The following is a 66,380-nucleotide window of genomic DNA, read 5'->3' on the forward strand; positions in this document are numbered from 1 at the left end:
CGGGAGCTGGGTGGGTGGTGAGTCATTCCTGAGGTGGGGGCTGGGCCAGGCCTGGGGTCTATTCCTGTCTGACCTGCCCCACCAGTGCCCTTGAGCAATACTGGGACCCTTCCCTGGAGATTTCAGGCACCTGGCTGGGGGTCCCCACAGATCCCTGGGACCTCCCTGTCCCTCTGAACCATTATGTAGGTAGACAAAGTCTTTCCTGGTGCTCCAGACACCAGGCGATTGAGTTTGTCACGGTGAGCTGGGGCCACCGTGTAATGTCCTTCTCCGGATGTGGGGAGTGGCTGGTACCCTGGTGAGGGGGCAGGGATGTGGTGGGATCCCGGCTCCGTCCATAACACAGCTGGTCCCCAGGGCGACAGGAGGCAGGGGCCCTGACTGGCATGGGGGGTCACTGCCGCCGGCCGGGGGCTGGGCTGGGAGGAGCCACTCTAACCGCAGTGACGTGGGACTTCCTCGGCAGGGCCTGTTTGATGTCTCTGTGTGCGGCGTTGCCATGGGGCCCAGCAGGCAGCCCTGCATGTGAGCTGGGGTGACCTGTGGGCCGGCTGGGCCTGTCAGGGTCCCTTGATCCAGGTGTACCTGGTGTATCACTTACCCTTTTTCTATCTGCGATCAGCACATCACACGTCTCACCTCAAAGCCTGGTAACAACTGCAAATTGCGCATTTTCAGCCCCATTTTCAGCTGACAAAACAGGCTTAGGAAGTGTAATCGCCTGGCCCCAAAGACATCCAGCTAGAAAGCTGGGGTGTAGAGCCTGGCGCGGTGGCTCACACCTGTCATCCCAGCACTTTGGGAGGCTGAGGCGGGCGGATCACTTGAAGTCAGGAGTTCAAGATCAGTCTGGCCAATATGGTGAAACCCTGTCTCTACTAAAAATACAATTAGCCGGGCATGGTGGTGCACGCCTGTAATCCCAGCTACTTGGGAGGCTGAGGCAGCAGAATCGCTTGAACTGGGGAGGCAGAGGTTTCAGTGAGCCGAGATTGTGACAATGCACTCCAGCCTGGGCGACAGAGTGAGACTCCTTCTCAAAAAAACAAAACAAAACAAAACAAATCTCTGTTCTTCCATTCCACTCCTCTCTCTGCCTCCATGAAACTGGTCTGCTTTGCTGGTTTTCCAATGTTCCAGGCACCGTCCTACCGCAAAGCCTGTGCACTGGCCGTTCTCTCAGCCTGGAACTCTTCCCCTCGATGTCTTCCTGGCTTTTCCCTCAGTGCCTAAAAGTCTTTGTTCAAAGTCACCTCCTCCTCAGGGAGGCCTTTCCTGACCTAACCCCCACTCATTTCATCTCTCATCTCTCTTGCCTTTTTCTAGATTACCCATAGACTTTCCACCCAACACATTATATATATATATATATATATAATTTAAAAAATATATATAGATATATAATTTTTAAATATATACACATAATTTTTAAATATATAGATATATAATTTTTCAAAATATATATAGATATATAATTTTTTTTAAGACAGGGTTTCCCTGTGTCGCCCAGGCTGGAGTCCAGTGGAGCAATCTTGGCTCACTACAACCTCCGCCTCCTGGGTTCAAGTGATTCTCCTGCCTCAGCCTCCCGAGTAGCTGGGACTACAGGTGTGCACCACCACGCCCAGCTAATTGTTGTATTTTTAGTAGAGACGGGGTTTCACCATGTTGGCCAGGCTTGTCTCGAACTCCTGACCTCAAGTGATTAGGCTGCCTCAGCCTCCCAAAGTGCTGGGATGACAGGCGTGAGCCACCGCTCCCGGCCACATTATATATCTTTATACCTATCTATCTGCTTATCACGTTTGTTTCTCCCATAGATGCTGGTCCCAAAAGTACAGGGATTTTTTTTTCTGTTTTGTTCTCTTCTTTGTCCCCAAATGCCCGGAACAGAGCCTGACATACATACAGCAGGCACTCAATGTCTGTAGAATGAACAAAAGGGGGTGTGTGTGTGTGTGCGTGGGTGTGTGTGTGGGTGTGTGCGCGCTCACGCGCGCACACACATGCCATGCCATTTGACCACTTGACCTGGTCTCAACTTCACCCTGTCCCTTCATCACTCCCTCACCTGCTGTCCCCTGGGTAAACCAGTAGGCTCAGGACTGGGGCCTGTGGCAGTAAATGTCAAGGGACCCAGATGGAGAGGTGGGGGCTCTGGGAGGACCCTCCAAGCCTGGGCTGAGGGATACTAATGAGCTGGGGTGTGTTCCAAGCCACAGGCAACAGAACAGCGAAAATTAGATCAAAAAAAAAAATCTGGGGAAGAGGTATCCCCAGAGGCCGGCATGGAGGAGGTGTTCTCCCTGAATGTGAATTGGACTGATGACGGGAGAGGCAATGTCTGGTTGGAAGGCCTTATTATGCGGTGAAGGGAACTCTGGAGGGGCAATATGGATGGGGATGAGGTAGAGATCGGAGTTTTGTTTGTCATTGTAATTTGGTCTCTTTCTACTTTTGCAATGACAAGTTTGTCTGTGTGTGTGTGTCCCCTACAGGGAGACCCCCACCCCCACCCCAGGCCTGCCTTGGAAATGCCATTCTTGTGTGTAGCTGCTCAGAAGGTCATGTGGTAAGTTGCTCCCACCTTCTGCGCCCCACCCTGAGTTGGGGAATTCTGTGCCACCCCAAATCTTCCCCTGGGGCCCCACTAGGCGGCTCTGCCCCCTCCTGCCCCAACCTGTCAGATCCTGCATCCTGGGCCAGCCTGCCCCTTGGGCCCCACAGGGAAGAAAAGACCCCGGAGCCCCCAGGGCTGGGCCCCACGGGATGGTAGCTGGGTGTGGCTCCTAACTCCCTCTCCCCAGTTCCACCAGGTACCAAGGTGAGAGCCAGCTGAGCTGATGAAATGGGGGACCCTGGAGGAATTCTGGGGTGCAAGGTGACACAGAAGCGTCCAACCAGTCCCTCCAGTCCCTTGGAGGGCCTGGCCTGCTGCTGGGTACCCCTGCGCCCCCACCCCCAGAGTTACTCAAAAGGGGAGGCTGCTGTCTTACCACCCAGGACGTGGATGAAGAATTGGATCCCTAGCCCCAAGGATGACACTTCAAAAATATTGGGAGCTGAGTGGAAAATATCATCCCCCAAAGCAATGGCCACCCAGGTCTGGGAAGGGTCCTGCGGGTTCCAGACCCCCACTGTGACACGATGGTGGTCGTGGGTGGTGGATAGGGCTCCATTGGCCTTTGTCGAGTCCTGGAGAGGGCAGATGGCAGCGGGACATGCCCAAGGAGACTGGCGTGGTTGCAGAGGGCACCCCGCCCCTCGATCTCAGAGTTTTGTTCCTGACCCCCCACCTGGGCACTGGGCCAGGCCCCGAGGCAGGGCCTCCTCCTAAGGAACAATGCAGCCGTGTTCCTCCCGGTGGAGGCTGGAGGATGGAGCGGGAAAGACAGGCACACCGGGAAAGAGGGAGGGATCCAGGGAGGGCCCAGAGCTACTCCAGGAGCCCGGGGAGTTTCCCAGAGGTCCCAGCGGGTGGGGGAGGGTGCCGGGAAGCCTAGGGGGAGGGGACCCAGACCCAGGGGCTGCATGGCCTGGGACCAGAAAGTCTTTTCTATGGCAGCAGGAGAGGGTTAGGTAGGATAAGAGGAGGAACTTCCTAAGGCTGGAGAAGGCGCTGTGGAACTGGAGGAAGTGGGGGTTCCTGTTTGGTGGCATCCCAGGACAATACCCAGACCCAGGCCCCCTCCCCGGGAGGGGTCTGCAGTGGCCAATGTGCCCTGGGTCTGGGACCGAGCCCACCCCCCAAACCGCCCCTCACCAGTATCTATTCCCAGGGGCTCACGGCCTTCTGGGTTGCCTCTCCCTGGGCAGGCGCAGGCCTTAGACCAACAGGGGTTCCAGAGGTGGGATGGGGGGTTAGACCCTTTGCTCCCACCCTACCCCCGCAGACAGAGCCTTGGGCTTAAAACCCGGGACTGGGACTCAAGTTCAGGGTCCTGAGGGGGAAGTTGGGCTGGGTTTGGGGCCCAGGCTGATTTCGGGACAAGGAGGGAGAAAGTTGGCCTTGAGTTGGGGGACGGGACCGAGTTGGGGGACAGGACAGAGAAAGTGGGGGCGGGCCGGCTCGGGGGCACATGACGGCAACGCCTGCCCCGCCCCGCGCCCGCCCCCTGCCCGGCCCGGGGAGGGGGGGAGGAGACGGGAAGGTTTTAAAAGCGATTCGGCCCCGCGGCTGGCCGGCCAGTGAGTGGGGTGGAGCGCGGCCGGCTGCCGCCCCCGGCCGGTCTCGGGCCCGCAGCCCGCCAGCCTGAGTCTCGGCCGGCCCGGCCCGGGGCGGCGGCCGGAGCCCGGAGTGCGCGCCCGGCTCCCCTCCCCCCGCGGGTAAGTGGAAGTCAGGAGGGACCCAGGAGGGAGGCCAGGAGCGATCGGCGCCTCGGCGGCAGCGGCGCCGGCAACTTTTCCGCGCCTGGCTCGTGGGCGGAGTGGGGGTGCGCCCGGCGGGTCCCCAAGAGCGTTGCGAGAAGGGGAGGGCGCCGCCCCGTGCGTCTTGAGCGCCCCGCCGCCCGGGGTGGGTCGGGGATCGGGGACAGTGCGTCTGACGGCGGCGACGGCGGCCGCGGAGTCCTGGGGCGCCCCCTACGGAGCGGGGGAAGGGCGGCCCGGCCTCTGTTCCCTTCCCAGGGGCCCCTCCACCCCGACCCCCCAGGGGACGCATGGGAATGCGGTGGGGAGGGCGGGTCCCCGCGCGACTTGGGCAGGTCAAGGTGGGCAGAGAGTTGTGAGGGTGGGAGGGCTTGTGTCCGACTCGGACATGGGGCTTGGGTTGAGGGGCTTGGATATGCATATCCCTCCCCCACTTCTAGCCCCGGACCTGGCCTTTGGACGGGAGGAATGGGTTGGGGGGATCTCTCAGAGTTCTTTGGGTGGGGGCAGGGGTGGATACTGGTCCAAGTTCTTGACGTGTCGCCCACTGGGTAGGGGGAAGGTCTCTTGTTGGGCAGAGGCTGGTGGGAGCTGGGGGGACGTCTCCTTTCCCTTCGGAGAAAAGCGCTCATTCAAGGTTGCATAGGAAGGGAAGCCAGGTTGGGGACCAGCCCTGTGCAGCTCGGGGTCCCCGTGCCTTTTGGCTGCATGAGGAGGTTAAAAGGGTCCAGACTGAACCCCGACCCCTCTGTCTTAGCCCCAGACTGTTCTCTGATTTTAGCACTAGATTTGGCAGCCCCTAAAGCCCTTAGCCCTAACTGACCTTCCCGCCCTGCCCAGCCCAGCCCAGCCTAGCCAGGCCCCAGACCCAGTGGCTTCTTGAATGTTTTGGCTGTGCAACTGGCTCCTTGTCATCTGCCCCCTACCCAACCCTCCCCAGCTGGCAGCCTGTGACTCTTGGTCTATGAGGGTGAGGCTGGGGGCTGGGGGACCCCTGGCATAAGGGGTGTCCTCTGGCAGTCCTGCCCCAGCTGGAGGGCTGTACAACAGGTGCCCAGGCTTAGACGCGAGGTGATGTTGGACACACCCTGTCCGCTCGCCCACACGCCCTGCCCGGGCCAGCCTGGGTACATGTGTTCACATGCCGATGTCCTGGGAAGGCACAGGCCCTGGGGCTGGTGCTAGCTTTGTTCTCTGATCCCGCGAGGCACCCATGGCCCTCTGCCCTTGCAGCACGTCCTCTGGGAGCTCCTTCAAGACCCCAACAGGCAGGCCTTGCCCGTGGACCTGGAGGGGGCCCTAAAATAGGTGCTGGCCTGGCCTGGGGCTGGCACGCGGAGCACATGCGTGACAGGGCGTGTCCAGAGGGTCGGGCTTGTCTGTGCTGGCCTGGCCACTGAGCCTCCGCCGACCCTTGCTTGCTGGAGAGACAGCGGAGGCAGATGCTTTAGGAGGGACCCCCGTGTCGTGCCCACTCTCTAACAATGCAAGTGGACGCCAGATGTTCCATGCAGACCGCAGCTGCGGGGCAGGCCCCCATCCATCTGCAATCCCAGGGTAATTAGCCCGGTGGGTACACTGGGGTGATCCGCTCGCCCTGATCTAGGTGGTGCTTTGATACCTCTTAAAGCAGTTTTTGGAGTTTGCCCTTCACCTTGGAAAGCTGGGTGGGGGATTCTGTCCTCCATGAGTAACGGCGCCAGGAACCTTGGGCGATCTTGAGAAAACTCCTTCCTGTCCCTCTGTTTTCCACATTGGATGTGTTTTAGGCCACAGTCAGGCCTGGCTTTTTTTTTTTTTTTTTTTTTTTTTAACACTTATTCCGTGACCTTAAGCCCCAATCTGAATCTCTGAGCCTTAATTATTCTATCTGTAAATGGGAAGCATTCGGAAATGGGACGGAGAGAAGTGTACACTTCTCCCCTGGCCGCCTTCTTCCCTCCTGGTGTCCTGGGTGGACACGGAGGTGTGTCTGGGGAAGGTGTGTCCTTTAGGGCTGGTTGCCTGGGAAGGATGTTGAGCGGAGGGCAGTGGGTGTGGGTGAGAATCCTTGGGCAGAGAAGGGCGCCGCCATGCTAGGCATGGCTGAGTCACGCTCCAGCGACGCCTTGCCCCAGGGTGCTGGAGCTGGCGCCACCCTGGGTGTGGTCACTGAGCTGTGGCCCTGGGCAGAGCAGGGCTGGGTGGTCTAGGATGTGGGGCCTTGGTGCCTGGAGAACTGACTTCGAAGATGCCAAGCCCCCTGGCCTCCTGCCTGGCCTAGGTTCTGGGGTCGCCCTCCAGGACCATGGTGGCCCACACCCTGAGAATGCCTTGGGGAGCCTAGGGGCCCTGAGCCTTGGGCCTGGGAATCGGTGCGTTGAGGGAGGTGGATAGGGCCCAGACGCCAGTGACTGCGTTCAAGGCCAGTGGACCCCCAAAGCCAGGCCCTCGCTGCAAAATGTACCTATGTGGGGAGAAGGCAGGAGTGGACCTGATGACGGGGTGTACCACTCTACTAAGGGTTCCCAACATGAAGGTGAAGGGGCCCCTGGGAATTCTGTGATTGGTTTGGGAAAGATTAAAGTCTAAGGGGGGGTTCGAGTGTGGACTGGCCGGACGCAATGGGGGCTGGGATGTCACTTTCATGGTTCCCCTATTTATAACAAGTGATTCAGCCTTCACTTACTCACCCCTTCCTGAGCCTCCCCCCACCCCAGCCCTGGGTGGGCAGCGGGGCCCACCCACTTGTCAGTGCCCTGACTTTCCCCACCCAGTGCCAGCCTCTGAGGGCTGCCCATTGGGGTGGTTGTTATTGTCGCTGCACTGGGATTGGGGCAGAGGGGCGGGGGGCTGGTGGTCAGGCGGCGCTTGGCCGGGCAGCCCAGGTTGGCGGCTGGCTCGAGGCCCAGCCCACGGAGCTTCTGCTGAGAGTCTGGGCCCATTAGGCAAAGCGTTAGTGACAGGCTGGGAGGGCGGGTGGCGCGGCGGGCAGGGCGGGGCCTGCAGCCCTTGGTATTTTCCGATCCCAGCTGCTCTGTGAGGGTGGAAAGTATTTGGGGACCAGGCTTGGGGGCGGAGGTGGTGGTGGCGCCCCCGGCGGAAGCTGCCCCTGATTCATTCTTGGAGCATGGGGTTGGGGGGGTAGCGGTACACATACATACCCGTGTGTGTCTGGTCCATGCACGCGCTGTCTGGAGAGGGTATTCAGGCATACCCGCATGCATTGGCTGGCAGGGGTGTCCTGGTGCAGCCTGGGGCCTGCTTTGCTCCCCAGCCCAGGGGCCCGCCCTCTCCCTTATGCCTCCAGCTGCTAGGAGCTTGGTTCCCCCCCTGGACACCATCTCCCAAGAGCCTGAGAAGCGCACCATGATTGGTAAAGGGGACCCTGGCTCCTGGGCACCTGCATGGCAGCGCCCCTTCCACTCAAGACCCAGACCTTTTGTGCCTACGGGGATGGGGAGTGGCCTTGGCCCCGGCCCTGGGCTCTGTGCAGGGGAAACCCCACAGGAAACGAGCCTGGCCAAATGGCCGCCCTTCCCGTTCTCGTCCCTGGGACACGAATGTGCTGTCTCACTTCCGGAGGCGGCCCAGGGAGGCTGGCCGCCCTGCGGGGCCTCGCCTGCTCCCAGTTGGCGCCTCCAGACCCTAAGGGGACAGGGCTGGGCTGGGGCCTGATGGGAAAGAGTGGCTGGTATGTGTGTATGTGTGTATAGGGAGGGGACAAAACAGGACATCCCTCGCCGCCTGTCTCGAAGTGGCGAGCGCCACCACATCGGGCGGACACTGGGGTCCTCCTGGTGTGAGACATCCATGTTTCCGTTATCCTTTGCCTGGCAAAGACAGCAGCAGCTCTGTCGTGATCATGTTTATCACTCATGGGGTCCTCACCGTGACTTATGAAGTCCATACTTATTATCCCTGTTTTGCAGATGGGGAAGCTAAGGCCCAGAGAGGTTGAGTGACTTGCCCAGAGTCACCCAGCTCAGAAGCTGCAGAGCTGGGTTTTTCAAATCTGGGCGGACTTGGGCTCCAAAACTGGAGTCTGCTAGCCAGGTGTTGGGCGCTTATCAAAAGAGGCTCCACTCACTAAAGGCTTAGGGCTGGCTTCATGCGTTTGTGACTCGGGCGGTCTCACGGCAGCCCCGCTTGGAGGGACCTGGAGGTTAGTTTAATGTTGCACTGCTGGGGTCATGACATTTTTTTTATTATTATTAATTTTTTTGTCTCGTTGTATTGCCCAGGCTGGTCTCGAACTCCTGGCCCCAAGTGGTCTTCCTGTCTTGGCCTCCTGAAGTGCTGGGATTATAGGGATGAGCCACTGCGCTCAGCCTGAAATTATTTTCTTTTTATTTATTTATTTTTTTAACTTGTTTTTGTTTATTTTAGAGATAGGGTCTTGCTCTGTCACTTAGGCTGGAGTTCAGTGGCATGATCGTAGATCACGGCAGGCTCAAACTCCTGGGCTCAAGCAATCCTCCCACCTCAGCCGCCTGAGTAGCTGGGGCTACAGGTGTGTACCACCAGTCCTGGCTGATTTTTTAATGAATTTTTTGTGGGCCAGACACTGTGGCTCATGCCTGTAAGCCCAGCACTTTGGGAGGCTGAGGCAGGCGGATTGCTTGAGCCCAGGAGTTGGAGCCCAGTCTGGGCAACATGGCGAAACCCCATCTCTACAAAAATTAGGGCCGGGCGCAATGGCTCACGCCTGTAATCCCAGCACTTTGGAAAGCCCTGGTGGGCAGATCACCTGAGGTCAGGAGGTCGAGACCAGCCTGGCCAACATGGTGAAACCCTGTCTCTACTAAAAATACAAAACTTAGCTGGGTGTCGTGGCGGGCGCCTGTAATCCCAGCTACTCGGGAGGCTGAAGCAGGAGAATCGCTTGAACCCTGGAGGTGGAGTTTGCAGTGAGCCGAGATCACGCCATTGCACTCCAGCCTGGGCGACAGGGCAAGACTCTGTCTCAAAAAAAAAAAAAAGAAAAAGAAAAAATTAGCCGGGCATGGTGGTGCATAGCTGTAGTCCCAGCTACCCCGGAGGCTGAGGTGGGAGGATCACTTGAACCTGGGAGGCTGAGGCTGCAGTGAGCTGTGATTGCACCCCTGCACTCTAGCCGTGGTGACAGAGTGAGACCCTGTCTCAAAAAAGAAAAAATATATATTTTTTTGTAGAGATGGGGTCTTGTTATATTGCCCAGGCTGGTCTTGAACTCCTGGCCTCAGGTGACTCTCCTGCCTCGGCCTCCCAAAGTGCTGGGATTACAGGCGTGAGCCACCATGCTTGGCCTGAAATTCTTAGTTTTCGAACTAGAGGACCACGTGTTCATTTTGCACTGGGCCCTGAAAATTCTGTATCTTGCCTTGGTGCTGGGCACTTACTGAGTGACATACACACTTGGTGACATCTCACTGGGCTATGCAAAAGAGGCTCTTGGCTCCATTTTACAGATGGGGAAACTGAGGCTTGGAGAGTCTTTGGGAAACTGTGGAGCAAGGATTTGAACCTCGGGCTGTTTGGGTGGAGAGGCCTGTATCTTGGAGCTTGGATCCTGTGCTCTGGGGGGCGGGGGGTGCGTGTCTAGGAGGAGAAGGGGGTGCTTTGCTGCCGGCATCCGCCCTGGTGGGTGTGGGCTAAGCCCTGGCCACTGAGGAGACTGGGCCACGGGGGGGAGGCCCTGGTGGTTTCCTCCTGCCCTCCAGGCTTCTAGGAAGTGGCGCCAGCTGGGGTGAGATCACTTCCTCACCCGCCTGCCTGCCCCCCCTCGGCTTCCTCTCCCCATGGCCCCATTTGGCCTGCCCAGGGCTCAGTGAGCGGGGAGCTTGGCCATGCAAGTTGCTGTAGCCTCCTTGTCCTGCATGGGCCCTCTAGGTATCGCTGCCTCTCCAGTGCTGGGGCTGGAATGGAGGGCACAGCTAGGCTTCAGCTCCCCGTGTGGTGGCTCCTGCATATGAGAAAAGAGCTTCCCTGTGATGGAAGGAAGCATCTGGGGACCTGGAGGGGAGGTGTCCCCAAATCTCATTACCTCCTTTGCTCTCTCTCCCTTTCTCCCCTCCAGGTGCCAGCCTCTGGCCCCGCCCGGTGCCCCCCTCACCCCTGTGCCACGGCCGGCTGGGGTTCCTGGGGATGGGATTTGCTTCCTGTCACAAATCACATTGCCAGGGATTTCCAACCGACCCTGAGCTCTGCCACCGAGGATGCTGCCCGGGGATGGGGTGGCAGAGAGGCCCCGAAGCCTGTGCCTGGCCTGAGGAGCAGGGCTTAGCTGCTTGTGAGCAGGGTCCACACCAAGTCGTGTTCACAGTGGCTAAGTTCCGCCCCCCAGGCCCTCACCTCCTCCGGCCTTGCCGCCTGTCCCCTGCTGCCGCCTGTCTGTCTGCCATCCTGCTGCCTGGCCTCCCTGGGCTCTGCCTCCCGTGCCTACTGAGCTGAAACACAGTTGGTTTGTGTACACTGGCTCAGTTCAGCAGGAACAGGGGTCAAGCCCCCTTGGAGCCTGCAGCCCCTGCCTTCCCTGGGTGGGCTGATGCTTGGAGCAGAGATGAGGACTCAGAATCAGACCTGTGTCTGGAGGAGGGATGTGGTGGGTGGGGCTGGCTGGGCCCAAATGTCTGCTGCAGGCCCTGACCCCCAACTCTGCAACTGGGGACCCCTCCATGGCCACAGCTCAGGCTGGGCTGTGGTGCCAGCATGGATAGGTGGGTGAGTGGGTGGCCCTTCCATTAAAAGGGAAGCCAGCTGTGTCCTTTCCGGGCCTGGAGGCTTGGCCCCTCCTCTCCCAAGCCTGGCAGGGGCACTGGCCCGGCCCGCACCTTCCTAGCAGCCAGTTACCCAAGAGGAAGCTGCCTTGGGCCTCCAGACCGTTAAATGCCAACTCCTGGCTTCCGGTATCAGGCTGGGCTGACCTGACCTGGCCCCTTCTTGCTGAGCCCTGCAGCTTTCTAACTTGCTGGGAGGAGCAGTGACACCCGCCCCACATGTGGAGGGTGGAACAAGGTACATGTGGACCCAGAAGGGACACAAGCAGGTCTGCTTAGTCCTGAGGTGCTGGGAACTAAGCTGGGAATAGCTGATCCTCCCTGCCTTGAGGGGGTTCTCAGGGCAGGGAAGAGTTAGGACTCTGTGTTTTTTTTTTTTTTTTTTTGAAATGGAGTCTCGCACTGTCAGCCGGGCTGGAGTGCAATGGCTCGATCTCGGCTCACTGCAACCTCCACCTCCCCAGTTCACATGATTCTCCTGCCTCAGCCTCCCAAGTAGCTGGGCTTACAGGCATCCACCACCATGCCTGGCTAATCTTTGTACTTTTAGTAGAGATGGGGTTTTACCATCTTGGCCAGGCTGGTGTGATCATGGCTCATTGCAACCTTGAATGCCTGGGCACAAGTGATCCTCCTGCCTTAGCCTCCCCAGTAGAGCTGGGACTACAGGTATGTGCCACCACACCTGGCTAATTTTTTTAATTTTAATTTTTGTAGAGATGGGGGGGGCGGGTCTCACTATGTTGCCCAGGCTGTTCTTGAACTCCTGGCCACAAGCCATCCTCCCACCTTAGCCTCCCAATGCGCCGGAATTACAGGTGGCTCAGGTGTGAGCCACCGTGCCTGGCCTCTCTCCACTATCTTGAAATCAGATGGGAGGAGGCGTTTTTCTGGGTGGGACTGAGGAGGCACAATGAAGTCCCCCAGGTCATCGGGGCTGGGCCATTGCCTTTTTCCCTGCCCTGGGTAGTTGTGGACAGAAGCTTGGGATGGGATGGAGAGGAGAGATTGTGCTGTGTGTCATGTCTGTTGTTCAAGTAAATAAAAGTTGCCCTGACTTCATTCCTGATGGTCTGGTCTGTGATTCACTCCTGCCTCCCATTGCTGGAGTTTCAGCTTTTGATTGGCCTGAGTTTACCGTCCTGGCACTCCAGGCTCCTGCCTGCCCATCCCTGCCCCACCTGCTCTGTGCAGCAGGGTATCCCGTGCTTGGAAAGGTGACCTTGGGGGTGTCCTGGATCGTGGGGTGACCATGAGGGAAACCCTAGCGTGGAGAGATTTTCACATCGCTGATCAAGGGAGGATAGAAGCTGAAGTGGTGGTGGTGGGGTGACCCTGAGGGAAACGCTGAGCCTGAGGGGTGACATGTGGCGATAACCAGGATCTGAGGGTCTTGAGCTAGTGACATTTGGGGGCAACTTGGACCTACGGGATTACTCAGGCCTCAGGGGAAGATTTGGGGTGCCTGGTATCTGAGAATGCTGGAGGGGAACTTGGGTTTGAGGGATGTGACATGAAGGAAACCCCAGTTCTTAAGGGGGGACATTTGGATGTGGCTGGGACCTGCGTGACCCCCCAGGTACATGGGAACATTCGTGGGTGACACCTGAGGGGCACAGTAAAGGGTCCCCCAGGTCCGAAGGCGGCAGGGACCACAAGGGGTGCACTCCGGCCCTCCACCCACCTCCACCGTCCCAGACCTCGAGGTGGCGCCACGGAGCGCGTGGGGCAGTCCCGGGTCCGTCCGCACATACCTGCGGGAATACGCGCGGCGCGGCAGAAGGTGGGGCCGTCTCCGATTGGCCCACTCGAGCGGAGGGGCGGTGCGAAAAGCCAATCCCCATGCCCAGCGCCGCAAAAGTCCCGCCCCCGACTGCGGGCACCGCCCTCTAGCGACGGGCCCCGCCACTCCGGGAAGCCTCTGTCCTCTCCTGCCCCGGCCCTGGCAGTGACCCAGACACAGTATCTCCAGTCGTCCAAAAGGCAGGAAGGCCCCGAGGAAACTGCTTCTCGGGGAGCCAGGGACGTTTAGACAACCACCGGCTTTCTCGCCGTCCTTTGGATCCCTCACTCTATTTGGCGACTGGGAGCCTCTTCAGTGGCGCAAGATCCCAGACACGCCCTGGCCACCTCCCCTGGCGAGTGTCCACGCACCGACCACGCCCACTCCGTTTTTCTTTTCTTGGCCAGAGCCCCGCCCACTGAGGTCGAGTCTAAACTCGGGGTTCCCGCTTTTGATCGGGGTGTCTTCCCCATCCAGCTGCACCAGCACCTGCCACAGCCTCCCATGCTCAGCAATTTGGAGACAAGGACCCCCAATATTGGTGTCTGGAGCCAGGGCGCCCCCCACCCCCATCTTGGCCCTTCCTAGAGGCTCAAGGGCCCTGCAGCCAGGGGTGGGCAGGGGTCAGTGGCCGCAACCAGGTCCTAAATCAAACGTCCTAGCTGGGTGCCCTTCCCCCCCGCCCCCCACCCACGGAGTCTCGCTCTGTCGCCCAGGCTGGAGTGCAGTGGCGCGATCTCGGCTCACTGCAAGCTCCACCTCCCGGGTTCACGCCATTCTCCTGCCTCAGCCTCCCTAGTAGCTGGGACTACAGGCGCCCGTCACCACGCCTGGCTAATTTTTTGTTGTATCTTTAGTAGAGACGGGGTTTTACCGTGTTAGCCAGGATGGTCTCGATCTCCTGACCTCATGATCCTCCCGCCTCGGCCTCCCAAAGTACTGGGATTACAGGCGTGAGCCACCGCAACCGGCCGCTGGGTGCCCTTTCTTTCCACTTTGCAACCTCAGTTTTCTCATCTGTAAAATGGAAAAGACAATCCTACCAACTCATAGGGCTGTGGTGACGATTAAATGACAGCGGTAACGCATTCGGCCTGTGTTCCCTCATGGTGAGCTGTTCATCCCTGTTTTGAAATATTTACATAAGGCCAGGCACGGTGGCTCACGCCTGTAATCCCAGCACTTTGGGAGGCTGAGGCGGGCAGATCACCTGAGGTCAGGTGTTCGAGACCAGCCTGGCCAACATGGCGAAACCCCATCTCTACTAAAAAATACAAAAATTAGCCCGGTGTGGTGGCGCATGCCTGTAATCCCAGCTACTTGGGAGGCTGAGCCAGGAGAATCGCTTGAACTCGGGAGGTGGAGGTTGGAGTGAGCCCAGATCACGCTACTGCACTCCAGCCTGGGCAACAAAGACCAAAAAAAAAAAAAAAAAAAGAGAAGTATTTACATAATTACCATGGAATGAAGCCAGCAGTCACTCCCATCCCACCCCTCGCTTGGCACTGCACCCAGAAATAAGGCCAGACATTTTTTTTTTTTTTTTTTTTTTGCGGAGGAAACGAGGTTGAGGGTGTGAGTGGCTCTGGAGATGCACCCCAGTCTCAAAATAAAATTAAAAAGAAAAATTTCTGTTCAATCTTTGAAAAAAAAAAGGAAAAGGACATATAATACACCATTCAATAAATAGAAAAAAAGTTACAAAATGATGTGATCTTTTGTCCTTAATATATAAGAAGGGAAAAGATGTGGGGGTGACTTGGGGGGTGATGTTCTCCCTTGTCCTCCCTGGGTCAAGGTGGGGGAAAGGAAGGATGGCCAAAAAGAGAGGGCGGCAGGGACTTAGGTGCAGAGAGAAAGGCAGGTAAGTGCCGGGAAAAATGAAAACAGAGTAAGATGAGGGGCGAAGCAGAAAGACAGGAGGAGAAAGGGTGAAAAAGAGAGCCAGAAACACACCAAGATGCAGGTCTCTTTCCTTTCCAGATCGGGGCTGGGGGGTCTCTGGCTCTCTCGCATCTGTGTCCCCTGACCCCAGGTTGGGAGGGGCAGTGTGAGCCTCGCTCAGTTCCTGAGTTGTATGTCCAGTGACTAGCAGGTGAGAAGAGAGGGCAGCGAGGACTTCCCTAACCCTGAGCCCACCCTGGGACCCTAGTGCCCAAGGAAATGGGGGTCCTGGCTGGATAGGAGGATAAAGGGGTGAGGTATGAGGCTGAGGCCTGAGGCCTCTTCAATTCCTTCAGTGGGGGTGAGCCATTGGTCCTGGCTGGGCAGCCACTCTGGAGGTGGCATAACGGGGGGCCCTGAGCAGTAGGGGGTTGGGGAGGACCCCGGCCACCCAGGGTGGGGTTTGGGGAAAATGTGCTACATTGACTTAGAGGGCCGATTTCTGGAAAGTCCTGCCTCCCAGCCTCCCTCCTGGAGCCCAAGCCAGTCTGGGTAAGGGGAGTTTGCCTATTGCTTTGGGGTGCCCAAAGTGGGGTCATACCAGCAGCCCAAGCACACACCATTTCCAGGCTTCTGGGTGGCAGTATGGCTTCTACTTCTGGAGTCTTGCACACTTGCTCACAGACTCCCAGGCACACACGTGGCAGGATGCTGCTTCCCCTGCCCCCTATCTCCAGCCAGGCTCCTTCCCTGACTTAATAATACTGAAATGCCACGTGGGCCTAATTGGAGAGCAAGGGTGGGGGACGCAGGGGCGAGGGAGATCCCCACTCCCACGCACCCCACTGTCCCTCAACCAAAACGCTCCCGCACCAAAAGCATGAGTTTCTTCTTGCCCTTGTAGGTCTGTTTGAGGTTCTCCAAGAACTGTGCGAACTGGAGGTGCCCGTCGGGCGCCAGCAGGAAGGTCTCCCGGGCCTTGCCCAGGAATTCGATGAAATCCCCATAGTGCCGCGGGCTGATGTGCGTGAGGCGCGAGTGGCTGGTGGTGATGTAGGCGGTGACCGCCGCGTCCAGGAGCTGGCAGAGCGGCGCCCGGTCGGCACCCAGTGGCTTGGCGGCCCGGCGTGCCCCTAAGGGGCCCAGGCCGGGCACCGAGAGAGTCCAGCGGCGCAGAATATCGGACAGCATTGGGGCACAGTGGATGCTGCGGATGATGAGGGGGACGATGGCAGAGAGCTCGTGCCGGCCCAGGGAGTGGCTGAGCGAGCAGGCCCAAAGCACGTCGTTGACGGCAGGGTGGCTGTCCTGGTTGAAGGCGATGCTGAGCTGCGCCAGGGCCAGCGTCGCCAGCTTGTAGGCCCGGAGTGGCAGCCCGCGGTGCTCCATATAGCGGGCCACAGTGAAGAGGTGGGCGTGGCCCAGGCCGCCGGCCGCAGCGTCCAGCACGATCTGGTAGGCCGCCTCGAAGGCCGAGTGGTTCTTCTCGCACAGGGTCAGGGCAGGCAAGGCGCAGTTCTGAGGGTCCTTCATGGCGCACTGCAAGGCCAGGGTGCGGGCGCAGGCCCAGAGCTCCTCCCTCCGGGATGTGTCCAGCTGCAGTCGCAGCAGAGTGGCATGTGTGGTGCCCGTCACTGCCACGATGGTAGCCGCCTCCACCGGTGTGAATAAGGAATACCAGTTCTGCATGATATTCATCAGGGCTTGCGGGCCTGGTGGGAGGTGAGTGAGGGAAATCCGTCAGGAGGCGGGGGCAGAGACACGTACATGTATGCGTGGGTTAACCATGACACTGCCACCTCCACTTCCACCTCCACACCATGCTGAACAGAAATGTCCTTTCCAAATCATCAGGGCACAGCTGGACTAGGTGGGAATCACGTGTGTAGAAGGCTAAGCTTTGGAGCCTCTTTCTGCAACTCCCTCAACTCCCTGCAGCCACATTAGCCTGGCCAGCCTCCAGGCCTTTGTCCAGCTCCATCGGCTGGCCAGCCATTCCCTCCCGGCCAAGCCCTGAGCACAGGCTGGAATCGGGGAAGTCTCTACCTCTCTTCCCTTTTTTTTTGAGACGGAGTCTCGCTCTGTCTCCCAGGCTGGAGTGCATGGGCCCGATCTCGGCTCACTGAAAGCTCTGCCTCCCGGGGTCCACGCCATTCTCCTGCCTCAGCCTCCCGAGTAGCTGGGACTACAGGTGCCTGCCACCACGCCCGGCTTATTTTTTGTATTTTTAGTAGAGACAGGGTTTCACCGTGTTAGCCAGGATGGTCTCAATCTCCTGACCTTGTGATCTGCCCATTTTGAGACGGAGTCTTGCTCTGTCACCCAGGCTGGAGTGCAGTAGTAAGTTCTTGGCTCACTGCAACCTCTGTCTCCTGGGTTCCAGCAATTCTCCTGCCTCAGCCTCCTGAGTAGCTGGAATTACAGGCACATACCACCACACCTGGCTAATTTTTGTATTTTTAGTAGAGATGGGGTTTTGCCATGTGGCCAGGCTGGTCTCGAACTCCTGATCTCAAGTGATCCACCCGCCTTGGCCTCCCAAAGTGCTAGGATTACAGGCGTGAGCCAATGCGCCCGGCCCTCTTTCCTTTTGTTAAACAATTTTTTAGAGACAGGGTCTCACCCTGCCACTAAGGCTGGAGTGCAGTGGCACAATCACAGCTCACTGCAGCCTCAATCTCCTGGGCTCAAGTGATTTTCCCACCTCAGCCCCCCGGATAGGACTATAGGTGTGTGCCACCATGCCTGGCTTGCTTCTCTCTCTCTTTTTTTTTTTCCAGAGGAGGTTTTCCTCTGTCGCCCAGGCTGGAGTGCAGTGGTACGATCATGGCTAACTGTAGCATTGACCTCCTGGGCTCAAGCGATCCATCCTCCTGCTTCAGCCTCCCAAGCAGCTGGAACTACAGGCACGTGCCACCACACCCAGCTAATTTTTAATTTTTTGTAGAGATGGGGTCTCACTATGTTACCCAGGCTGCTCTTGAACTCCTGGGCTCAAGTGATCCTCCCGCCTTGGCCTCCCAAAGTGCTGGGATTACAGGAGTGAGCCACCACACCCGGCCGCTTTTCTTTCTTGTCTGCCTGGTTCTCTCAGTGCCCTCTGCAGAACCAGAACAGCGAGGTGGGCGGCAGGTCCCCTTAGGGGCTCTCACCAATCTCTGTGGCACAGTTGACCAGCCAGCGCACCATCTCCCTCCGCCGCCAGGTCATCACGTTCAGAGTCATCCGCATCACCTGCAGGGTAGAGGTGGGGAGAAGGGAGTTAGCCCGAGTCTTGCGCTGGCCTATGGAGGGGTGTTGGGAGATGGAGGATCCCAGAAACACTTGGAGGTTAAAGCTGATCCAATGAACCCAGGTAAGTGATTTCAACTTTCTGGGCCTCAGTTTCCTTACCTAGAAAATGGAGGTAAAATAGTATCTGTCTCATAGGATTGTTGTTTTTTTTTGTTTTTTGTTTTTTGAGATGGAATCTTGCTCCGTCACCCAGACTGGCAGGCAGTGGTGCGATCTTGGCTCACTACAACCTCCGCCCCCCGAGTTCAAGCATTCTCCTGCCTCAGGCTCCCAAGTAGCTGGGATTACAGGTGCCCGCCACCATGCTCAGCTAATTTTTGTATTTTTAGTAGAGATTGGGTTTCACTATGTTGGCCAGGCTGGCCTCGAACTCCTGACCTCAAGTGATCTGCTCGCCTCAGCCTCCCAAAGTGCTGGGATTATAGGTGTGAGCCACTGCACCCAGCCTGATTGTTGTGAGAAATAAAATTGCATAGGTGAAGCCTTCTGCAAGGTGCTTGTTGCTTGAAAATGTTCTCAGGTAATGTCAGCTGTTAATATCACTGCTGTTGTTGCTGTTCTTCTGAAGTGAGGCCTCACGGATCCTACCCCAGATCCTACCTCATAGATCCTATGCCAGAACAAACCAAACTGTCCCCTCTCTCCTGAAACCTCCGTGCTTCCTGTCGGCTCCTCTCCCTTGCCTCAAAGCACCTGCTGTATAAGCCCCACCTCCGTTAGGTCCCACCACCAATCAGTAGCTCACATGCTTGCCTCTCCCCTGAGCCCCACCCACAGGTCCTGTCCTGCAGACCCGGCCTTCTGTAAGCTCCTACCTCATGGGTAGCCTCTGAAAGCTCCTTGTCTTGCTCCCCACCCTACAACGGCTCCAATCAGGAGGCTGTCCAGGGCTGATTCTGCACCCTGCTGGCCCTTGTTTGTTCTACCTGGGAAGGTCCCCAGTTTCTTTCTTTTCTTTTCTTTCTTTTTTTTTTTTTTTTTTTGAGGGTATTACTCTGTCGCTGGGGCTGAAGTGCAGTTGTGGTCTCTCGGCTCACTGTAACCTACGCCTCCTGGGTTCATGTGATTCTCCTGCCTCAGCCTCCCGGGCAGCTGAGACTACAGGCGTCCACCACCACGCATGGCTAATTTTTGGGAGAGACAGGTTTTTGCTGTGTTGGCCAGGCTGGTCTTGAACTCCTGGCCTCAAGCGATCCACATTGGCCTCCCAAAGTGCTGGGATTATAGGCATGAACCACGGGCCTGGCCCCAACTTCTTTTTTCTTTTCTGTTTTTTTCTTTTAGAGTTGGGGTCTTCTTGCTCTGTTACCTGGAGTACAGTGGCGCGATCATAGCTCACTGCTGCCGCCTCAAACTCCTGGCCTCAAGCGATCCTCCCGCCTCAGCCTCCTGAGGAGCTGGGACTACAGGGGTGCATCATCACACCTGGCTAATTTTTAAAGTTTTTTGTAGAGATGGGGGTCTCACTATGTTGTCCAGGCCAATCTCAAACTCTTGGCCCCAAGCAATCCTCCCACCTTGGCCTCCCAAAATGCTGGAATTACAGGTATGAGGCACTGTGCCCGGCCCTATTCCTTATCTTCTTAGTGAACTTCTGCCACCCTTTGAGGCCCCGCCCCTTACCTGTCTATCCTGCAGACCCCACCCTCCTCCAGGTCCCATGGGGCCCACACCCTACCAATGACACCTTTCCAGCAAGCTGCACCCAAGATTTGGCCTTGCAGGACCACCCTTTGTTTGGCCCCTGGGGATGACCCACACACTCAGTTGCAGGCCCTGCATACAGGACTTTTTTTTTTTTTTTTTTTATTCTGAGACAGAGTCTTGTTCTGTCCTTCAGGCTGGAGTGCAGTGGTGTGATTTTGGCTCACTGCAACCTCTGCCTCTCGGGTTCAAGGGATTCTCCTGCCTCAACCTCTCCAGTAGCTGGGATTACAGGCACCTGCCACCATGCTTGGCTAATTTTTGTATTTTTAGTAGAGACGGAGTTTCATCATGTTGGCCAGGCTGGTCTCGAACTCTTGACCTCGTGATCCGCCCACTTCGGCCTCCCAAAGTGCTGGGATTACAGGTGTGAGCCACCACACCCGGGCTCATACATGATTTTCAACCACAGACCCCACCCCTAGAGTTGGCATCTCATCTTCAGGACCTTCCCCCAGGTCAGCCCCTCAGTGGTGAATCCCTCTCCTTAGGCGGCAATCCTCTTCAGGCCCCGCCCCCAAGGAAGCTCCTTATGCTAGGCTCTGCCCCACCCTCGGCTTCAAACCCACCCACCCATGATCCTTAACCAATAGCACATCACTCCCAGGCCCCACCCCCAGGCTCCGCTTGCGATCCATCTGCTGGCTTGCAGGCCCTGCCTCTCCGCTCGTGACAACTCTCCCCTAGACCTCAGTCTCCTCCATAGACGGATTCTATTAATAATTCGTAGGCTTCATCCCTACTGGGAACCCCATTCCCACACTCCCAAGACTTACAGACCTTGCCCTTCTGTGGCCCCGCCCCCAAAGGTGAGGTTCACACTCAGGCCCCACCTGCAGAGGTGTGGCCCACATGAAGACCCCATCCCCAGAGACATGATTCATCCAGTCCCCATTCCCAGGGGAGTGGCTCACTCATGCCACGCCCCCAAGGCAGTGGCCCACACTCAGGCCACGCCCTCAGAGGTGTGGCTCACTCACAGTCCCCGCCCCAAGGGGAGTGGCTCTCGCTCAGTCTCCAGCCACAGAGGAACAGCTCACGCAAATGCCAGGCCCCCAGCGAAGTGGCTCACACTCAGCCCATGCCCCCGGAGGCGCAGCTCACAGTCAGTCCTGGCCCCGAGCCAGCACCGCCCTCCCGCATCCGCCTGGCAGCCCTCACCTGCAGCCCCAGCTCCAGTGCGATGCCCAGCAGCGTGGTGTCTGGTGGGGCGCTGACCGGGGTGGCTGTCTTGCAGGCGTCCTGCGCCAGCTTAAAGAGCAGGGCCGGAGAGTGGATGTTCTGCTGGATGGAGCCCAGTACCGTGTGCAGCCACTTGGGGTCTCCTGGGTGAAGGGCGGGACAGAGGACACCGTCGGATACACCTCAGCACCAGCCTCTGACCATCACCCGACCTGTTCACACAGACCATTCCACCCAGGGGCACATGTGTGAGTGTGGAGGGATGTGTACTGGGCAATGGCTGTGTGAAGATTCAGACCTCAGTGCCCCCAGCCCTTGCCAATTATCTCCTCTCTGGCCCTTTCCTGTTACAGAAAGCCACCTAGGGGCTGGGCACAGGGGCTCACACCTGTAATCCCAGCACTTTGGGAGGCCGAGGTGGGCGGATCACAAGGTCAAGAGTTCGAGACCAGCGTGGCCAACATGGCAAAACCCTGTCTACAAAAATTAGCTGGGCGTGGTGGCAGGTGCCTGTAATCCCAGCTACTTGGGAGGATGAGGCATGAGAATCGCTTGAACCTGGGAGGCAGAGATTGCAGTGAGCTGAGATGGCACCACTGTACTCCAGGCTAGATGATAGAGTGATATCCATCTCAAAAAAAGAAAAGAAAAAAGAAAAGAAAGCCACCTAGGGATCCTGTGGACCTCTCCCTCATCTCAAGGGCATCGGTTGCACACCCAGAATGCCAGGGTTCAAATCCTGGTCCTGCCACCCACTAGCTGTGTGACCCTGAGCAAGTCACTTCACCTCTCTGTACCCTGGCTGCCCCATCTATAAAATGGGTAACACTCGGCCGGGCGCGGTGGCTCACGCCTGTAATCCCAGCACTTTGGGAGGCCGAGGCAGGCAGATCACGAGGTCAGGAGATCGAGACCATCCTGGCTAACACGGTGAAACCCCGTCTCTACTAAAAACACAAAAAATTAGCCAGGCGCGGTAGTGGGCGCCTGTAGTCCCAGCTACTCAGGAGCTGAGGCAGGAGAATGGCGTGAACCCGGGAGGCAGAGCTTGCAGTGAGCCGAGATCGCGCCACTGCACTCTGGCCTGGGTGAAAGAGCAAGACTCCGTCTCAAAATAAATAAATAAATAAATAAAATAAAATAAAATGGGTAACACTCAGGCGATGGAACCCACCTCACAGGGTGGTTGTGGGCCCATACTTGGCAAGGCCTTAACATGGCAAGAAGCTGCTCAAATGTTAGCTTTTATTATTATTATTATTATTATATTATTTTAAGATGGAGTTTTGCTCTTGTTTTCCAGGCTGGAGTGCAACGGTGCAGTCTCAGCTCACTGTAACCTTTGCCTCCTGGGCTCAAATGATTCTCCTGCCTCAGCCTCCCAAGTAGCTGAGATTATAGCTGCCCGCCACCACGCCTGGCTAATTTTCGTATTTTTAGTAGACATGGGGTTTCACCATGTTGGCCAGGCTGGTCTCGAACTCCTGACCTCAGGTGATCTCCCGGCCTTGGCCTCCCAGAGTGCTGGGATTACAGCCACGCACCACTGTGCCTTGCTAATTTTTGCATTTTTAGTAGAGATGGGGCTTCACCATATTGGCTAGGATGGTCTTGAACTCCTGGCCTCAAGTGACTTGCTGGTCCCAAACTCCTGGCCTCAAGTGATTTGCCTGCCTCAGCCTCCCAAAGTGCTGGGATTATAGGCATGAGCTGCCGTGCCCAGCCAATAATTAGGTTTAGACGAGGTCACGAAGTTCAGGTACTCATGAGAGGGTTAGTGACCTTAGAAGAAGATACACTGGAGAAATTTAACTTTTCCTCTGTCTCTCCTCTCTCCCTCTTCTCTTTCTTCTCTCTCTCCTCTCTGGCACCTGACTCCTCTCTCTCCCTCTCTCTCTATCCCCCCCTACTATCTCTCCTTTCTCCCTCTCTCTCTCTCTCCCAGCCTCCTCTCACTTTCCTCTCTACTCCCCCCTCCACTCCCCCCAACTCTCAACAAAGCAAGAAGGTGGCTGTCTGTAAGCTGGGAAGAGAGCCCTCACCAGGAACTAGCCATATTGACACACTGATCTTAGACTTCTAGCCTCTAGAAATGTGAGAAAATAAATTTTTGTTGTTGAAGTCACGCAGTCTCTGGTGTTTTGTTACAGCAGCCTGAGCTAAGACACCAGGTACCTGCATGGCTCCACCTCACCTTCCGGTCTCTGCTTAAATGTTCACTTGTTTTATTCCACTCCGTGGCACTTGTTACGGTCTCATTTACTGCATCACTCTCTTCTCCCCACTAGAATGTCATTCCACAGGGCAGGGGATCTGGGACAGTTTTGTCACCTGCTACATCCCCAGCACCTGACACAGTGTCCGGTACATATAGGAGGTGCTCAAAGAATGTAAGTGGAATTTTGTGAAAGGATAAGAGGAGGTAGGAAAGTTAAGAGGGAAGGAAGAAGGAGATGACAGAGGAGGAAGACAAAGGAATCGGGACAGCTGCCAGCCTCACCCTTGGCAGCTGTCAACATGGTGGAAGCCAGTTCACACTGGCGGGTCTCCAGGTGGCCAAGGATGAACCAGCGGGGGAAGCGGTTGCTCATGATGGAGTCCAGTGGGCTGGGATGAGGTTCTCCAGCAGGAAATGCTGTCTCCAGTACGGGCAGCCTGGGTAAGGGGAGAAGTGAGCCATGGTGAGGAGGGGCTGCTGTTCCCATTCTCTCTAGGAGACAGAGAAGCCTCCTGCCCCAGCCTCCCCACTTCAGCCAGCAGAGCCCTGAGAGCCCAAGATGATGGAAGATGTGTGTGCGAGATGTTCACTGCAGTGTTGTTTATAAATTGATACATTTACTTATTTTAGAGACAGGGTCTCATTCTGTCACCCAGGCTGGAGTCCTGTGGGGCAATCATAGCTCACTGAAGCCTCGAACTTCTGGGCTCAAGTGATCCTCCCACTTTAGCCTCCTGAGTAGCTGGGACTACAGGCTGTGCCACCATACCTGGCTTTTTTCTTTCTTTTTTTTTTTGAGACAGAGTTTAGCTCTTTTTGCCCAGGCTGGAGTGCAATGGCACAATCTCGGCTTCACTGCAACCTCACCCTCCCTGGTTCAAGCGATTCTCCTGCCTCAGCCTCCCGAGTAGCTGGGATTACAGGCCATGTGCCACCACGCCAGTATATTTTTTATCTTTAGTACAGACAGGGTTTCTCCATGTTGGTCAGGCTGGTCTTGAACTCCTGACCTCGGATGATTTGCCCGCCTCAGCCTCCCAAAGTGCTGGGATTACAGGTGTGAGCCACCACACCTGGCCTTTTCTTTCCCTTTCTTCCTTTCTTTCTTTCTTTATCTTTTTAAAGACGGGGTCTTGCTGTGTTGCCCAGGCTGGTCTCAAACTCCTGGTCTCAAGTGATTCTCCTGTCTCAGTCTCCTTGTAAGCTGTATTGTTAAGTGGCTCACCATATATGCAGTTTTGTGTTTAGAAAGTTATTCAAGGCCAGGCACAGTGGCTCATGCCTGTAATTTTAGCACTTTGGGAGGCTGAGGCAGGCAGATTGCTTGAGCCCAGGAGTTTGAGACCAGCATGGGCAACATGTGAAACCCTGTCTCTACAAAAAATACAAAAATTAGTTGAGGGTGGTGGTGGGCTCCTGTAGTTCAAACTACTCAGAAGGCTGAGGTGGGACGATCACCTGAGCTTGGGAGTTAAGGCTGCGGTGAACTGTGATAATGCCACTGCACCCCATCCAGCCTGGGTGACAGAATGAGACCGTCTCAACAACAACAACAACAAAAAAAAAAAAAAAAAAAAAAAAAAAGGAAAGAAAAAGAAGAAAGTTATTCAAAGTTGCCAGATGATAGGATTAACAGCATGAAATAGGACTCAAGGCTAGCCTCATTCCAAATATTACCTAAACTTCCTTGCTGGTCTGTTCCTTTAGATGGAAAATGAGAGTAAACATACTTATTTTGCTAGGTTGTTTTGAAGATTATATGAGGTACTGAGTCATGGACTCAGACAAGAGGCCAGTACCTTTTTTCTACAAAGGGCTGGACCAACAATATTTTGGGTTTTGCAGGGTCTTTGGTCTGTATTTCTTTTTTTTTTTTTAAGAGAGTCTCGCTCTGTCACCCAGCTGGAGTGCAGTGGCGCAATCTTGGCTCACTGTAACCTCTGTTTCCCAAGCTCAAGCAATTCTCATGCCTCAGCCTCCCGAGTTGCTGGGATTACAGGTGTGCCCCACTGTGCCCGGCTAATTTTTGTATCTTTGTTTTTATTATTTATTTATTTATTTTTTTGAGACAGAGTTTTGCTCTTGTTGCCCAGGCTGGAGTGCAATGACACAATCTCAGCTCACTGCAAACTCCGCCTCCCAGGTTCAAATGATTCTCTTGCCTCAGCCTCCCTAGTAGCTGGGATTACAGGCGTGTACTACCACGCCTGGCTAATTTTGTATTTTTAGTAGAGACGGGGTTTCTCCATGTTGGTCAGGCTGGTCTCAAACTCCTGACCTCAGGTGATCCGCCCTCCTCGGCCTCCCAAAGTACTGGGATTATAGGCGTGAACCATGGCTCCTGGCCCTAATTTTTGTATTTTTAGTAGACATGGGGTTGCATCATGTTGGCCAGGCTGGTCTTGAACTCCTGTCCTCAAGTGATTGGCCTGTCTCGGCCTCCCAAAGTGCTAGGATTACAGATGTGAGCCACCGTGCCCGGCTACTGATCTGTATTTCAATGACTTAATTCTGTCATTGTTCTGCCAGAAAAGCCACAGACAATTCACAGATGAATGGACATGGCTGTGTGCCAATAAAACCATTTCTGGACACTGAAATTTGAATTTCATATATTTTTCATGTGTTACAAAATATTCTTTTGATTTTTTTCAACCGTTTATAAATGTAAAAACCATTCTTATCTCATGGGCTGTATGAAAACAGGTGGTTGGCCAAATTAGGCCCTACGGGCTGTATTTTGCTGAGAAAAAAAATTCTTGCATAGAAAAGTCTGTTGTCTAAATCTTGGCTCTTACATGCTGTTCTTTCTAAATATTCTCGAAAAACACTCCAAACTCTGTGTGTGTGTGTGTGTGTGTGTGTGTGTGTGTTTTAAAGAGATGGGCCAAGGCAAGAGGGTCGCTTGAGGCCAGGAATTTGAGACCAACCTGGGCAATGTAATGAGATCCCATCACTACAAAAAAAATTTTTAAACTACGCTAGGTGCAGTGGCTCATGCCTGTAATCCCAGCACTTTGGGAGGCCGAGGCGGGCGGATCACGAGGTCAGGAGATTGAGATCATCCAGGCTAACACAGTGAAACCCCATCTCTACTAAAAATACAAAAAATTAACCAGGCATGGTGGTGGGCGCCTGTAGTCCCAGCTACTCGGGAGGCTGAGACAGGAGAATCACTTGAACCTGGGAGGTTCGGAGCTTGCAGTGAGCGGAGCTTGCAGTGAGCCAAGATCGCGCCACTGCACTCCAGCCTGGGCGACAGAGCGAGTCTCCTTCTCAAAAAAAAAAAAAAAAAATGTTAAAACTAGCCAGGCATGGTGACGAGTGCTTATAGTCCCAGTTACTTGGGAGGCTGAGGTGGGAGGATCCTTTCAGCCCAAATATACGAGGCTGTGAAGAGCCATGATCCTGCCATTGCATTCCAGCCTGGGCAATGGAGCGAGACTGTCTCTAAAAGGACAGAAAAAAAGAGAGAGAGATGGGGTCTTGCTCTGTTGCCCAGGCTGGAGTGCAGTGGCAATTCATAGGTGGGATCATAGATCACTACAGCCTTGAATTCCTGGGCTCAAGCAATCCTCCCTCCTCAGCCTCCCAAGTAGTTGGGACCATAGATGTGTACCACCAGGCTGGATCCCAAGTTGTTTATAGGTACCTCTGAAGGATGGTTTCAGAAGGTGTGGAATAGGTTTCACCTTCTTGGGCATGGTTTATTATTGAGTTGGCCTTTTTTTTTTTTTTTTTTTTTTGGAGACAGAGTCTTGCTCTGTCTCCCAGGCTGGAGAGCAGTGGTGCGATCTCGGCTTATTGCAACCTCCGTCTCCCGGGTTTAAGTGATTCTCCTGCCTCAGCCTCTGGAGTAGCCGGGATTACAGGTACGCATACCACACCCAGCTAATTTTTGTATTTTTAGTAGAGATAGGTTTTCACTATGTTGGCTAGGCTGGTCTCAAACTCGTGACCTCAGGTGATCCATCCGTCTTGGCCTCCCAAAGTGCTGGGATTCCAGGCATGAGCCACCATGCCCGGCCAAGTTGGCTTTCAAATATTCTCCTTCTGTGAATCTGCTGGTGTACACGAGAAATGAAAACCAGGTTATTCATTGCCATTTTTTTTTTGGAAATTGCGTAAATGTCTATCAGCTTCCAACAGGTTCTTTTATGATGTGTCCTTATAGTGGAAGACTATGCAGTGATTCATGTACTGTGTGATACGACAGATCCTGTAAGATGCAAAGCTCAGTGAAAAAAAAGGTGCAAAGAATAGATACAGGATGTACCACTGGTATAAAAGGAGGATCAACGTTCAATTTCCAGAGTATGGGTTTGCAGAAACCTCAAATCTTGCAGGATAGATACGAAAGTGGTAACATTGCTTGCCTCCGGTGAGATCTGGGTAGGCTGAGATAAACCTGCCTAGAAAAGATCTCAGCTTTGTGTATATTTTCATGTATCATGTGAATATTCCCAAACTGAAAATAATATTACACATTTAGCCAGGTGCAGTGGCTCACGCCTGTAATCCCAGAGCTTTGGAAAGCTGAGGTGGGCAGATCACTTGAGCTGAGAAATTCGAGACTAGCCTGAGCAAAATGGCAAAACCCCGTCTCTACAAAAAATACAAAAATTAGCCCAGTGCGGTGGTGCACGCCTGGAGTCCCAGATACTCAGGAGGCTGAGATGGGAGGATCGCTTGAGCCTGGGAGGCAGAGGTTGTACTGAGCAGAGATTGCACCATTTTACTCCAGCCTGGATGACAGAGCCAGATCCTGTCTCAAAACAAGAAACACACATTTATACTTAATAATAAAAAGCACGGCTGTACGAGGTGGCTCATGCCTGTAATCCTAGCACTTTGGGACGCCAAGGCAGGTGGATCATGAGGTCAGGAGTTCGAGACCAGCCTGGGCAACATGGTGAAATCCTGTCTCTATTAAAAATACAAAAATTAGCTGGGCATGGTGGTGCATGCCTGTAATCCTAGCCACTTGGGAGGCTGAGGCACGAAATTGCTTGAACCCAGGAGGTGGAGGTTGCAGTGACCTGAGATCATGCCACTGCACTCCAGCCTGGGTGACAGAGTGAGATTCCATCTCAAAATAAATAAATAAATAAATAAATAATAATGAAAAGCACATGGCATCATCAAACGCCAGCGTGAGGGAGACTGAATTAACTAGGCTGTGAGTTCAGGCTGGACGGGTGGGGCTCTGAGCTCCCCCTCCATGCCCGCCCCTCTTCCCCCCAGTTCCCCCCACCTACCGCCTTGGCCACCTATCCTCACCTCATGGCTCGCAGCGCAAGGCGATAGGCCAGGTCCGGGTCATGAGGCAGCAGTGCGGTGAACAGGTAGCGGGCACAGGTGTGCATGGGCATGCTCTCCCGGAACAGCACCTCCCCAAAGCCACTGAAGGGACCCCCTGCAGGAACAGCCTGAGCTCAGTCCCCAAGCATGGGCTCGCCTCTGCCCCTCCCCAGGTCTCATTAGACCCCAGGCTTTAAGTAGAGGGTGGGCTGGCCCCTGGGTAGAGTGGCTGTGGCTAGATGGGTCCCTGGGGTAGGGGTTCAGGGCTGAGACTGAGGCAATCTCTGGGTAATCCAAATAAAAGAGGAGGCCGGGCCGGGCGCGGTGGCTCACACCTGTAATCCCAGCACTTTGGGAGGCCGAGGCGGGCAGATCATGAGGTCAGGAGTTCAAGACCATCCTGGCTAACACGGTGAAACCCCATCTCTACTAAAAATACAAAAAAAATTAGCCAGGCGTGGTGGCGGGCGCCTGTAGTCCCAGCTACTCGGGAGGCTGAGGCAGGAGAATGGCGTGAACCCGGGATCGGAGGGTGCAGTGAGACGAGATCGTGCCACTGCACTCCAGCCTGGGGGACAAAGCGAGACTCCGTTTCAAAAAAAAAAAAAGAGGAGGCTGGGGACCATGGCTCATGCCTGTAATCCCAGCACTTTGGGAGGCCGAGGCGGGCGGATCACTTGAGGTCAGGAGTTTGAGACCAGCCTGGCCAACATGGGGAAACCCCATCTCTACTAAAAATACAAAAATTAGCCGCGTGTGGTGGCGCACGCCTGTAATCCCAGCTACTCGGGAGGCTGAAGCATAAGAATCACTTGAACCCGGGAGGCAGAGGTTGCAGTGAGCCGAGATCGCACCACTGCACTCCAGTCTGGGTGACAGAGTGAAGGCTGTCGCAAAATAAAAAGGAAAAAAAGAAAAGGAAAAGAAGAGACTCCAGGCACACTCGCAGGTGAGAAGCAGGACTCAGATACAAGGTGGGGTCAAAGGGTGGAGGTGGGGCTGCACCTGCCTTGGGGAACGGGACCAGCGGCCAAGACCAGCAAGTCCGATAGCGTGGAGGGCCTGGAAGGGGCAGGGATAAGCGGCTCCCTGCAGCGCTAGGGGACGGAGTCTCACAACACACAGGCCAATAGGGCCTGGCCACGGGCGGGGCCAATGAAGAGCAGGCCGGGCCAGGGGCGGTGTCTAAGTTGCGGATGAAGGTGGGACGCCCTCGCTTTAACGTCAACCACTTGGCTCATTGGCTCCCGGGAGGGAAGGGGGCGGCGCCTCAGCACACGCAGCAGTTACTGGCTGGCAGCACGCACTAGGTGGCGGGAAAAAGAGCTGGATCTCTTCTTTTAGAAACTGCCAAGGTATGAGGGGACAGTATGAACAGGAGGCGGGGCTAGGGGCGGGGCTGGGGCAGCGCCTCCCATCTTGCAGCAACCGGGCCGCTACAGGACCAGGGGCAGGACCCTACCTTTCAGGAACAGCCAGGCCTAGGGGCGGGGCCTCACCTTCCAGCAGCAGCCCCGCCTGCTTGCGCAGCACCTGCACCAACCGCTCATCCAACTCCACCTCCTCCAGCAGGGCCAGCAGCTGCTCCTCGTTGCGCACCACCTTGTCCTGGGCGTACAGCCCCTCCGGCAGGGCCCGCTGCTGCCCCAGCCCCAGCAGTGCCACCTCCAGAGCCAGCACCAAGTAGGACTCTCCAGGGCTCCCGGGCACAGGCACGTGCTGGTAGGCCACCTTCCGCTTCTCGGGGCCTGAGTCTGGGGGAGACAGGGCCAGGGCTGCTGGAGACGGATCCCCTTCCCTAAGACCCCTGTAGCCCTTGGCCCCAAGCATGGAGACCTGGGCGCAGGGTAGGCCTTAGAGGGAGCCCAGAAGCTCCCAGCACTCACGGGGTTGGGGGAGTGCGGGAGCCCCACCTTCTAGCAGCAGCTAGGCCTATGGTGGCCTCACTTTCAGGAGAAGCTAAGCCTATTGGCTCTGGGCACTGGCCAGAGGAGGTAGCCAAGGGTAGGGGCGTGGCCAAGGGCAAGAGTCTGGGAGTTACCTTATAGGGGTACTGGGCCGGGGGCGTGGCCAACGAGGCGAGGTTGTCTCACCTCCTCCAAGAGTCCCCCATGTGAGTACCTGGGTAAAGGGTAAGTGTCTCCTCCTCCAGACGACAGGCCTCCAGGAGAGCCCTGCAGAGGCAGCCAATGGGGTCCAGGGGGTGCCCCACCCATCCTTCGGTGTTGGTGATGCAGGTGGAACCCTTCTGGATCAGCTCTGCAGGTGGAAAGAGGGGGCTCAATGCCCACACACCTGCCCAAGCCTCTAGGAGGGAGGAGTATTCCTCTCCTTGACCTGCCACCCAGCCTAGCCCCATAATGCCCACCACATGCTCACCCAATGGTCACCTTCAACTTTTTTTTTTTTGAGGTGGGGTCTCACTCTATTGCCCAGGCTGGAGTATAGTGGCCCAATCATAGCTCACTGCAGCCTCGACCTCTGGAACTCAAGCGATCCTCCTGCTTCGGCCTCCCAAAGGGATTACAGGCATGGGCCATCATGCCTGACCACTGGATGCTTTCTAAAACACCCAAAGTGTCATTCCCCTCCTCATTGCCCTTATTCCCCCTCCACCTCTCTGAAGATAAAGCCTCAACAGCCTTTAGGGTCCCCAAGGACCAGTATGAAGTTTTTCCATATACTGGTGACCTGCCTCATCTGGAGGCCAATCCTCCAGCCTCATCCTCCAAGCCACGGACTCTCTCCCCTCCTGGCTCCTGCTCGTGGTGTTCTGAGCACTTCCTCCATCCTCTTCTCCTGGGTAACTCCTGCACATCCTTTTTCTTTTTTTAATTTTTTTTTTTTTTGAGATGGAGTTTCCCTCTTGTTGCCCAGGATAGAGTGCAATGGGGTGATCTCGGCCCACCCCAACCTTCAGGTACCTCCCGGTTCAAGCGATTCTCCTGCCTCAGCCTCCTGAGTAGCTGGGAATACAGGTACGCGCCACCACGCCTGGCTAATTTGTTTTGGATTTTTAATAGAGATGGGGTTTCACTATGTCGGCCAGGCTGGTTTCGAACTCCTGACCTCAGGCAATCCGCCTGCCTCCGCCTCCCAAAGTTCTGGGATTACAGGCATGAGCCACTGCGCCCAGCCGTGCACATCCTTAAATACTCAGCTAATTAGCCACCTGGCTAATTTTTAAAATCTAGGGGCCTTTCACTGATGCTGCCAAGCCTGGTAAGAGCTCTGCTCGGGTCCCAAGGCCCCCATATTTCCTCCATGACCTGCTTTTCTTTGTTCAATTTCCTGATAGCTGATCCATCAACCCCATCAACCAGCTCTCTCAACTGGTGGCCTCCCTCCTGTCCCCCACACCCATATCTAGTACACAATGTGGTTTTTGGGGCTCATACAGCCTCCTTCCCTCCCTCCCTTCCCCTCTCTCCCCCATCTCTCTCCCTCCCTCCCCATCTCTTTCTTTCCTCTTCTCTCTCTCCTCGCTCTTTTCTCTCTCTCTTTTTTTTTTTTAATTTTTTGAGACGGAGTCTCACTCTGTCACCCAGTCTAGAGTGCAGTGGTGTAATCTTGGCTCACTGCAACCAACCTCTGCCTCCCGGATTAAAGCAATTCTCATGCCGCAGCCACCCTAGTAGCTGGGAATACAGGTGTGCACCACCACGCCTGGCTAATTTTTAAAAAAATTTCAGTAGGCCAGGCACGGTGGCTTACACCTGTAATCCTAGTACTTTGGGAGGCTGAGGTGGGTGGATCAAAAGGTCAGGAGTTCGAGAAGAGCCTGGCCAACATAGTGAAACCCCATCTCTACTAAAAATACAAAAATTAGCTGGGTGTGGTGGTGGGTGCCTGTAGTCCCAAGCTACTCAGGAGGCTGAGGCAGGAGAATTGCTTGAACCTGGGAGGTGGAGGTTTCAGTAAGCCGAGATTGTGCCACTGTACTCCAGCCTGGGTGAAAGAACAAGACTCTGTCTCAAAAAAAAAAAAAATTTCCAGGTGCAGTGGCTCAAGCCTGTAAGACCAGCACTTTGGGAGGCCAAGACGGGCAGATCACCTGAGATCGGGAGTTCGAAACCAGCCTCACCAACATGGAGAAACCTCATCTCTACTAAAAATACAAAAAAAATTAGCCAGGCATGGTGGTGCATACCTGTAACCCCAGCTACTTGGGAGGCTAAGGCAGGAGAATCGCTTGAACCTGGGAGGTGGAGGTTGCAGTGAGCCGAGATTGCTCCAATGCACTCCAGCCTGGGCAACAAGAGCGAAACTCCATCTCAAAAAAAAAAAAAAAAGAGAGAAAAAAAAGAGATGAGGTCTTGCTCTGTCACCCAGGCTAGAGTGCAGTGGCATAATTATAGCTCACTGCAGCCTTGAACTGCTGGGCTCAAGTGATCCTCCTGCCTCAGCCTCCAGAGTAGCTGGGACTACAGGTGTGAGCCACCACATCCAGCTAATTTTTTTTTTTTTAATTTTTGTAGAGACATTGTCTCACTATGTTGCCCAGGCCGATGTTGAACTCCTGGCCTCAAGCAATCCTCCCACCTCGGACTCCCAGTGTGCTGGGATCACAGGTGCGAGCCCCCATGCCCGGCTGAGGCTGACCTTTTTTCTGCTGCTTGTAGCTCTCTAGCTGATGCCGCTGCTGCAGCCGGAGCGTGTTGATGATAGCACTTGCCAGCCGCAGGGCCTGGCGGGGGTATCCGTGGGCACGCAGGGTGTCCACACGGGCGCAGGCGGTGGGGAAAGGTTCTCCCAGCCACAGCGGGCGGCCCTGGGGGTCGAAAGTTGGTTTGTCCCCACCCATGCTGCCTGTGAGGCTGGGCCCGTAGGAGTCACTGGCCAGGATCCTCTGCAGGTAGGCGTCATTCCAGTGTAGCTCTCCAGCCTGCAAGGCGCGGCCAAATACGGTGTGGCGGGGACTTGTGGCTGCCACCTCTTCCTCTTCCTCTGAGCCTGCAGAGAGGCACCCAACATGGCTCAGTGAGGGGGGTCCCTATAGCAGTTGAGCCGTGGCCAGCTTTCCCCACCGAGTACTAACTGGGGTTTAGGCCTGGGCAAAGCTATGGGCATACATCATCTCCCTAGTCCTTGAAGCCACCCTTCAAAGATGCGTGTGTAGGCTGGGCATGGTGGCTCACACTTGTAATCCCAGCACTTTGGGAGGCCAAGGTGGGAGGATCACATGAGGCCATGAGTTTGAGACCAGCCTGGCCAACATGGCGACACGCCATCTCTACTAAAATTAACCCTGGCGTGGTGGTACACGCCTGTAATCCCAGCTACTTGGGAGGCTGAAGAATGAGAATCGCTCGAACCCGGGAGGCAGAGGTTGCAGTGAGCCGAGGTTGCGTCACTGCACTCCAGCCTGGGCATCAGAGTGAGACTGTCTCAAAAAAAAAAACAAAAAAAAAACAAAAGGATGCATGTATGTGTTAGGAGCTAGTACAGGCCCATCACATAGATGGGAAACTGAGGTTGAGCAACTAACTGGCTGTCTTCTTCCTCTTCCTACTTGCTATTTTTCTTTTCTTTCTTCTTCTTCTTTTTTTTTTTTTTTTTTTTTCAGACAGGGTCTCACTCTGTTGCCCAGGCTAGAGTGCAGTGGTGCGATCTCGGCTCACTGCAACCTCCGCCTCCCAGGTTCAAGCAATTCTCCCATCTCAGCCTCCTGAGTATCTGGAATTCCAGGCGCGCGTCACAACACCCAGCTAATTTTTGTATATTTTGTAGAGACAAGGTCTCACCATGTTACTCTGGCTGGTCTCGAACTCCTGGCCTCAAGCAATCCACCCCCCTCAGCCTCCCAAAGTGCTGGGATTACAGGCGTGAGCCACCATGCCTGGCCTGTACTTGCTATAAATTTTATTTTCCCTCTCTCCTCAATCTGTCTTCCCTCCTATCTACTCCTCTGTCTGCCTCTCTCTCTCTCTCTGTCCATCTCTGCCTCTCTTCACTTGTCTCTCTCTCCTCAATATCTCACTTTCCCCTTCTGTTTGATTCCTCCTATCTTTTTTCCTCTCTCACCCTCTCTTTGCTCCCATAGCTAGCAGGAGGCCAAGCCAGACCAGCCCAGGACTGCAGGTGTTTTAAACATTTTACTTCACTTGCCCACTTGGGCTGCCATTGCTCCTGCCCTTGGCACTCACTCTTTCCTGGCTGGACAAGTTGGGATTAGTCCTGGGAGAACAGCCAAGGACTGGGGTCTGCTTTGCTCTGCCCCACTTCCTCTCTTCCCTGGGAAGAGCACCATGATGGTAAGTAGGGCCATAGTTAGTGGTGATGGTTTTGCGGGGGCATGGTAAAGACCCCTCTCTCCTACCTGGGATGGGGGCCACGGTGGGCCGCAGGCTGGGGCCGTCAAAGGAGTAGTTTCCCTCTTCCAGTGGGCACACGTCGAGCTTGTCCCACCTGCTGAGTAGATGTAGCCAGCCTGCCCTTTCCTCTGGTTTGCAGTGGGGGCTCAGGATGACGCAAACCCACAGGGCCCCTGAGGAGGCACGGGGCAGGCTCAATATTCCTGCCAACAGCGGCAGCAACACACACTTCCACAGTGCCCACTGTGTGCCACCTGATGATCTGCTAACCCCTCACCTTCAACACTCTGCTAACCCTTCGACCCTCGGAAGTTGCAACTCACAGCCTTTGCACCTTACAGACAAGCAAACTGAGGCACAGAGACATAACACGGCTTGCACAGGGTCACACCGCTGGTTAAGTTAGAAGTTAGGATTAGAGGGTCAGGCGCGATGACTCACACCTGTAATCCCAGCGCTTTGGAAGGCTGAGGCAGGCAGATCACCTGAGGTCAGGAGTTTAAGAACAGCCTGGCCAACATGGTGAAGCCCTGTCTCTACTAAAATACAAAAAAAAAAAAAAAAAAAAAAAAAAACTGGGCATGGTGGTGGGCACCTGTATTCCCAGCTACTCGGGAGGCTGAGGCAGGAGAATGGCTTGAACCCAGGAGGCGGAGGTTGCAGGGAGCTGAGATCACACCACTGCACTCCAGCCTGGGCAAAAAGAGCAGAACTCCATCTAAAAAAAAAAAAAAAAAAAAAAAAAGAGAAGTTGGGATTACAACCCAGGCCTCTGTAGTCCTAGCTACTTGGGAGGCTGAGGCAGGAGAATCGCTTGAACCCAGGAGGCAGAGGTTGCAGTGAGCCGAGATCACACCACTGCACTCCAGCCTGGGCAACAGAGTGAGATTCGATCTCAAAACAAAACAAAAACAAACAAACAAAAAAACCAGGCCTCCAGACTGCTCTCAAGGTGTTTTGGGGTTTTTTGGGTAGCATTTATCACCATCTAACGCAGGGGTCAGCAAACTAGCAAACCACTGCCCATAGTGAAAACTGAACCACCCTTTATTTTTGATTAGCCTGCATGCTAAGATTTACTTTTCCATTTTTATTTGTATTTGGTTTTATTTATTTATTTTTTTGAGACAGAGTCTCACTCTGTCACCCAGGCTGGAGTGCAGTGGCGCAATCTCAGCTCACTGTAACCTCCACCTCCTGGGTTCAAGCGATTCTCCTGCCTCAGCCTCCCGAGTAGCTGGGATTACAGGTGTCCGCCATAATGCCTGCCTAATTTTTGTATTTTTAGTAAAGGCGGGGTTTCACCATGTTGGCCAGGCTGGTCTTGAACTCCTGACCTCAAGTGATCTGCCCACCTCGGCCTCCCAAACTGCTGGAATTAAGGTGTGAGCCACTGCACTGGCCTATTTTTCCATTTTTAAATGGTCAGGGAAATAAAACCAAAAGAATATTTTGCAACTTGTGGGAATAATATAAAATTCAAATAAATTAATAAGTATCCATAAATAAAACCGGTTTTTAAAAAATTTTGAGACAGGATCTCACCATGTTATCCAAGCTGCACTCAAACTCCTGGGCTCAAGCAATCCTCCTGCCTCACTCAGCCTTCCAAGTAGTTGGGAGTACAGGCTTCTGCCACTGTGCCAAGCACCTTTTTTTGTTGTTGTTGAGACAGGGTCTTGCTCTGTTGCCCGGGCTGGAGTGCAGTGACGTGATCATGGCTCACTGTAGCCTCAACCTCCGGGGCCCAAGTGATCCCCCTACCTCAGCCCCGCAAAGTGCTGGGATTACAGGTGTGAGCCACTGCACCTGGCCTCCAAGCTGTTAAATAAAGTTTTATTGAAATGCCACCGTGCCCATTTGGTATATATGTCTGTGTCTGCTTTTTTTTTTACTATAATGGACAGAGTTAGGTCGTCATGACAGAGACCAAATGGCCTGCAGCGCTGAATAACATTAACTCTGTGGCTCTTACAGAAAACATATGTTGGCTGGTGCGGTGGCTCACACCTGTAATCCCAGCACTTTTGGAGGCCGAGGCAGGCGGATCACGAGGTCAGGAGATCGAGACCATCTGGCTAACACGGTGAAACCCCATCTCTACTAAAAATACAAAAAATTAGCCGGGTGTGGTGGTGGGCGCCTGAGGTCCCAGCTACTCAGGAGGCTGAGGCAGGAGAATGGCGTGAACCCAGGAGGCGGAGCTTGCAGTGAGCCGAGATCGTGCCACTGCACCCCAGCCTGGGAGACAGAGTAAGACTCCAACTCAAAAAACAACAACAACAACAAAAAAGAAAACATAGTTGGGTGCGGTGGCTCACGCCTGTAATCCCAGCACTTTGGGAGGCCGAGGCGGATGGATCATGAAGTCAGGAGTTCCAGACCAGCCTGATCAACATGGCGAAATTGTCTCTACTAAAAATACAAAAATTAGCTAGGCATGGTGGCACGCACCCATAATCCCAGCTACTCAGGAGGCTGAGGCAGGAGAATCACTTGAACCCAAGAGGCGGAGGTTGCAGTGAGCCGAGATCGTGCCACTGCACTCCAGCCTGGGAGACAGGGTGAGACTGTCTCAAAAAAAGAAAACAGGCCAGGCGCGGTGGCTCACGCCTGTAATCCCAGCACTCTGGGAGGCCGAGGCGGGTGGATCACAAGGTCAGGAGATTGAGACCATCCTGGCTAACACAGTGAAACCCCGTCTCTACTAAAAAAATACAAAAAATTAGCCAGGCGTAGTGGTGGGCGCCTGTAGTCCCAGCTACTCGGGAGGCTGATGCAGGAGAATGGCGTGAACCCGGGGGGCGGAGCTTGCAGTGAGCTGAGATCGCGCCACTGCACTCCAGCACTCCCGCCTGGGCGACAGAGCAAGACTCCTTCTCAAAAAACAAACAAACAAAAATATGTCAGCTTGGTGCAGTGGCTCACGCCTGTCATCCCAGCACTTTGAGAGGCCAATGCCAGAGGATCACTTGAGCCCAAGAGTTTGAGGTTACAGTGAGCCATGATTGTGCCACTGTACTTCAGCCTGAGCACACAGTGAGATCCTGTCTCTAAAAAAAAAAAAAAAGAAAGAAAGAAAACATGTAGGCTGGGTGTGGTGGCTCATGCATGTCATCTCAGTACTTTGAGAGGCTGGATGAGAGGACTGCTTGAGTCCAGGAGTTCAAGACCAGACTTGGCAAGATAGTGAGACCCTGTCTCTTCAAAAATTTAAAAATTAGCTGGATGTGGTGGTGTGCACCTGTAGACCCAGCTACTTGGGAGGCTGAGGTGTAGGATCACTTGAGTCTGGGAGGCAGAGGTTGCAGTCAGCCGAGATTGTGCCACTGCATGCCAGGCTGGGCAACAGAGTGATACCCTGTCTCAAAACAAAGAAAACGTGTGTATCAACCCCTGGGCCAATGACATTTGATTGCCTGTGTCTCCTATCAGATCCACGTGAACAGAATTTTGACTCTTTTGTTCTCTGCTGGACCACCAGTGCCCAGTAACATGCCTGGCACTTTAGAGGCGCTCATAAATGTTTGCCAAACGAATGGAGGGCGGATTCAGGGAACAGACCCTAATCTTGGAGTGGGCTAGCCCCCATGGGAGCCGAAGTCCCGGTGTCCACCACGCACCGGGGTTCGGGCCTCACCCAGCTCATCCCAGAGCTGCCGGCACTTGTCTGTCATGCCCGCGCCCTGCTGCCGCCACAGGGCCAGGCGCGGGTCCTGCAGGAACTGCTCGGTCATGAGAATCAGCATGCGCGCCCCGTTGGAGTCCCGCATTCGCAGCATCTCCCGCACCTGTGCCGGGGACAGGGTGGTGAGGAAGGGCTGGGGCGTCCGCCGGGGCCTTCTGCACCCCGCGCCCCGCCGGCCCGCACGGCACCTTGCTGAACATGGAGCGCAGCTGCTGGCTGGCCCCGTAGTAGCCGCCGTTAGACAGCAGCTGCTTCACCTGCTCCTGGATCTGCTCCTCGTCCAGGTGCCAGCAGTTGGCGTCCTCGATTCCTGCCCCGGCGGTGGGGTCTGGGGCACCTGCGGGGAGGGAGGGAAAGGAAGCTGAGGTTGGGGCTGGGGTTGGGGTTGAGTTGGGTTGGGGAGAGATAGCGACTGTCCCTGCCATCTGTCCTTTTTTTCTTTTCTTTTTTTTTTTTTGAGACGGAGTTTGGCTCTTGTTGCCCAGGCTGGAGTGCTGTAGCACAATCTTTGCTCACTGCAACCTCTGCCTCTCGGGTTCAAGTGATTCTCCTGACTTAGCCTCCCAAGTAGCTGGGATTACAGGCACGCCCCACTACACCTGGACAATTCTTTTTGTATTTTTAGTACAGGCGGGATTTCACCATGTTGGTCAGGCTGGTCTCAAACTCCTGACCTTAGGTGATCCACCCGCCTTGGCCTCCGAAAGTGCTGGGATTACAGGCATGAGCCACTGTGCCCGACCCATCCATCCATTCTTCCAAGTCACCCAACCCATTCCAAAGTTCCATCCATCCCACCTAAACCCCACCCACCCATCTGCTTGTCTATCCCACCCGACCATCTATTTATCTATTTATCCATCCATCCATCCCTCCATCAATCCATCTATCTTGTCCTAAACATGACTAGCTCATTCATCCATTTTCTCATTCATCCACTTAGTCATCTGATATGGTTTGGCTCTGTGTCTCCACCCAAATCTCATGTTGAATTATGATCCCCAGTGTTGAAGTGGGGCCTGGAGGGAGGTGATTGGATCATGGGGATGGTTTCTAATGGTGTAGCACCATCCCCTTAGTGTTGTCTCATGATAGAGTTCTCATGAGATCTGGTTGTTTCAAAGTATGTAGCATCTCCCCCTTCGCTCTCTCTCTCCTGCCAGCCACGTGAAGATGTGTTTGCTTCTCCTTTACCTTCCGCCATGATTGCAAGTTTCCTGAGGCCTCCCCAAATGCAGAAGCCTGTGTAGCCTGCAGAACTATGAGCTGATTAAACCTGTTTCCAGCCGGGCACAGTGGCTCACGCCTGTAATCCCAGCACTTTGGGAGGCCGAGGCGGGCGGATCACGAGGTCAGGAGATCGAGACCATCCTGGCTAACACAGTGAAACCCCATCTCTACTAAAAATACAAAAAATTAGCTGGGCGAGGTGGCAGGTGCCTGTAGCCCCAGCTACTCAGGAGGCTGAGGCAGGAGAATGGTGTGAACCGGGAGGCGGAGCTTGCAGTGAGTGGAGATCATGCCACTGCACTCCAGCCTGGGTGACAGAGCGAGACTCCGTCTCAAAAAAAAAAAAAATAAACCAAAAAAAATAAACCTGTTTCCTTTAAATTACCCCGTTTCAGGTATGTCTTTATAGCAGTGTGAGAACAGAGTAATAATACATCACCCATCCAATCCATTCATCTATCTTACCTGAAACACAACACACCCATACACCCATCCATCCATCCCTCCATCCATGCATCCATCCATCCATGCGTCCATCCATCCATCCATCTTCCCAAAACGCCACCATTTGCTCATTTATCCACTGAGTCATCCATCCAATCCATCTATCTCCCCTGTAGTAATATCCATCCATCCATCCATCCATCCATCCATCCATCCATCCATCCATCCATCTTGCCCAAAACACCAGGAGCTCATTCATTCATTTGTTCATTCATCCATTTACTTATCCATCCAATCCATTCATCTATCTCTCCTGAAACACTACACATCCATCCATCTACCCATCCACCCATCCATTTACCCATCCCACTCAAAACACCACCCACCCATCTGTTTACTCATCTGTCTCACCTGAAACACAACCCACTCATCCACCCCCACCCAAGTCATGCCAGTCTCTATCTACCTGGCCATGTCCCCCATTTCACTTCATCCACACGTTTGTACCCCTTAAACAACCACCTACCCCATCAGTCCATCATCCACCCTACCCATAATTCCCACCCATCCACCCACCTATATACTCATCTTATTGATCTATCTGCCCACTCACCCCTTTTATCTTTCCAATCCACGTGAACTAACCACTCAAAATACCCACCCTCCCATTTTTCCATTGACTCACACAAGTACACTATCCACCCCACCCAATAACTATCATCCAATAACTAATCCTAGTTATCCAGGTGATAACTATTAGTTATCACCCAATAACTAATCCTAACTCTCTATTCTTCCATTAAACCATCCATTCATTATCAAACCATCCATTCATATGTATCTCTCAAAACACCCACTACCCCATTCATCCATCCATCCACCCTACACAAAGCGCCCACCCACTCTGCCCACCCACCATGTTGATCCACATGTATGAACCTTCCATTCACCCAACAACTCACTCCCAGTCCATGTACCCATTGCATCTTTCATTCTTTCACTAACTTCATCTGTCCACCACTATCAGTCTACCTTAACCCCACTAGTCAAAGCCCTCCCCACCCAACCACTCATCCTCATCTCCAATCACCACCAGTTTCCGTCCTTCCCTTCTTTTTTTTTTTTTAAGTCAGGGTCTCAGTCTGTCATCAGGTTGGAGTGTAGTAGCGCGATCATAGCTGACTGCAGCCTATACCTCCCATGCTCGTGATCCTCCCATCTCAGCTTCCCAAGTATCTACAGGCGTGTGTGTGCCATCACGCCCAGCTACTTTTGTTTATTTTTTGTAGAGAGGAGGTATCACTGTTTTGCCCAGGCTGGTCTTGAACTGCTGGTCTCAAGTGATCCTCCTTCCTCAGCCTCCCAAAATGCTGGGATTACAGGTATGAGCCACCACACTCAGCTTCCAATTCCCATTCACCTAACGGCATTGTTAATATCCCGTCCAGGCCGGGCGTGGTGGCTCACGCCTGTAATTCCAGGACTTTGGGAGGCTGAGGCAGGTGGATCACCTGAGGTCAGGAGTTCAAGAACAGCCTGGCCAACATGGTGAAACCCATCTCTACAAAAATACAAAAATTAGCCAGGCATGATGGTGGGCATCTGTAATCCCAGCTACTCAGGAGGCTGAGACAGGAGAATTGCTTGAACCCAGGAGGCAGAGGTTGCAGTGAGCTGAGATTGCACCACTGCACTCCAGCTTAGGCGATAGAGGAAGACTCCATCTCAAAAAAAAATCCCCCACCCACCCATTCATTTTCCCACACCATCAGTTGACCTCAGTGCCTGATCATGAACACTTTTTTTTTTTTTTTTTGGAGACAGGGTCTCACTTTGTCTCCCAGGCTGGAGTGCAGTGGCGTGATCTCAGCTCACTGCAACCTCCGCCTCCCAGGTTCAAGCAATTCTCCCACCTCAGCCTCCTGAGTGGCTGGGACTACAGGCACCCACCACCACGCCCAGCTAATTTTTGTATTTTGGTAGAGATGGGGTTTTGCCATGTTGTCCAGGCTGGTCTCGAACTCCTGACCTCAACTGATCTGCCCACCTCGACCTCCCAAAGTGATAGGATTACAGGTGTGAGCCCCTGCGCCTGGCCAATCACGAACACTTTCTGTACCCACCGAGCACCTCCCTCCATCATCCATCCATGCCTCCACCTACTAGTCATCTTCCCCATCCTAGCTAGGCAACCCAAGTCCCTCGGAGCCCCCCAAACCCTCCCAGCCCTCACACCTCCTGGTGTATCCCCTCACCCATAACACCTCTGACACCCACAAATGTCCCACATTTCCTTCACGTCCCCCTCCTCTCCTCCCACACCCAGGATGCTCCATCGATTGACATCCTCAGCCCTGGGGCCAGACCTCCCACTTGCCCTCTAACGCAGGCTCTCCCATCCTGCCCTTGCCCTCCACCTGTAGGCTGATTTGCAACTACTCATCTGTCCTGTGGCCAGATATCTGGGATCTGCCACTCACCAGGTGGGTGACCTCAGATGATGCAAGCCATGGCGCGTTTTCCGCCCCCCACCCCACAACTTCCTGTCAGTAAGTGACCAGCGCTGGGCACACAGCAAGTAGCATGGCTGTGCGCTTGGGCGTCCTCTCCCCACCGGACCCCCGGGGTGCGCTTACCATTCACCAAATTGATCTCGGAGCCCAGCAGGAGGATCTCATCAGCCAAGCGCTGAGCGGTGGGCAGCACCTCAGTGTGGTGGGCGCTGATGAGGTACTGCACGAACTTCTGCAGCTGGTCCCGGTTCATCTGGGAGAGCGTCTCGGAGATGGGCAGCCGCAGCTCCACCTGGCAGGCGTGCCGAATGCGGTATAGGGACAGGGCCACCACGTGGGCACAGTAGAAGAGGTCGCGGTTGTCACAGCCGCAGCTCACGGACGTGATCTTGCATCGATCAAAACTGATGGAGACGTGGTAGAGGCGCTCGGGCTCTCCAGGACTCCCTGGCTCGCGGATGTTTCCGCTCAGGTGGAATCCTAGGATCAAAGCCAAACTGTCACATCTGTGTCATCCCAGAGACAGGCAGTGTTTGTGGTGCACAGCAAGACCTGGTTGCAAAGCCCAGCTGAGTCACTTCACTAGCGCAAGTCACTTCACTCACTTTGCTTTTTTTTTTTTTTTTTTTTTTGAGACAAAGTCTCGCTCTGTGGCCCAGGCTGGAGTGTGGTGCTGCGACCTGGGCTCACTGCAACCTCTGCCTCCCAGGTTCAAGTGATTCTCCTGCTTCAGCCTCCCGAGTAACTGGGATTACAGATGCACACCACCACGCCCGGCTAATTTTATTTATTTATTTATTTATTTATTGGGACAGAGTTTTGCTCTGTTGCCCAGGCTGGAGTGCAATGGCGTGATCTCGGCTCACTGCAACCTCCACCTCCCAGGTTCAAGTGATTCTCCTGCCTCAGCCTCCCGAGTAGCTGGGATTACAGGCATGTGCCACCATGCCCGGCTAATTTTGTATTTTTAGTAGAGATGGGGTTTCTCCATGTTGATCAGGCTGATTTTGAACTCCTGACCTCAGGTGATCCGCCCGCCTCAGCCTCCCAAAGTGCTGGGATTACAGGCGTGGGCCACCAAGCCCGGCCTAATTTTTGTATTTTTAGAAGAGACAGCCGGGTGCGGTGGCTCATGCCTGGAATCCCAGCACTTTGGAAGGCTGAGGCTGGTAGATCACCTGAGGTCCGGAGTTCAAGACCAGCATGGCCAACGTGGTGAAACCCTGTCTCTACCAAAAATATAAAAAAATTAGCCGGGCATGGTGGTGGGCACCTGTAATCTCAGGTACTCAGGAGGCTGAGGCAGGAGAATGGCTTGAACCCGGGAGGCAGAGGTTGCAGTGAGCTGAGATTGCACCATTGCACTCCAGCCTGGGTAACAGAACGAGACTCTGTCTCAAAAAAAAAAAAAAAAAAAAAAAAAAAAGCTTAGAATGCTGTTGGTATGAAGTTAAGTCCTAAGTAAACACTTGCTTTTTTTTTTTTTTCTGAGACAGAGTCTTGCTCTGTCACCCAGGCTGGAGTGCAGTGGCACTATCTTCACTCACTGCAACCTCCACCTCCTGGGTTCAAGCGATTCTCCTACCTCAGCCTCCTGTGTAGCTGGGATTACAGGCGTGTGCCACCATGCCCGGCTAATTTTTTGTATTTTTAGTAGAGATCAAGTTTCACCATGTTGGCCAGGCTAGTCTTGAACTCCTGACCTAGTGATCCGCCTGCCTCAGCCTCCCAAAGCGCTGGGATTATAGGCGTGAGCCACCGAGCCCAGCCCAACACTTGCTCTTATTTTAATTATGAATAGTATCATACCATGACATTGAAGGTGGTTTTCTGATTCCTTGGGTTACAATGAATATGGCCAGGGCTTCAGGAGCCCCTCAATTTCCGTAGAAGATGCCAAAGGCCTGTGGTGCTCGGGGCGAGGGGCTGATGAAGTAAGCCAGAGGCCAGGTGTCCCCTTCACTCCCCCTGCCCCTCCCTGGGCAGCCCAGGTGCCAGGCTCATCCAACTGGTTCGGCAGCTCAGGCCCAGCCTGGGTCATGCAGGGAGATGGCTTCCTCATACCAGCTGGAGGTGGCAAGGAGCTTGTGGTCAGCCGGGCCATGTCCCAGCAAAGGGGCTCCAGGGCAGACAGAGCCCACGATGCATCGTATCAGCCCAGCCCCGACCTCTAGCTAGGAGAAATGGCTTGCTTCAGCCAGAGGTCTGGAGTCCCAGGCCTCACTTGTTTTCTGGCTCAGCCTCTACTGTTCCCTTTCTGAGTCCAGCTGCCTGAAGTCTAAGGCCTTTCCACTGTTCTCATTACATCTCCCCCAATCTCTGCAGCCCTTTTGTTTTCTTAGCTTGAGGTCTGAGCCCACCCTTCACAGCTGATCCTAAACTGGTAACTTGGCCAGGCATGGTGGGTCACGCCTGTAATCCCAGTGCTTTGGGAGGCTGTGGCAGGAGGATCTCTTGAGCCCAGGAGTTCGAGACCAGCCTGGGCAAGAGTGAGACCAGGTCTCTACAAAAAACTTAAAAACTAGTCAAGTGTGGTGGCCTGCGCCTGTGGTACCAACTACTTGGGAGGCTGAGGTGGGAGGATCACTTGAGCTCAGATGTTTGTGGCTGCAGTGAGCTATTATTGTGCCATTGCACTCCAGCCTGGGCAACAGAGTGAGACCCTATCTCCCTTTTTTTTTTCTTTTGAGACAGAGTCTCTCTCTGTTGCCCAGGCTGGAGAGCAATGGTGTGATCTTGGCCCACTGCAACCTCTGCCTCCTGGGTTCAACTGATTCTCCTGCCTCAGCCTCTCAAGTAGCTGGGATTACAGGCATGTGCCACCACACCTGGCTAGTTTTTGAATTTTTAGTAGAGACAGGGTTTCACTATGTTGGCCAGGCTGGTCTTGAACTCCTGACCTCAGATGATCCACCCACCTCAGCCCCACAAAGTGCTGGGATTATTGGTGTGAGCCACTGTGCCCGGCGAGATCCTATCTCTTAAAAAAAAAATAAATTTGGCCAGGCGTGGTGACTCACGCCTGTAATCCCAGCACTTTGGGAGGCCGAGGTGGGCGGACCACGAGGTCAGGAGATCGAGACCATCCTGGCTCACATGGTGAAACCCTGTCTCTACTAAAAAATAGAAAAAATTAGCCAGGCGTAGTGGCGGGTGCCTGTAGTCCCAGCTACTCGGGAGGCTGAGGCAGGAGAATGGCGTGAACCCAGGAGGTGGAGCTTGCAGTGAGCTGAGATCATGCCACTGCACTCCAGCCTGGGTGACAGTGAGGCTCTGTCTCAAAAAAAAAAAAAAAAAATTCTAGGCCGGGCATGGTGGCTCACACATGTAATCCGAGCACTTTGGGAGGCCGAGGCGGGCGGATCACGAGGTCAGGAGTTCAAGACCAGCCTGGCCAACATGGTGAAACCCTGTCTCTACAAAAATACAAAAATTAGCCGGGCACGATGGCAGGTGCCTGTAGTCCCAGCTAGTAGGGAGGCCGAGGCAGGAGAATTGCTTGAACCTGGGAGGCGGAGGTTGCAGTGAGCCGAGATCGCTGCCACTGTACTCCAGCCCGGGCGACAGAGCAAGACTCCGTCTCAAAAAAAAAAAAAATACAAAAAATTAGCTGGGCGCAGTGGCGGGAGCCTGTAATCCCAGCTACTCGGGAGGCTGAGGCAGAAGAATGGCGTGAACTCGGGAGGTGGAGCTTGCAGTGAACCGAGATAGCACCACTGCACTCCGGCCTGGGCGAAAGAGCAAGACTCCGTCTCAAAAAAAAAAAAAAAAAAAAAAAAAAAAAAAAAAATCTTGTACAATCCTATCTGGGCCTCGAAGCCTGAGGTCTGTAACCTCCCATCTCCTGGCCTCAGGCCTCCCTCCAACTCCCCCATTTCCAGGCCTGGTACGGACCTCCTGGCCTCCCCAGCAGGAGTGGGGGACAAAGACTCACCCACTTGCAACACACGGTCCACGGCCCCACTCTGGAGCAGGTGCAGCCCGCGGGTAAAGGGCACCCGGGCATCATGCTCACCCTCTGGGGGCGGGTAACCCAGCGAAGAGTACATACATATTTCCCGTTCACTGCGTGGAAACGACCAAAACACGATGCGCTTCTGGACCGGCTCAGGCACCCGGGAGAACCGCTCCTCCACCTGTAGGAAGGGCCAGTGGGTTAGGAGCCTGGGGTTGATGTAATCCCAGCGCTTTAGGAAGCTTAGGTGGGAGGATCGCTTGAGGCCAGGAGTTCGAGACCAGCCTGGGCAACATAGAGAGGCTCCCATCTTTACAAAAAAACTGGCCGGGCACGATGGCTCATGCCTGTAATCCCAGGACTTTGGGAGGCCAAGGCAGGCAGATCACCTGAGGTCAGGAGTTCAAGACCAGCCTGGCCAACATGATGAAACCCCATCTCTACTAAAAATAAAAAAATTAGCCAGGTGTGGTGGTGCGTGTAGTCCCAGCTACTCGGGAGGCTGAGGCAGGAAAATCGCTGGAACCTGGGAGGCGGAGGCTGCAGTGAGCTGAGATCGCGCCACTGCACTCCAGCCTGGGTGACAGAGCAAGACTGCATCTCAAAAAAAAAAAAAAAAAAAAAAAGATACAAAAAAAAATAAAAAAAATTAGCCAGGCATGGTGGCATGCGTCTGGAATCCCAGCTACTTGGGAGGGTGGGGCAGGAAGGTCACTTGAGGCCACGAGTTTGAGGCTGCAGTGAGCCAAGATTGCACCAGCGGCACTCCAGCCTGGGCAACAGAGCAAGATGCTGTTTCAAAAAAAAAAAAAGGTCGGGGCAGTGGCTCATGCCTGCAATTCCAGCACTTTGGGAGGCCAAGGCAGGTGGCGCGCTTGAGTCCAGGAGTTCGAGAGCAGCCTGGCCAACATGGCAAAACCCCTTCTCTACTAAAAATACAAAAATTAGCCAGGCGTGGTGGCATGCACCTATAATCTCAGCTATTCGGGAGGCTGAGGCACGAGAACCACTTGAACCCGGGAAGCGGAGGTTGCAGTGAGCCGAGATTACGCCATTGCACTCCAGTCTGGGCCACGGAGCGAGACTCTGTCTCAAATAAATAAATAAATAAATAAATGAAAATAAAAAAAGAGAGAAACCGAGGCTTGAATCCTAGCTTTACTATTTAGGAGCACTGTGACCTCAGGCAAGTCACTTGGCCTCAGTATTCTCAGGTGTAAAGTGGGGAGGTCCATGGCACCAACCTCTTGAGGATTGTGGAGACTAAATATGCGTTATGGATGTAAAGAGCTTAAAGAGCTTACAATAACACCTGGCCCATAGTTAGCATTCTAGAACTTTCTTGCGGTTTCCCTCCTGGATCCTCCTAGCTGCAGGGTCTTGGGATTCTGGTGTAAGATCTTCCCACCCACCAGGCTTTGGTGGAGCAGGAAGAAGTTAGAAAAAAGTGATAATAATGATTAAGGTGCCCATCTTGGCTGGACACCTGTAATCTCAGCACTTCGGGAGGCTGAGGCAACAGCATTGCCTGAGCTCAGGCGTTCCAGACCAGCATGAGCAACATAGTGAGACCCCATGTCTACGCACACACACAAAATTAAAAATTAGCCAGATGTGGTGGTGTGCGTCTGGAATCCCAGCTACTCAAGAGGCTGAGGCAGGAGGACTGCTTGAGCCCAGGAGTTTGAGGCTGCAGTGAGTTATGATTGCGTCACTGCGCAATCATTGTGTCACTGGGCTACTGAGCAAGGCTCTGCCTCAAAAAAAAAAAAGAAAAGAAAAGAATGCACACACTACGCTGAATGCTTTATGTATGTAATTTCCAAATTCTCACAGCCACCTAGTGTGTGCTTGTCCAACCCACGCCCCACGGCCCTGGCCCAGGATAGCTTTGAATGCAGGCCAACACAAATTCATAAGCTTTCTTAAAACATTATTAGATACGTCTGGGTGTGGTGGCTCATGCCTGTAATTCTAGCACTTTGGGAGGGAGGCCAAGGCGGGAGGATCACTTGAGGTCAGGAGTTTGAAACCAGCCTGGCCAACATGGTGAAACCTCATCTGTACTAAATATACAAAAATTAGCTGGGCATGGCAGCCCACACCTGTAGTCCCAGCTACTCAGGAGGCTGAGGCGGGAGAATTGCTTGAACCCAGGAGGTGGAGGCTGCAGTGAGCCGAGATCGTGCCACTGCACTCCAGCCTTGGCAATAGACTGAGACTATGTCTCAGATAAATAAATAAATACATAAATAAATAAATAAAAAGATTTTCTTTTCTTTTCTTTTTAAGCTAATCAGCTATTGTTAGTGTTAGCGTATTTTATATGTGGCGTATTTTATATGTGGCCCAAGACAGTTCTTCCACTGTGGCCTAGGGAAGCTAAAAGACACCCTTGATGGCGCATTGATACTAAATAATGAACCTGTTTTATTGCTGGGAGAATGAGACTCAGTGGGATGAATTCACTTGTTCAGGGTCCCAGAGCTGTGAGTTGTTTCAACTCCTAAGACAGACTCTGTCGTTCCTCAGTTTCCCTTCCATGCCCCATCCCTGGGAAGGGGCCCCAGGAGGGGAGGGGGTGTCCTGGCCACCGCTGTGGGCTCTGGGCAATGCAGTGAGCTTGCCGAGCCTGCCTTCCAATCTGGACTTGCTATTCCCTGGCTGGGTGACCTTGGGCAAGTTTCTCAACTTCTCTGTGCCCCAGTTTCCTCAAACTGGGAACAAGAACAATTGCCAAAGGGCTGCAGAGGATTCCATGAGCTTCTGTGGGTCAAGAACTCTGAGGGCTCGGCTTGGCCAGGGCAGGTTTGTGGGAGGCTCGGAGATGGTTTTCAGATTATTCTGTGTGTCTCACATGCAATGAAGGGGCAGGGGCCCTCCTTAGCCCCCACTCCACCTGGGTTTCTAGGGGAAGTGGGAGAGGCAATGACCAGCCCAGGCCTCAGGGACAGTTGGCAGATGACTAAGGAGGGATTTTCCAGTCCATGAATCAGAGCCTACCCATCCACACTTGGCCCAAACCCATCCGTCCAGGCCGACTTCCTAACTCCAGAGAGGCCGGGCAGGAAAGAACACCCCCTGAAGCTGGACAGAGGATAGAGCCCGAGTGTGCTTCCTGTTCAAGTCTGGGCCATGTCTCCAACTCCTTGGGGGCCCACACTGAAGCTGAAAAAGGGGACTTAAAGGGCCCCAACTCTGGGACATCCTGGCAGTGCCCCCAGAAGCCACAGAAGAGAGGTTCTAGGTGCACCTGTCCAGGGACCACGACCCAGGCTCCGCCCCTGCTGTTTTCCTCTGGGAAGGGATAGGATAGGTCGGGGGATGAGTGGGGGAGAAGGAGGGACCCTGGCATTTGAGTAATCCCTGCTGCAAGCCAGGAGAAGCTGGGCAGCCCCGAGAGAGGAATCTGGAGGAGAGGGGTCCCCAAGGAACAGGTGGAATCTGGAGGCTTGAGGGCAGGAATGAATGGGGAAAAAAGGGGTGTCTTGAGCTGGAATCTGGAGAGATGGGGGAGTTATTTACTTGGGGTGTAAGGTAGGGATCTGGAGAGCAGGAATGGGGTAGTGTGAGTCTCTAGAGGCTACGATGGAGGGAGACAGGGTGTCCCCAAGCAGGGGGCTGAAGAGAGGATTGAAGACTGAATGGGGTGCCCTGATTGGCGAATAAAAATGCAGTAGGAAAAGAAGGGTACCGTTGGGGGATAAGGTGGGAAAAGAGGGGTGCCCAGGGTTGTAGGCGGACCATGGGGGCCAGATCTCAGAGATCTGGGGTTGGTAGGAGAAGAAGGAAGTGTCCTGATCTGGGATCTGGGGCGCTGAGGGGCAGAGATGGCAGAGAAAGGATGGGGGTGGGTTACTGGGTTTGAAGGACAGAAACAGGAGGATGAGGGGGTGTTTCCAGGCAGGGTTAAGGGTCCTGGGGGTGGAATCTCAGGGGGTGTCTCTGATTGGGGTAGCTCTGGAGTCTGGGGATTGGGGAGGAGGAGAAGACAGGTAGGGAAGGTGCTGGGGGTGAGTCCCTGCCCCCGCCCCCTTCCCCCGCGGTCACCTGCTCGAAGGCCCAGCTCTCGGCTACCCGCTTGGCGCTGAGGTCCAGCAGCGCCTCGGGCCGGCCCCGGCCACGCGCGGCCCCTGCCCCGGCATCGCGCTCCTCGGGTCCCGCGGGGCAGCCCCGGCTCCGCTTGGCCGCGGGGGGTTCCATCCGGCCCGGCCGGGGCCAGGGCCGGGGCGGGGCCTCTTTGGGGGGCTCGGTCCGATGCCCGCTCCGCTTCGCCGGCTCCTACGCCCCCTGCCCGCCTTCCCGTCTGTCCTCTGCGCTCGGCCGCCCCGGGACCCCTGCCGCACCCACCCCGACCCGCGCCGGGTCGGCCGGGTGATGCGGCCCCTTTAAGACTCTTCACAACAATGAAGCTGCTTCGGCCGCCGCTTTAGCTCGGCCGTCGTCCCGCCCCCGCCGCCGGTCCCCATTGGCCCCTCCTCGGCCTCCTCGACCCTCCCCCACCATTGGCTGCGCTGCCAGACCCGTGTCCAAGCCTCGCTGCTCACTCGATGGCTGCGATGCCAGTCTTTTCTTGTTTACCCAACCACAGCGCACAGCGAGGGGAGCTGTCAATCACGGGGCGCCAGAGGCCAATCAGAGCGGGAGGACCCCCGCGGCCCAGGCCTTATGCGGAGTTTCGGGGCGGGCCCGGGGTTCATTCACAACATTCCTCCCCCGCCTCCCTTGGGCTGGACTGCGCGCCCCGGGCTTCTGGGGCTGCGCCCACACACGGCTTTGTTTACTGAGGGTCGCTTCCGGGCGCCGCGAGGGGACAATCAACATAGCCTGGCCGGTGAGCGAGACGGAGCAGCAGGATCCCTTGGCAGTGGCTCAGTCCCTCGTCCCTCCCAGCTGTGCGACCCGAGAAACTCACTCAACCTCTCTGGGCACCGGGTCAAGTTTTGGTTCTTGTGGGGGCGGAGGGGTCGCAGGCTCACTGAAGGAGCTCATGCGGGCCGCGGACCCCCTCTCCAGAAACAGAGCTCGGTTAGGGGGTTCATAGGTCGTCCCTTGAGCCTCAAAACTAGTACCCGGCCCCTCCTTTCCATGCCCTAGATACTACCTTGGGTCATATGAAATTGCTAATTTTTTACCATTTTTGGCCTGTTAAAATGGCAATTCCATGAGGTTCAGCCTAACACTTATCAAACCCCAGCACCTCTCAGCATTTTTTCTGACTCAGCTTGTGTAGGCCACAGTCTCTGGCCTGGAAGCCGGCCATGGCTTCCATCACCCGTTCTCGTCCCGGCTCCTTGCCAATGTCCTCAGAGAACCCTGCATTTTCCCTTCCTCATACTTCTCACCATTACCATTTATTTATCTGTTTCGGCGGTTTTTTTTTTTTTTTTTTTTTGAGACGGAGTTTCACTCTTGTGGCCCAGGCTGGGGTGCAGTGGTGGGATCTCGGCTCACTGCAACCTGCGCCTCCCGGGGTCAAGTGATTCTCCTGCCTCAGCCTCCCGAAGAGCTGAAATTACAGGCGCCCACCACCACGCCTGTCTAATTTTTGTATTTTTGTTAGAGACGGAGTTTTGCCATGTTGACCAGGCTGGTCTCGAACTCCTGACCTCAAGTGATCCACCTTTGGTAGTTGCTTAATTTCAATCAATCCCTCTCCACTGTGAGCCTCAGGAGGCAGGAGTTTGTCCCATCTGTGCTTTACTGTACCGACAGCACCTGGAAGGTAGGCGCTTAACCTAGAACTTGTTGAATGTACCAACCAACTCATGCTTTGCCTCCATTCAGTTAAATGATAGGCACAGCAGAAAAAAAAAAACAGTGATTATCCACCCATCCATATGGAAGCCCTAGCTTTTTCTTGGAAAAACTTCGAGTCTCACAGCTGCACCCTCTGGCCAGTCTTCACCCAGTCTTCCTGCCACCCCCTCAATTAATTAAACTCCCCTGCAGACCTGCACTGTCCAGTATGGTCACCAATGGCCACAAGTGGTCTCTGAGCCCTTGAAATGGGACTGGCTGAAATTAGGTTGTGCTGGAAAGGTAAAATACAGAGTGGATTTTGGAGACATAGCAGGAAGGGAACAAGGAAAAATATTTCTTTTTTTTTTTTTTTTTTTTTTGAGATGGAGTGATCTCGGCTCACTGCAACCTCTGCCTCCCAGGTTCAAGTGATTATCCTGCCTCAGCCTCCCAAGTCCAAGCTGGGACTACAGACACCTACCACCACGCCCGACTAACTTTTGCATTTTTAGTAGAGACGGGGGTTCCACCATATTAGCCAGGCTGATCTCGAACTCCTGACCTTATGATCCGCCTGCCTTGGCCTCCCAAAGTGCTGGGATTCCAGGCGTGAGCCACCACGCCCGGCCTAAAATATTTCATTAAGAATGTTTTCCATCCTGGATAACACAGTGAAACCCCATCTCTACTAAAAATACAAAAAATTAGCCGGGCGTGGTGATAGCTCCTGTAATCCCAGCTACTCAGGAGGCTGAGGCAGGAGAATGGTGGGAACCTGAGAGGCAGAGGTTGCAGTGAGCCAAGATCACGCCACTGCACTCCAGCCTGGGGGACAGAGTGAGACTCCAAAAAAAAAAAAAAAAAAAAAAGAATGTTTTGGCCAGGCGCGGTGGTTTCACGCCTGGAATCCCAGCACTTTGGGATGGTGATGTGGGAGGATCACTTGAGCCTGGGAGTTTGAGACCAGCCTGGGCAACATGGCGAAAACCCATCTCTATCAAAAAATAAGAAAATTAGCTGGGTGTGGTGGCACAAGCCAGTAGTCCCAGCTACTCTGGAGGCTGAGACAGGAGGACCTCTCGAGCCCAGGAGGTCCAGGCTACAGTGAGATATGACTGTATCACTGTGCTCCAGCCCGAGTGAGAGAGTGTGACCGTCTCAGGAAAAAACAAACAAAACAAAACAAAACAAAACAAAACAAAAACAGAAAATGAGGCCGGGCAAGGTGTCTCATGCCTGTAATCCCAGCACTTTTGAAGGCTGAGGCAGGCAGATCACCTGAGGTCTGGAGTTCAAGACCAGCCTGGCCAACATAGTGAAACCCCATCTCTACTAAAAATACAAAAATTAGGGCCAGGCACGGTGGCTCACACCTGTAATCCCAGCACTTTGGGAGGCCAAGGCCGGCGGATCATGAGGTCAGGAGATCCAGACCATCCTGGTTAACACGGTGAAACCCCGTCTTTATTAAAAATACAAAAAAATTAGCTGGGCGTGGGGGCAGGCACCTGTAGTCCCAGCTACTCGGGAGGCTGAGGCAGGAGAATGGCGTGAACCCGGGAGGCGGAGCTTGCAGTGAGCTGAGATCACGCCACTGCACTCCAGCCTGGGCAACAGAGCAAGACTCCGTCTCAAAAACAAAACAAAAAAACAAAAATTAGCTGGGCATGGTGGCGGGTGCCTGTAATCCCAGCTGCTTGGGAGGCTGAGGCAGGAGAATCACTTGAACCCAGGGGGTGGGGTTTGCAGTGAGCCAAGATTGCACCACGGCACTCCAGCCCGGGCAACAAAGTGAGACTCTGTCTCAAAAAAAAAAAAAAAAAAAAGACAGAACAAAAGAAAACAAATGTTTAGTGTTGTTAACATGTTGAAATTATATTTTAGATAAATTTGGTTTAATAAAATACATTATTAAAATTGATTTCATATATTTTCTTTTACATGGTTTCAGGACATTTAAATTACGTATGTAGGCTGGGTACAGTGGCTCAGGGCTGTAATCCCAGCACTTTGGAAGGCCGAGGCGGGCAGATCATCTGAGGTCAGGAGTTTAAGACCAGCTTGGCCAACATGGTGAAACCTGTCTCTACTAAAAATACAAAAAATTAGCCAGGCATGGTGGTGCATGCCTGTAATCCCAGCTACATGGGAGGCTGAGGGAGGAGAATCACTTGAACCTGGGAGGCAGAGGTTGCGGTGAGCCAAGATCGTGCCACTGTACTCCAGCCTGGGTGAAAGAGTGAGACACCATCTCAAAAAAAAAAAAAAAAAAAAAAAAAAAAAAAATATATATATATATATATATATATATAAAATAAATAAAATAAAGTAAAATAAAATAAAATAACATATGTGGCAGGGCACAGTGGTTGGTGCCTGTAACCCCAGCACTTTGAGAGGCTGAGCGGAGAGCAGTACTTGAGCCCAGGAGTTTGTGACCGGGCTAGGCAACACAGTGAGATGCTATCTCAAAAATAAATAAGTAAATAAATAAATAAATAAATAAAAGTATATATGTGTCTCGAGTTGTATTTCTTTTTTTCCTTTTTTTTTTTTGAGACAGTCTTGTTCTGTCACCAGGCTAGAGTGTAGTGGCATGATCCTGGCTCACTGCAACCTCACTTGAACCTTGGGTTCAAGCAAGTCTCCTGCGTCAGCCTCCCAAGTAGCTGGGACTATAGGTGTGCGCCACCACACTGGGCTAATTTTTGCATTTTTAATAGAGATGGGGTTTTACCATGTTGGCCAGGCTGGTCTTGAACTCCTGACCTCAAGTGATCCACCTGCCTTGGCCTCCCAAAGTCCTGGGATTACAGGCGTGAGCCACCATCCCTGGTTAATTTTTTTTTTTTTTTTTTTTTTTGAGACGGAGTTTCGCTTTTGTTGCCCAAGCTGGAGTGCAATGGTGCAATCTCGGCTCACCGCAGCCCCCACTCCTGGGTTCAAGCGATTCTCCTGCCTCGCCTCCCAAGTAGCTGGGATTGCAGGCACCCGCCACCATGCCCTTCTAATTTTTGTATTTTTAGTAGAGATGGGGTTTCTCCATGTTGGTCAGGCTGGTCTCACACTCCCAACCTCAGGTGATTTGCCTCCTTCTGCCTCTCAAAGTGTGAGGATTACAGGTGTGAGCCAGCATGCCTGGCCAATTTTTTTGAAATTTAATAGAGAGAAGTCTTGTTATGTTGCCCATGGTCTTGAATTCCTGAGCTCAAGCAATCCTTCCGCCTCGGCCTCCCAAATTGCTGGGATTACAGGCGTGAGCCACCACATCCGGCTTGAGTTATATTTCTGTTAGACAGTGCCCGTCGTGAGAAGCCACAGCCTGCCACAGTGATAGCAACAGAAATAGCAATAATAATAATGTGCTGAGTGCTCATGCAATGCCCGTAGCTATGGAGATAAACGCTGAAGTGTAAGCCGTCAAACAGTGTTGCAAAGTGGGGATTGTCACTTCCGTTTCTTAGAGGAGGAAACTGAGGCTTGGAGAGGCTGAGCCACTTGCTTGAGGTCACCCAGCAGTAGGAGCTGGACTAGTGAAAGTCAATTGGGGGCTGCTTTGGAGCCCTAGACTTACTGGGGTATCTCCTTGCAAGGATTTAGACCTATGGGGAAGGAGTAACTGGGGTCAGAGGGGACACAGGGAGGAGTTCAAGCAAAGGATGGCCGGGTGCAGTGGCTCACACCTGTAATCCCAGCACTTGGGGAAGCTGAAGCGGGAAGATTGCTGGAGTCCAGGAATTCAAGACCAGGCTGGGCAATATAGCAAGACCCCCCCCACCCATTTCTAAAAATTTATTTGATGTTTATTTATTTATTTATTTTTTAATTTTTGAGATGGAGTCTTGCTGTGTAGCCCAGGCTGGAGTACAGTGGTGCAATCTCGGCTCACTGCAACCTCCACCTCCTGGGTTTAAGCGATTCTTCTGCCTCAGCCTCCCGAGTAGCTGGGGTTACAGGCGTGTGCCACTACACCCGGCTAATTCTTTTGTATTTTTAGTAGAGACGGGGGTTTCACCGTGTTAGCCAGGCTGGTCTCGAACTCCTGACGTTGTGATCCACCCACCTCGGCCTCCCAAAGTGCTGGGATTACAGGCATGAGCCACTGCACCAGGCCTATTTATTTATTTATTTATTTATTTATTTATTTTGACTGGAGTCTTGCTCTGTTGCCCAGGCTGGAGTGCAGTGGTGAGATCTCAGGTCACTGCAAGCTCCACATCCCGGGGTCAAGCAATTCTCCTGTTTCAGCCTCCTGAGTAACTGGGACTATAGGCGAGCGCCACTACACCCAGCTAATTTTTGTATTTTTACTAGAGATGGGGTTTCACCATGTTGGCCAGGCTGGTCTCAAACTCCTGACCTCAGGTGATCTGCCTGCCTCGGCCTCCCAAAGTGCTGGGATTACGGGTGTGAGCCACTGTGCCTGGCCTAAATTTTTTTTTTTTTTTTTAATTAACCGGGTGTGGTGGTGCGCATCTGTAGTCCTAGCTACTCAGGAAGCTGTGGTGGGAGGATTGCTTGAGCCTAGAAGGTTGAGGCTGCAGTAAGCCATGATTGCGCCACTGCACTCCAGTCTGGGCGACATAGCCAGACCCTGTCTCAAGAAAAAACAAAGCAAAACAGAACAAAAATGAAAAGCATGTCTTTCTGGTGCTCCCCTTGCAAACAGAACCTTGGGGCTGGCTTTTCCCAGCAGCCCTCTTCAGCATCTGATTCGTGGCTATGTCAGCTAAGTCTAGCTTTGAAAGGGCTCCAATGTACGTCCTGTAATGCTAAATCAGAGAAGTCACTCTAGGCCAGTGGGTAGACTTTAGTAGGAACAGAGAATGGGGTATCAGAGGGTGAGAATGTCTTATTTAATTCTCTAACAATAGATACTAACATATATATATATATACAGAGAGAGAGAGAGACAGAGACAGAGTCTCGCTCTGTTGCCCAGGCTGGAGTGCAGTGGAGCGATCTCAGCTCACTACAGCCTCTGCCTTCCGGGTTCAAGCTATTCTCCTGCCTCAGCCTCCTGAGTAGCTGGGATCACAGGCCACACCCGGCTAATTTTTGTATTTTTAGTAGAGACGGGGTTTCACCATGTTGGCCAGGCTGGTCTCGAACTCCTCACATCAGGTCATCCACCCACCCCCCCCAGCCCCCACCTCCCAAAGTTCTGGGATTACAGGTGTGAGCCACGGCACCCGGCCTCTAATATTTAACATCAAGCCCATCTCTCAGGTGAGAAGACTAAGGCATGGAACAGTCATGTGGCTTGTTCAAGGTCCACAGCTGGAAAGGGTAGGGTCTGCACAGAATTTGGAAAACAAGAATATTCTGCTCACCTCCTCTGATTTAACAAGCGAGGGAAATGAGGTCCAGAGGGGTTGCAAAGCTGCCTAAGGCCACCCAGTGGTCCTGCCTGGGACAATGTGGGAGGTTGGGGCTGTCCTCAGGATGAAATCTCCAGGCTTATTGCCTGCCTCCGCTTCCTAGCAATTTTTAGGAAGGGAAAGCTGGGCAAGGTGGTGCGTGCCTGTAGCTCCATCTACGTGGGTGTCTTTTTTTTTCTTTTTTCTTTTTTTTTTGAGACGGAGTCTCGCTCTGTCGCCCAGGCTGGAGTGCAGTGACGCGATCTTGGCTCACTGCAAGCTCCGCCTCCCGGGTTCACGCCATTCTGCCTCAGCCTCCCAAGTCGCTGGAACTACAGGCGCCCGCCATGACGTCCGGCTAATTTTTTGTATTTTTAGTAGAGGCGGGGTTTCACCGTGTTAGCCAGGATGATCTGGATCTCCCACCTCGTGATCCGCCCATCTCTGCCTCCCAAAGTGCTGGGATTACAGGTGTGAGCCACCGCGCCCGGCCTTCATTTTGGTTTTGTTTTGTTTTGAGACAGGGTCTCGCTCTGTTGCGTGGGTTGAAGTGCAATGGCGTGATCACGACTCGCTGCAGCTTCAACCTCCCGGGCTCGAGCAGTCCACCCGCCTCAGCCTCGTGAGTAGCTGAGACTACAGGCGTGTAGGACTATGCCTGGCTAATTTTTTAAAACAATTTTTTTAGAAGAGATGGGGTCTCACTATGTTGGCCAGGCTGATCTTGAGCTCCTGGGCTCAAGCGATCGATCCTTCCCCCTTGGCTTCCCAAAGTGCTGAGAGTACAGGTGTGAAGGGCTGTGCCCAGCCAGTCCCATCTACTTGAAAGGCAGAGGAGGTAGGATCGCTTATGCCTCGGAGTTCAAGACCAGCCTGGACAATACAGCAAGACTCTTGTCTCAAAAAAAAAAAAAGGAAAAAAAGGAGTTTGATGGGGGTAGTTCCAACCACCTGCGTCCTTCCTTCTCAGTAAAGCCAGCAAGCTTGGGCTTTAGGGAAATGGAAGCCACATTGATCCTGCCTGCGCCCAGCATGAGCTCACTGTCTAGGCATGTACAGCTCCTGACCCCAAACCACGTGTGCTCTCAACCCGTGGAAGATGGGGCTACCCTGGGGGCTCAGATGAAGGCGGAGACAAGGACCCCCAGCTCTGTGGATGTCTCCACCCCAGCTTTCTGAGGGTCCCTCCCTTCTGCCAGCCCCCTGCAGCACCCCCAGCCACCGCTGACTCAGGCAGGAAACCAGCTGGGTAGGCTTCGCTTGCTTCCTGGTCGCGACGACGCAGCCCCTCCGGCATGCCCAGCTGGCAAGATTTCCTTCTTGCATTTCTTTTCTTTCTTTTTGAAACAGAAGTTCATGGGCAAAGTGTCAGGGTCCTGCCAGGAGAAGTGGGCCTGCCAGGTCGAGGTGGGGGAAGGTGGAAGCAGGAGAGAAAGGCTTAGGCAAGAATAACTGTGTTCTTTTTTTTTTTTTTTTTTTGGGGGGGGGGGGTGGAGTTTCGCTCTTGTTGCCCAGGCCAGGCTGGAGTGCAATGGCACGATGTTGGCTCACCAAAACCTCCACCTCTTGGGTTCAAGTGATTCTCCTGCCTCAGCTTCCTGGGATTGGGATTACAGGCATGCGCCAACACGCCAGGCTTATTTTGTATTTTTAGTAGAGGCAGGGTTTCTCTATGTTGGTCAGGCAGGTCTCAAACTCCTGACCTCAGGTGTTCCGCCCGCCTCAGCCTCCCAAAGTGTGTTTTTTTTTTTTTTTTGAGATGGAGTCTCGCTTGCTCTGTTGCCCAGGCTGGAGTGCAGTGGCGCAATCTCGACTCACTGCAACCTCTGCCTCCCGGGTTCAAGTGATTCTCCTGCCTCAACCTCCTGAGTAGCTGGGACTACATGCGCCCACTGCCACGCCCAGCTAATTTTTGTATTTTTAGTAGAGATGGGGTTTCACCATATTGGCCAGGCTGGTCTTGAACTCCTGACCGCAGGTGATCCACCTGCCTCGGCCTCCCAAAGTGCTGGGATTACAGGCGGGAGCCACAGCGCCCGGCCAATAACTGTCTTGAAAAGCCACATTTAATGACCCCCCTGTCCCTGGGAGAGGGGAGCTAGGGAGGGACAGAGAGGACGGCGGATGGCAGGACTTGGGTTCCCACTGCTCTGCCCCCAGCACACAAGCACAGCTCCTAGTCACATTGGTATGTCCCACTGGGCGTGGTGGCTCATGCCTGTAATCCTAGCACTTTGGGAAGCCGAGGCAGGCGGATCACGAGGTCAGGAGTTGAGACCATCCTGGCTAACACGGTGAAACCCTATCTCTACTACAAAATACAAAAAATTAGCCAGGCATGGTGGCGGACGCCTGTGGTCTCAGCTACTCAGGAGGCTGGGGCAGGAGAATGGCTTGAACCCAGGAGGCGGAGCTTGCAGTGAGTCGAGATCGCACCACTCCAGGCTGGGAGACAGAGCAAGACTCTGTCTCAAAAAAAAAAAAAAAAAAAAATTGGTATGTCCCTTATCCTTAGGCTCCTGAATTCACACTGAGGGGGAGTGGGGATCCCAATTTAACAGACAGAGAAACTGAGGCTCAGAAAGGTTTTAATTTTTTTTTTTTTTTGAGACAGTCTCACTCAGTTGCCCAGGCTGGGGTGGGGTGCAGTGACGTGATCTTGGCTCACTACAACCTTCGCCTCCCAGGTTCAAGCGATTCTCCTGCCTTAGCCTCCCGAGTAGCTGGGACTACAGGCGCGTACCACCACACCCGGCTAATTTTTGTACTTTTGGTAAAGACGAGGTTTCTTCATGTTGGCCAGGCTGGTGTTGAACTCCTGACCTCAAGTGATCTGCCGGCCTCAGCCTCCCAAAGTGCTGAGATTACAAGCATGAGCCACGGCCCCAGGCTGAGACTCTGAAAGGTGAAGGGACTTGAAGGTCACACAGTCAAAAAGTGGCAGAACCTGGCAAAGAACTCAAGGTGTGGGTTCTTCCGGAGTCTGGGGCTCCTGGCTCCAGCAATAATGAGGGCTTGGGGGAATGCAGGAGGGGAAAGTCACCCAGGAAAGTGAAGGGGAAAATGAAGCTGTTTGGGGAGGCCTGAGGGGAGAGGTGAAGGGGGAATGGGTGAGTGGACATTCCAGACCCCATACCTGCAGTGCCTGAAAGCCCTTCCTTGCCCCTGGGGTCCTCCTGGAAGGGGCTGGCGTCAGAGGCACAAAGGGAGCCAGATTGCAGGATTCCTGGGCTGGTCGAGACGCCACCAGCCTGCGGGTGAATTTAGCCCCAGTTAGAGGCGCCTCCTGGTGTCCAACTCCAGTGCCAGATGGCACCCAGAGCCCACCCCGTCCTGGCCCTTGCCTTTCTGATTCCAGATAGAAAGACTGGAAGCTAATTTTTTTTGAAGATGGCGAACTCACCACTCCCTTAACATATAAAGATGAATGGGTGCTAAAATGTTTCTTTCTTCCTGTTCACCAGGTCAGAAATTTTTTTTGTTTCTTCTTTTTTGTGTTTTTGGTTTCTTCTTTTTTTCTTTTTTTTTGAGACAGAGCTTGCTCTGTTGCCCAGGCTGGAGTGCAATGACGCAATCTCGGCTCACTGCAACTTTCGTTTCCCGGGTTCAAGCGATTCTTCTGCCGCAGCCTCGTGAGTAGCTGGGACTATAGGTGCCTGCCACCACGCCCAGCTAATTTATTTATTTTTAGTAGAGACGGGGTTTCACCATGTTGGCCAGGTTGGTCTCGAACTCCTGATCTCAGGTGATCTGCCTGCCTTGGCCTCTCAAAGTGCTGGGATTACATGTGTGAGCCACCACAGCTAGTCTTGTTTTTCTCTTAATTTCACTGATGTGGGAAACAGGCAGATGTTATGTTCAAGAGAGTCTGAAAAAGACACTTTTGTTTTTGAGATGGGGCCTTGCTGCATCGCCCAAGCTGGAGTGCAGTGGTGCGATCTCGGCTCACTGTAGCCCCAACCTCCCGTGCTCAAGTGACCCTCCCAGTTCAGTCTCCGGAGTAGCTGGGACTCCAGGCATGCCCCACCACACCCAGCTAATTTTTAAAAATGTTTTGCAGAGATAGGGTCTTGCTATGTTGCCCAGGCTGGTCTTGAACTCCTGGCCTCAAGCGATCCGCCCACCTCGGCCTCCCAAAGTGCTGGGATTAGGCTGGGCGCAGTGGCTCACGCCTGTAATCCCACACTTTGGGAAGCCAAGGTAGGCGGATCACTTGAGGTCAGGAGTTCGAGACCAGCCTGGGCAACATGGTGAATGCCCATCTCTACTAAAAATACAAAAATTAGGCGGGTGTGGTGGCACGCGCCTGTAGTCCTAGCTACTTGGGAGGTTGGGGCAGGAAAATCTCTTGAACACGGGAGGTGGAGGTTGCGCTGAGCTGCGATCATGCCATTGCACTCCAGCCTGGGTGACAGAGGGAGACTATCTAAAAAACAACAGCATCATCAACAAAAACCACACACAAACACACACAAAGTGCTGGGATTGCAGGTGTGAGCCAGGGTGCCTGACCTTGAAAAAGACACTTTAGAAATCAAGCTATTGAAGCAAAGGTGTGAGTGTAGGCAAATTGGGTTTTCCACAGGGGAATAAGGGTTGTCAACTGAACCTCTAGGCTGGACAGGATATGACATTTGCATGTCTGTAGATAAGAACTATATTGTATTGCTATCAGTTCTCACAACTTACAGAGTTGTAAAATAGTTCAAAGACAATGATATGAATCAGGTACTCGGAAGGGCGTATTGTTTATAGCTAACAGGCTGAATGAACCATTGAATAATCATAACTCATTCACTGAAACAAAATGTTTTAGAAGGAACCGTTCCTTCATTCAATAAACACCTGCTCATCGAGTACCTATTGTGAGCTGTTTTAGGTGCTTGAGACACAGCCCTGAAGAGAGTTGGGATCCTTGAGAAGCAAAGTAGAAACAGAGGAAAGTCACAGAAAGTGACCCTGGCTAAGAAGACAATCAAACAGGTCACTTCTGGGGGGAGGGGACAAAAAAAGCTTCTCTGAGGTGATGTCTCAGGGGAAGCAACTGTGGGCGCAAAGGCAGGGAGGACTGTGGCCTGGATGGGAAGGGGATACAAACTTGGTGTTGTCCCTTTTTTCTGTTGTCACTGGAATGTCAGGTTTGTTTGTTTTGTTTTTTGAGACAGAATCTCGCTCTGCCACCCAGGTGGAGTGCAGTAGCATGATCTCAGCTCACTGCAACCTCTGCCTCCTGGGTTCAAGCGATTCTCCTGCCTCAGCCTCTTGAGTAGCTGGGATTATAGGCGTGTGCCACGATGCCAGCCAATTTTTGTATTTTTAGTAGAGACAGGGTTTCACCGTGTTGGCCAGGCTGGTCTTGAAGTCCTGACCTCAAGTGATCCACTTGCCTCAGCCTCCCAAAGTGCTGGGATTACAGGCATGAACCATCATGGCCAACCTGAATGCTAGTTCTTAGTTCTGCCTAGAAGAGAGGTTGGCATGAAGTAGTCACAATAGCTGGGTGTGGTAGCTCATGTCTATAATCCCAGCAGTTTGGGAGGCTGAAGTGGGAGGATGGCTTGAGGCCAAAATCGGTCTGGGCAACATAGGGAGACTCAGGCTCTACGGAAAATAAAAAAATTAGCTGGGCGTGGTGGTGCATGCCTGTGGTTCCAACCACTAGGGAGGCTGAGGTGGGAGGATCACTTGAGTCTAGGAGTTTGAGTTTGCAGTGACTTATGATCGGACCACTGCAGTCGCGACACAGCAAGACGCTGTCTCTAAAAAAATATAAAAGTAACCACAATAAGTACTGAACGAGGAGAACTTGGTTTCTCAAGTTACCCGTCTGGCCCTCTTCTAAGTTATACTTTCTTTCTTTCCTTTCCTTATTGTTTTAAAGCTTTTTAAACTTTCATTCCTGCTCTGAAAAAAAAAAATCCTGAATGAGCCAAGTGGCCCCACCTGAAAGGCCTTAAGTCAGCTGGGTGGCTCATGCATGTAATCCCAGCATTTTGGGAGGCCAAGGCAGGAAGATCGCTTGAGGTAGAAGTGTTTGAGACCAGCCTGGACAACATAGTGGGACCCCATCTCCCAAAACAAAACACAAAAAACAAACAAAAAAAAACAGTCCAGGCGCAGTGGCTCACATCTGTAATCCCAGCACTTTGGGAGGCCGAGGTGGGCGGATCACCAGAGGTCAGGAGTTGGAGACCAGCCTGGCCAACATGGTGAAACCCCATCTCTACTAAAAAAAAATTAGCCGGGTGTGGTGGTGGGTGCCTATAGCCCCAGCTACTCGGGATGCTGAGGCAGGAGAATCACTTGAACCTGGGAAGCGGAGGTTGTAGTGAGCCGAGATCGCGCCACTGCACTCCAGCCTGGGTGACAGAGGGAGACTCCATCTCCAAAAAAAAAATAAATAAAACAAAACCAAGGAAAGAAGTCAATTACTGCCTGAGGTGGGCAGACAGCCAGAGAAACCAGGTTCCCTAGGTGGGGCCCAAGGATGTGTGCCCTGGGAGCTGGAACAGCCAATCCCCGGCCCTGAACAGAGGCTGGGGATTGGCTGTGAAAGGGAAGCCCAGAAAGGAAAGAGCTACCCTTATCCCTCAGTCTGGGATCTGGGCCTCATTCATACTCCAGCCCCTCCCTCTCCCTTCAGAAACAACGAGGGCGGGGCCTTCCTGGCAGCTTGGGAAACACCAGACTACTCAGTCTTTCCATCTCATGCGGCTTCCACTGCCCCAATTCCTGATTTTTCAAGATGCTAAGTTACGACTTTTTAATGAAATTTCTCTCTGCATGTTTGGGCGGGGCGGGGTGGTGGTGATAAAATTCACCAGTTTATTTTAATTATTTTTTGAGACCATGTCTCACTCTGTCACCCAGGCTGACATGCAGTGGCACCATCTTGGCTCACTGCAACCTCCACCTCCCAGGTTCAAGTGATTCTCCTGCCTTAGCCTCCCAAGTGGCTGGGATTACAGGCACTCACCACCACGCCCGGCTAATTTTTGTATTTTTAGTAGAATTGGGGTTTTGCCATATTGGCCATGCTGGTCTCGAACTCCTGGCCTCAAGTGATCCACCGGCCTTGGCCCCCCAAAGTGCTGGGATTACAGGTGTGAGCCACCACGCCCGGCCTAATGCACCATTTTAACGTGTACAGATCAGTATAATCCAATGTTGTACAATCACTTCTGACTCCAGGACATTTTCATCCCCCTTGAAAAGAAACCCCATTCCCGCTCCCTCAGCCCCTGGCAACCACTCATCTGCTTTCTGCCCCCATGGATTTGCCTGTTTGGGACATTTCACATAAGTGGGATGATTCAAGATGTAGCCTTTTGTGGCTGGGCACGGTGGCTCACGCTTGTAATCCCAGCACTTTGGGAGGCCAAGGCGGGCGGATCACGAGGTCAGGAGATTGAGACCACGGTGAAACCCCGTCTCTACTAAAAATACAAAAAAATTAGCCGGGCGTGGTGGCGGGCGCCTGTAGTCCCAGCTACTCGGAGAGGCTAAGGCAGGAGAATGGCGTGAACCCGGGAGGCGGAGTTTGCAGTGAGCCGAGATCGCGCCACTGCACTTCAGCCTGGGTGACAGGGTGAGACAACGTCTCAAAAAAAAAAAAAAAAAAAAAAAAAAGATGTAGCCTTTTGTGTCTCGCTTTGTTCACTTATTTTCAGGCTCATTCTTGTAGTTTCCTGGATCAGTGCTTCATTCCTTTTTAAGAGTCAGGGTCTGGCTTTGTCACCCAGGCTGGAGCGCAGTGGTGAGATCATAGCTCACTGCTGCCTTCAACTCCCAGGCTCAAGTGATCCTCCTGCCTCAGCCTCCTAAGTAGTTGGGATGACAGGCATGAGCCACTGCACTTGGCCTTCCTCCCTAAGGGTGAATATTCTATTGAAGGATAGGCCTCAGTTTATCCCTTCATCCGTAGATGGACTTGTGGGCTGTGTACACTTTTTTTTCTTTTTTTTTTTGAGATGGAGTCTCACTCTGTTGCCCAGGCTCGAGTGCAATGGCACGATCTCCACTCACTGCAACCTCAGTCTCCTGGGTTCAAGTGATTCTCCTGCATCAGCTTCCTGAGTAGCTGTTATTACAGGCGTGTACCACCACGTCCAGCTAATTTTTGTATTTTTTTTTTTTGAGACCGAGTCTCGCTGTGTTGCCCAGGCTGGAGTACAGTGGCGCGATCACGGCTCACTGCAAGCTCTGCCTCCTGGGTTCATGCCATTCTCCTGCCTCGGCCTCCCGAGTAGCTGAGACTACAGGCGCCCGTCACCGTGCCCTGCTAATTTTTTGTATTTTTAGTAGAGACGGGGTTTCACTGTCTTAGCCAGGATGGTCTCGATCTCCTGATCTCGTGATCCATCTGCCTCGGCCTCCCAAAGTGCTGGCATTATAGGCGTGAGCCACTGCGCCTGGCCTAATTTTTCTACTTTTTTTTTTTTTGAGACGTAGTTTCCCTTTTATTGCCCAGGCTGGAGAGCAATGGCGTGATCTCAGCTCACTGCAACCTCCACCTCCCGGGTTCAAGTGATTCTCCTGCCTCAGCCTCCCAAGTAGCTGGGATTACAGGCATGTGCCACCATACCCGGCTAATTTTGTATTTTTAGTAGAGACGGGGTTTCACCATGTTGGTCAGGCTGGTCTTGAACTGCCAACCTCAG

General features: G+C 53.6%; 1 protein-coding gene across 3 annotated transcripts; it reads right to left on the bottom strand.

The window, feature by feature from the left end:
* Window positions 1-14,421: 14,421 nt before the first annotated feature.
* Window positions 14,422-51,061, bottom strand: ZSWIM4 (zinc finger SWIM-type containing 4). 3 transcript variants are annotated; one of them, XM_030820634.1, is made up of 14 exons: window positions 50,669-51,061; window positions 46,598-46,799; window positions 42,787-43,143; window positions 38,665-38,813; window positions 38,429-38,579; window positions 34,794-34,961; window positions 33,077-33,427; window positions 30,596-30,733; window positions 29,974-30,228; window positions 28,454-28,589; window positions 23,456-23,610; window positions 20,935-21,098; window positions 17,928-18,009; window positions 14,422-16,487 (listed from the first exon to the last, which is right to left on the bottom strand). In XM_030820634.1, exons 1-14 carry the CDS (start codon window positions 50,819-50,821, stop codon window positions 15,628-15,630), a joined length of 3,321 nt encoding a protein of 1,106 aa, XP_030676494.1. In that variant the 5' UTR covers window positions 50,822-51,061; the 3' UTR covers window positions 14,422-15,627. The 3 variants fall into 3 exon arrangements, with proteins under 3 accessions (XP_030676494.1, XP_030676495.1, XP_030676496.1); XM_030820635.1 differs by lacking the exon at window positions 34,794-34,961; XM_030820636.1 differs by lacking the exon at window positions 33,077-33,427.
* Window positions 51,062-66,380: the final 15,319 nt, after the last annotated feature.

The sequence above is a fragment of the Nomascus leucogenys genome, chromosome 10 (genome assembly GCF_006542625.1).
Source record: "Nomascus leucogenys isolate Asia chromosome 10, Asia_NLE_v1, whole genome shotgun sequence".
In the NCBI taxonomy this organism is placed as follows: domain Eukaryota; kingdom Metazoa; phylum Chordata; class Mammalia; order Primates; family Hylobatidae; genus Nomascus; species Nomascus leucogenys.

What these genes read in the sequence shown, in the direction of transcription:
- ZSWIM4 (XM_030820634.1), bottom strand. Translation starts at nt 50,821, where the DNA reads ATGGAACCCCCCGCGGCCAAGCGGAGCCGGGGCTGCCCCGCGGGACCC. An exon ending in TGCGCTCCATGTTCAGCAAG is followed by an intron (nt 38,580 to 38,664) that starts GTGCCGTGCGGG and finishes TCCCCGGCACAG; the next exon opens with GTGCGGGAGATGCTGCGAAT. An exon ending in GGCGGGGCTGCTGCTGGAAG is followed by an intron (nt 28,590 to 29,973) that starts GTGAGGCCCCGC and finishes CTGTTCCTGCAG; the next exon opens with GGGGTCCCTTCAGTGGCTTT.